General features: G+C 39.9%; 3 protein-coding genes, 1 long non-coding RNA gene, 1 other non-coding gene and 1 pseudogene across 10 annotated transcripts; 4 read left to right on the top strand and 2 right to left on the bottom strand.

The window, feature by feature from the left end:
- Positions 1-27,052: 27,052 nt before the first annotated feature.
- On the bottom strand, positions 27,053-36,744 carry LOC133788353 (uncharacterized). Its single transcript, XR_009873192.1, has 3 exons — positions 35,631-36,744; positions 28,224-28,280; positions 27,053-28,127 (listed from the first exon to the last, which is right to left on the bottom strand). It is a non-coding gene; the product is annotated as an uncharacterized LOC133788353 (long non-coding RNA).
- Positions 36,745-36,883: 139 nt separating this feature from the next.
- On the top strand, positions 36,884-38,115 carry LOC133789748 (C2 and GRAM domain-containing protein At1g03370-like). The gene is made up of 2 exons (XM_062227506.1): positions 36,884-37,150; positions 37,306-38,115. The coding sequence occupies exons 1-2, from the start codon at positions 36,890-36,892 to the stop codon at positions 37,495-37,497; spliced, it is 453 nt and encodes a 150-aa protein (XP_062083490.1). The 5' UTR covers positions 36,884-36,889; the 3' UTR covers positions 37,498-38,115.
- A 2,778-nt stretch (positions 38,116-40,893) lies between these two features.
- LOC133792909 (small nucleolar RNA Z266) lies at positions 40,894-40,998 on the top strand. Its single transcript, XR_009874377.1, has one exon. It is a non-coding gene; the product is annotated as a small nucleolar RNA Z266 (small nucleolar RNA).
- A 1,114-nt stretch (positions 40,999-42,112) lies between these two features.
- LOC133792910 (small nucleolar RNA Z266) lies at positions 42,113-42,209 on the top strand (annotated as a pseudogene).
- Positions 42,210-45,429: 3,220 nt separating this feature from the next.
- LOC133791889 (uncharacterized) lies at positions 45,430-47,132 on the top strand. The gene is made up of 5 exons (XM_062229797.1): positions 45,430-45,537; positions 45,986-46,063; positions 46,143-46,231; positions 46,341-46,498; positions 47,043-47,132. Coding segments are annotated over exons 1-5 (435 nt in total). The 3' UTR covers positions 47,045-47,132.
- A 6,531-nt stretch (positions 47,133-53,663) lies between these two features.
- Positions 53,664-56,219, bottom strand: LOC133788351 (small acidic protein 1). 6 transcript variants are annotated; one of them, XM_062225814.1, is made up of 5 exons: positions 55,980-56,219; positions 55,669-55,728; positions 55,158-55,256; positions 54,417-54,592; positions 53,664-54,188 (listed from the first exon to the last, which is right to left on the bottom strand). In XM_062225814.1, the coding sequence occupies exon 5, from the start codon at positions 54,114-54,116 to the stop codon at positions 53,931-53,933; it is 186 nt and encodes a 61-aa protein (XP_062081798.1). In that variant the 5' UTR covers positions 54,117-54,188; positions 54,417-54,592; positions 55,158-55,256; positions 55,669-55,728; positions 55,980-56,219; the 3' UTR covers positions 53,664-53,930. The 6 variants fall into 6 exon arrangements, with proteins under 6 accessions (XP_062081798.1, XP_062081795.1, XP_062081796.1 ...); XM_062225811.1 differs by lacking the exon at positions 55,669-55,728; XM_062225812.1 differs by lacking the exon at positions 55,669-55,728 and having other exon boundaries at positions 54,417-54,544.
- Positions 56,220-72,089: the final 15,870 nt, after the last annotated feature.

Raw genomic sequence — 72,089 nt, 5'->3', positions numbered from 1 at the left:
TTATTAAAATAAAAAAACCCGATAGGTTAGTCTTGTGCCCAGACGATAGGGACCACTTCTATATTTGGACTTGGGTAGATGACCAAGTTCATAGGTTTGATAGTTGGCTCGGGAAGTATGACACCATGTATAGCCTGAACGAGGTGTGGGATGGGATAGCCGTCCAATATGGGACAAATGACTATAGGGACCTTTCGAGGTTGACGTCCACCTATAGGGAAGGCACTCCCCCCGCCTCTTCTGAAGATGGGGGAATTTCGTGGTCCCCGAGCTCTAGTTCGGGGGAGAGTTCCAGTTAGGTCTTTCTTTACTTGGTTTTTTCTTTTTTCCAAGTTTATTAGCATTATGTCTAACTTCGATTGGAACTGTGAAGGTGCCATGGATCCCGACCTTGACGATGTGCTTTTTAGTGATGAGGGAGCTGGAGCTCAAAAAAGTAAGCGCCTGAGAGCCTCGCGGAGGTCCGACCGACCATCCAAGGTCCCCAGATGCTCCGAGAAGACCCCAACGGCTTAGGCTACTGCGAGCACAACCGAGGAGCCGATCATCCAGGTTGATGCATCTGGTTCAACCGCGCCCATCTTGCTTCCTCCAACCGATACTCAAATAACAGTCGGCCGGCCTCCGAAGAAGCCTTCCATCTCCAAGGTCCTACTGCCGACGGCCCGACCTCATGTTGAGGAGTTCATGCTTAACGGTGCTGCTGGGACCCAAGGGGCTGTACTTAGCTCGGACGTCCTCTCTCAAGTGGGTCAGAGTTTTTCAGGCTTCGGCGATGACCATTAGGACCTTGTGCACAAGGCCTCAGACTGTAATACTCTTTATGATAAGAGTATTGAACTTACTGTCGCGGTAACCTTCTCAACTCTCCTTTAATTTTTTGTGTCTCAGCTCGTGATCTAATTCATTCTTTGTATTGCAGGCCCTTGTCGTTTCAGCACAGCTTAATTATAAGCTGACCAACGAGGTGCACACGAGTATGTCTCTGGCCCAAGAGTCGAGGGATCTCCAGCTTAAGATGGCTGATGAACTCAAGGACTCGAAGACCGAACTCGAGAATGTGAAGACCCGTCTCGCGGAGCTGGAGAAGACGAAAGTTGAGCTTGAACAGGCGAAGACTCGTCTTACTGAGCTGGAGAAGGCTAATGCTAAGCTCGAGGAGGAGAAAGCTGCTACTTTCAACATCATGGAAAGCGAGAAGGCTCGCCTCCTGGACGAGTTCAAAGAGCAGAAGGAGAAGGCGGTCGACTAGGCCACGTAAAAAATTTGGGTTGACAATGCCGACCTCGATATCCAGCTTCCTGGGTCCTCTCGAGGCCAAGTATGTAGAGCGGTGGAATGCCCATCTTGAGGCAAGTGAAGCTGCTCGAGAGGCTGCTCAGAAGGATAGTCATGCTATTCGTCCTGGGGGGTCTAGTGCCGTTGACGCTGGAAAAGCCAAGGGAACTGCTCCTTCCTAATCCTCACCTCGGACCTGCGTCCCTTTATTCTTTGTAACTATTTTAATTTATGCCCGTAGGGCTAATACAATTTTTTTTTATATTAACTTATATATGCTTTACATTTCCTGGCTCAAAATATTTTGCATATTTTATATTAATGAATTGTTTATGTTTATTTCTTCATACAAACATAGTTTGGATTTAGGCTCGAAACTCGATGCATTCAGGCATTGTTTGTTCGAATTATCCACTTCCGATCTCGTTATTCATCAAGGTCGGATATTACTTTAACCATGAACCCGAAAATACTTATATGGTATGTAATGTGAATGGTTTAGTTATATCTTTTTGCTTAGTTACTTTTCCTCGTCCTCGGTTTTTTCCCCGAGGTTATGAGTTCGAAACTATTTTTCTTTAAGATATTCCAGCCTCGATCTCGACTTATCTCGAAGTAGGTTTAAGTTCCAACTTATCGTCGATTAGTTCTAGCTGGTTTGTTCCAAACCTGTTAAGTTAGTACATTTGGTTAAATCCAAACGTTATTATCTTTTGATAATTTGGTTGTCCAAACTACCTAAGCTCGCGTATCTGGTTACATCCAAATACTTTTATGTTTTTGATAATTCAGTTATGTCCAAACTATCTAAGCTCGCATATCTGGTTACATCCAAATACTTTTATGCTTTTGATAATTCGGTTATGTCCAAACTATCTAAGCTCGCGTATCTGGTTATATCCAAACACTTGGTTATGTATTTCGATAATTCGGTTATGTCCAAACTATCTAAGCTCGTGTATCTGGTTACATCCAAATACTTTTATGCTTTTGATAATTCGGTTATGTCCAAACTATCTAAGCTCGCGTATCTGGTTATATCCAAACACTTGGTTATGTATTTCGATAATTCGGTTATGTCCAAACTATCTAAGCTCGCTTATCTGGTTACATCCAAACACTTTTATGCTTTTGATAATTCGGTTATGTCCAAACTATCTAATCTCGCGTATCTAGTTACATCCAAATACTTTTATGCTTTTGATAATTCGATTATGTCCAAACTATCTAAGCTCGTGTATCTGGTTATATCCAAACACTTGGTTATGTATTTCATGCATGTTATTTTATTTTTTAAGCTAATGGTATATATACCCATGATGCCCCCTTAATATCCTATGAGTGTGACCATAGGTTATTAAATTAAGAGAGATTGCAAAAATAAAAAGAGATAACATATTGAACGAAATAGATCTTTATTTGATGAAATTCAAAAGCAGACAAATTAATACAGATAGAAAATCATGGTTACAGGCAACACTTTTCCTATACTATTGGTAGTAAGGTCTTAGGTGTTCGCCATTTCATGCTCGCGGTACCAGGCTCCCATCCAATCTTGCTAGCTTGTAAACACCGGGCGGGATGACTGACTCTATCTGGTATGGTCCTTCCCAATTCGGCCCGAGCACACCAGCTCCCGGATCTCGTGATGCCACAAAAACGCATCTCAATACCAGATCTCTCATTCCAAACTTTCGATCTCGAACCCTCTTGTTGAAATACCTGGTAGCTCGTTGCTGGTAGGCAGCGTTTCTTAGTTGAGCCTTTTCTCTCTTTTCTTCAATCAAGTCTAAGGTTTCCTCGAGCTGAGTGCGGTTTGAATTTTGGTCGTAAATCTGAGTTCGGATTGTTGGGATTTCGACCTCAATAGGTAGCATTGCCTCGCAACCGTATGTTAGAGAGAACGGGGTATGCCCCGTTGATGTTCGAGCAGTGGTTCTATATCCCCACAGGACTTGGGGCAATTCTTCGGGCCATCGTCCCTTCGCCTCCTCCAACTTTTTCTTTAGAGAACTCTTGAGAGTTTTGTTCACAACCTCGACCTGGCCATTTTCCTGAGGATGAGCTACTGATGAGAAAATCTTTATTATGCCGTTCTTTTCACAAAAGTTGGTGAACAAGTCGCAATCAAACTGGGTTCCGTTGTCGGATACAATCTTCCTCGGCACCCCATATCGGCATATGATGTTTTTTACTACGAAATCAAGGATCTTTTTTGAAGTTATTGTTGCCTATGGTTCAGCCTCCGTCCACTTCGTGAAGTAATCCACGGCAACTACAGCATATTTTACTCTGCCCTTGCCAGTTGGGAGAGAGCCTATGAGGTCGATTTCCCATACCGCGAATGGCCGTGGGGAAGTCAACATGGTCAGCTCGGATGGTGGGACTCGGGGAATCGTGGCGAATCTCTGGCATTTGTCGCATTTCTTCACGTACTCGAAGGAATCCGTTTTAATGGTAGGCCAGAAATATCCTTGGCGTATGATCTTCTTGGATAGGCTATGCCCCCCGGTGTGATCTCCGCAGAACCCTTCATGAATTTCTTCAATGATCTTCTTAGCTTCGGGTGGAGTTACGCACCGAAGTATTGGCATGGAATATCCCCTTCTGTATAGCTTTCCGTCCAAAATGGTGTAACAAGGAAGTTGATACATTAACTTTCGAGCCTGGTTCCTATCTTTTGGGAGGACTTCGTTCTTGAGATATTCAACTATTGGGGTCATCCAGGTAGGCTCTGTTTCAATCATACACACATCTTCCTCCTCTGGCTCGTTAATGCTAGGTGCCGATAGGTGTTCTATTGGCACCACGTTTAGTTCTTCATTTTCGGCGGAGGTGGTGAGCCGAGCTAAGGCATCTGCATTTGAGTTCCGCTCTCGGGGAACCTATTCGATTGTATAAAATTCGAAACACTCCAATGCAGATTTAGCCTTCTCTAAATAAGCTGCCATTCTCATGCCACGAGCCTGGTAATCTCCTAAGATTTGGTTAACCACGAGCTGGGAGTCGCTGTGGCAATGTATTGCTTTAGCTTTGAGCTCCTTGGCTATACGAAGCCCTGCCAGTACAGCCTCGTATTCGGCTTCATTATTCAACGCCTTGAAGTTGAATCTTAAGGCATAATGAAATTTGCTTCCTGCGGGGGTAATCAAAATGATTCCTGCCCCCGATCCATTTTCATTGGATGAGCCATCGACATATAGTTTCCACAGCTCGTGGGCCGGAGTTATGACTTCGTCGTTGGTCATGTTAGTACATTTTACTATAAAGTCCGCTACGCCTGCGCCCTAATGGTCGTCCTCAGGTGGTAGGTGATCTCGAACTGTCCGAGCTCAACTGCCCATTTAAGAAGTCGACTTGAAGCTTCTGGTTTAGACAAGACTTGCCTAAGTGGTTGATCAGTCAACACATGGATGGGATGCGCTTGGAAGTAGGGGCAGAGTTTACGAGACGAATGAATTAGACTAAGCGCCAGCTTCTCCATTAGGGGGTATCTTGACTCTGCCCCCAGTAATCTTTTACTGATGTAATAAACAGGCCTTTGTACCTTTTCTTCTTCTCGAATGAGTACTGCGCTTATTGCATGTTCGGTGGTGGAAAGGTATAGGTACAGTATTTCTCCCGTTTCAGGTTTTGATAAGATAGGGAGTTCGGCGAGGTGCTTTTTAAGTTCCTGGAATGCCAGCTCGCACTCCTCTGTCCATTCAAATTTCTTTCCTCCCCTTAAAAGGTTGAAAAATGGGAGACAACGGTCCATAGATTTCGAAATAAACGTACTTAGGGCCGCCATCCTACCGGTCAAACTTTGGACATCCTTATGTCTTCGAGGTGAGGATATGTCAATCAGGGCCTTGATCTTGTTGGGGTTGGCTTCTATTCCACGAGCGTTCATGATAAAGCCCAAGAATTTTCCTGACGATAACCCGAAAGTGCACTTCTGAGGATTCAGTTTCATGTTATACTTTCGGAGCACGCCAAAGCACTCTTCGAGGTCATCAACATGATTATTGTTAAGTTGAGACTTGACAAGCATGTCGTCAACATAAACCTCCATGTTGTTGCCTATATGTTCTAAAAACATCATGTTCACGAGCCGCTGGTATGTGGCCCCAGCATTTTTGAGCCCGAATGGCATGACATTGTAACAGTATAGCCCCTTATCTGTTATGAAGCTCGTATGTTCTTGATCGGGGGCATGCATGGGAATCTGGTTATATCCAGAATAGGCATCCATGAAGGACATCAGGCCATGCCCCGCCGTGGCATTCACAAGCTGGTCAATCCTTGGTAACAGAAAACAGTCTTTCGGGCAAGCTTTGTTGAGGTCTGAATAGTCAATACAGGTCTGCCACGTCCCGTTGGGTTTTGGGACCAACACCGAATTGGTTACCCAGTCAGGGTAAAAGGCATCCCTAATGAATCAGTTTTCCTTTAACTTGTCAACCTCCTCCTTTAGTGCCTTCTTTCTGTCCTCGTCCAACTGTCTTCGCTTTTGTTGCTTCGGAGGGAAGCTTTTGTCTATATTCAGTGCGTGGCTTGCTATATTCGGACTTATTCCCACCAAGTCCGAGTGTGACCACGCGAAGACATCCTGGTTCTTCTTCAAAAAGAAAATTAGTTGCTATTTTGTCTCATCTTGGAGGTGTTTTCCAACCTTCACCTTTTTCGAGGGATCGGTTTCCTCGAGCTGAATTTCTTCGAGCTCTTCTAAGGGTTCGAGTTCAGCTTTCTCCTCAACCCTTGGATCGATCTCTTCGTCAATTTCTAAGATTGTCCCGTCTTTATTTTGAACAATGACGAGTGTTTGTGCGCTCGTCTGTTTATTTCCTCTCAAGGAAATACTGTAGCATTCCCTCCCTGCTAATTGATCTCCCTTTAATGTTCCGACGCCACTAGGGGTCGAGAACTTAAGGGCCAGATGCCTCACCGATGAGACTGCCCCCAACCCAACCAGGGCGGGTCTCCCGAGCAGCACATTGTAGGCTGAAGGTAGATCTACTACCACGAACTCCATTATCTTGGTTGCCGAGACTGGGTAGTCTCCCAAGGTTACGGGGAGCTCGATGGATCCCATGCAGGCGGTTCCTTCTCCTAAAAATCCATATAAAGTAGTTGCACATGCTTTTAGGTCACGAAGGGAGAGTCCCATCTTCTCGAGGGTTGCCTTATAGAGAATGTTGACTGAGCTCCCATTGTCTACGAGAACTCTGTGGACCCTTTTATTGGCCAGCTGGAGAGTGATGACCAGCGGATCATGGTGAGGAAACTGGACATGGGAGGCGTCTTCCTCAGTGAAGGTTATTGGTTGGGATTCAATCCTTTGGCTTTTTGGAGCCCTAGGTTTGGGTTCATAGGGAGACCCGTCCCCAGTCTTCAGCTCGTTAACGTATCTCTTTTGGGCATTCCTGCCCATTCCCGTGGGATGAGGCCCTCCCGAGATGGTTATTACATCCTCTCCATTTATCGGCGGGGGCCTATCTTCTTCCCGAGCTCGAGAATTATTGTTTTGTACGGGTGGAGGCGCGGGTACTTTCTGGCTCGCGGCCGCCCGACTAGTACTCTGGTTCTTGGCATATTGTCTGAAGTAACCTCTCGATATCAATCCTTCGATCTCGTCTTTCAGTTGTCGACATTCATCGGTTGTATGCCTGGTGTCTCTGTAAAATCGGCAATACTTGCTGGAGTCCCTCTTGGACTTTTGATTTCTCATCGGGTCCAGACGCCTAAAGGGGACCTGGTTTTCATTGGCCAGGTATATGTTCTCCCGAGACTCGTTGAGCTCGGTGTACACTCTGTACAGGGAGAAATATCTCTCCCCTTTCTTTTTCTTTCCTCCCTCGGCCTCGGGGTTACTCCCTTCGTTCTTTTTCCTCTTGGAGGGGTTTTCCGCAACAGGTTTTGCAGCTGCTGGGTCCACCGAGGTTGAGGCAGAGTTGACGTTTATCGTTGTAGTTTCGGGCTGGGAAGTCACATTAAGTGTCGACCTCGCTTCCTCTACATTGACAAACCTCTGCGCTCGTTTGTTAAACTCAGTTATGGACCTCACCGGTTTTCTTTGCATATCATCCCAGAGGGCACTCCCTGGCATTACTCTGGCTTGGACAGCCATTAGGTGTCCACTGTCATCTACGTTCCGAGCTCAGGCGACTTCCATATTAAACCTTGTTAGGTAACTTTTTAACGTTTCGCCCGGTTGTTGCCGAACGTTAGTTAGGGTTGATGCCTCTGGTCTAACCCCCATCATGGCTCTGAACTGCTTCTTAAATTCTTTAGACAGCTGCTCCCAAGAAGTTATTGAGTGTCTCTTATATTTTTCGAACCAGCTTTTGGCTGGTCCTGTCAATGATGCTGGAAACAACATGCATCTGAGCTCATAACCCACGTTACTGGCTCTCATTATGGTGTTGAATGTACTCAAATGACTGTATGGGTCGGTCTTTCCTTCAAACGTTGAGACGTGGGGGATCCGAAACCCTTGGGGAAATAGAGTGTTGGAAATATGGGGAGCAAACGGCTCGAGCTCCTCGTCAGAGTCTTCATATCGATCGTGCTCTTGCTCTTTTTTCAAAAGCCTAAAGGCCTTTTCAAGCTGATCAATTCTTTCTTGGACTGGGTCCGCAAGAGGTACTGTCTGGAATCGGTTGTCATCGATCACAATTCCAGGCTCGCGCCTCCGTAAGGGATCTCTACGCCTATTCAAGTGATCCCTCAGGTCCGGATTTATCGAGTCAACATTACCCCGACTCTGATTCAGGTGTTCTCGTAGGTCGGGGAGATTTCTGCGACTTCCAGTATTCTTACGACCTCGGTCATGCTTGCTGACCGACCTGGTTTCTCCGAAGTCGTCACTGGTAAAACTCGTCGCATAGTTATTTTGAGATGGATTTCTTCCATGCCGCCTCATCTCCGCCGTGCGAGACCGAGATGTTTGGCTTCTTTCTGATGGGGCGCCTCTCCACTCCTGGAAAGCTTCCCCGTTTCCTTGTCTCTCTCCCGCACGCCTCTCGCCCTGATCTCGAACTGGTTGAGCATTCCTGCGAGGGGGTGAAGGATATCTTATAGGTGATGGAGGGAACCGTATGGGTGACGGTGGTTGCCATCCATTTCGCGGCCTAGACGGTCTGGAGTTTGCCCGAGATGGGTTGGTTTTATTTGGTGCGCTCCCAGGGATTTGAGTCCGAGCCTCTGCAAGGGCTCGGTTGTTCTCAGTTCCCGCAGGTACTTCCACAGGTGGATTCACCGGGGCCCTAGCCCGAGTACTTCTCTGGGGCCTAGGGGGAGCGGATGTCTCTGCTGGTGCCGAATGTTGAGCCGGCCTTCTTATGGCAGCATCTTTCCGTGGGCGCCCCGGGGTCTACGGGGAGGAACGTGAACGTCCCTTGGAGGGGGGACTTGGCTTTCATGCGGAGGCGGGGGCTGAGCCACCTGCACCTCTGCGGCTATCCTTGCCAACTCCTCATTCCGTTTGTTGGCCTCTGCCAACTGCTGTTTCAGTTGCCGATTCTCAAGTTCCACAATGGGAACATACCACTCAGGATTGTAATACATATCCTCATCCCTTGGTGGAGCAGGTGGTCCCCGAGAATCGGAAGATCCACTTCTTTCTTCGACATCTGGGTTTTCCATTGGTTGTTTCCCAGGACGTCTTGGGTAATTCTCTTCAGGAGCGTTCTGATTATTAGTGGCCATAACTTACTCAGGGACTGAATGCTTAAGGCTCTCAATGAAAGCACCAAACTGTTGACGCTGTTTTTCGTCAACAGTGAAAGAAGAGCACGTAAACAATAATCAGTAATGGCCAATAAAAATATGATAACACAAACACAGTTTTTTACGTGGTTCAGCAGTTAAATCTGCCTAGTCCACGAGTCTTTGTTATTAAACTCAAGATGATCTCTGAAAATTCTTCAAGGATGAATTCTTCAGAGTTTTCTCTCAAGATCACAAAAATTCGATCCTTTACAATGGTGCATGACCTCTCTATTTATAGAGAAGATTTCATAATACTATCCCACATATTTCGGGTAGTTACTCTATATTATCAAATTAAATGGCATTAGATGCCTGCAATCCGATGTAACAGGAAACATCCCCTGAAGACCAAGGGGCATATAACTGATCAAATAATATCCCTTGATTGTAGGGGATTTACAGTAATAAATGTAGACCGCGTCTTGTTATTGGTGATTTACTAGGATATTCAAAGTTATTATCCTATACCACCAAGACCCTATTCTCCCAGGTTTCCTATTGACTTTTGAGCTATAACATCTCCCGAGGCCACATGACTTCGAGCTCGTACGCGTGTCAGGCTCGGAGCCCCTGATCCGTGGTCATCCCAGAGAACAGATGCACCTCGGGGCCTACCTTTCGAGCTCGTGAGGATTTCGAGGCTACCATCTTCGAAGTCGTCTCTGCTTTGTAGGCTCGATGTTTAGATTTCGAACATATTCCAGACTTTACGAGTTCATTCATTATGAATCCAGCTTTTGAGGTCACAATTCTCATGGATCGAAATCTGGGTATAACAATATATATTAAAATAATTTTATTTGAAAACGACACATGGGTTGAATAATAAGAAAGCATTTATGGTCACTTTAAAACAATAGTTCTTTGATAGCATCTCAAACAACCGGTCCAGTTTATTCATTGATATTGAACTATGACAATCACATCACTTTGTTTCTTAATCAACAAGAGATATTCATAATCACAAATACCAATAACCAGACTGACATGGTAGACAAGTCTAGTAGTGTGGTAATGAATTATGTTTAGCATGTGATCAATAAAATAACATAATCTCCTTATTAGTTCTCAATTTCCCTGATGTTGTGATGCTTAATAAATAAGCTAGCTGTTTACCAAGATTTTCAGAAACTATATTAATGAAAAATAAGTGAGATTAATGATATGGAATTTAGAAGGTAAAAACAGGATTTTTACGTGGTTGGGGCGTTAATGAGCCTTAGTCCACGAGTCAGTTGTATTAGATCTTGGAAAGTCTCTTACAATGGAGTTTTTCTATATGTTTTGATAGAGTTACTGTATATAAGTCGAAGGGAGATCCCTTCTCTAGTGCTCTATCACATGTATTTATAGGCTCACAGGAGCACTGGGCTTGGGTCGGGCATGACCTGGGCCCATCAAGGATATGGGTACCCTTGGCTTCTCTGGTGGAAGCCCAATACAAAGGATAAAAAAACAAAAGACTAAGAATTATCAAGGCCCAATGGGGCAGCCCAAGAACTATATTTCGCCCGACAAAATGGGGATTTTGGTCTGGGCATTCTAAGTTACGAGGCAGATTCAGGGGACAAAGTCAGTCAGTGCACTGGCAGCGCAGGTCTGAACCAGCAGCGTGCAATCCCGAGGTGGCCTTTTCCGCAGGTGAAAAGTGGGGACAACCCCCATGCTTCGTGGGGTGACTTCAGGGTCACGAATGCTTTTTCTTGCCAACCGGGAGGACTTGACCCAGGTTTGTTTACCTCTTTCCCTCTTCATTTACCGAAGGCCCGGATCGGTTACCAGGATCCGGAACCGATTTGCGTACACCTCGACTGTAACCCCCAACTGGCTATACGTCTCCCGGACTATCGTCCTGGATCATCCATCCTGGACACTGTCCGGGTCTGGACCCACACTTGGGTCGTCGTTCCCGGTCATTCCCCTGCTAAGTGGGCCTGGGCCGGGCCCAAATCCAATTGCCCAGAGTGCGGGCCTGGACCACCGTCCCGGGCCCAAGGCAGGAAATGGGGATAACATTTACCCCCCAACCCTTCGCCTGGGTTTGCGAGGTGGAGGCTTGCCTTGCTCCCGGATACTCACGGTTGCCTTCCTAGTTCCTGCTTGGAATCGTGGGTTTGTGGCAAAGGGCAACGACGCTGGGCGCACACGAGGCCCGGACCATTTACCAATGTCCGGGTCCGTTTACTGATGTCCCGCTCTGTGGTGAGGGGTACACGTGTCACCAAGCGACTGCTGCAACGATGGCACTTGGCCTCGAAAGGTCACCTAACCATCTCAAGGGTCGCTAGGCCTAGGCTAGTGCGTCAGCACGGATTCCGAAGCATCCCATCCGCACGGGGGTCCTTCATTAATGCTTCTGCCCTGAGGTGGACCGTAGGATGGGGCGACCTTTGAAATTCGCCTCTCCTGGGACATTGGATTGAAAAGGTGAGGTCCAGCTCTCGAGTGCTCATTAATGCCCCTGCACGATTTTGGACCGTCTGATGGGGGAATTTCTATCCGCTGGCTCAAAGACCAGGATTTGGGTCTCTATAAATACTCCTCGGACATTCATTTGAAACTTTTACACTCTCTAGCCATTTCAAGAACTGAGGAGCTGTTTATGTCCGATATAGCCGACAACATCTTTCACCGCCTACTCACCCTGCGCCGTCGCCTGTTTCCAACAGTCCCAATTTCTGCACCTCCGCCTGAGCGCACGTCCTGGGCCTGCCCTATCGACGAGTTGCTGGACCGCCTTCACCAGTTCAAGAACAAGGTTCTGCCGTCCTTACCGTCAGACAACCACCATCTTTCATGGCCAACTACTCACAGTAAGTCTTCCTGTCCTTCCTGGTAAATACATGAACGTAGGCTATCTTTTTGTTCATAAGCTTAGGCTGCTATAACTTGCTTATGCTTAGGAGTAGTGCTAGGAAGGCCGCTTGGTCTGGGTTGCTCCGGGTCTAGATGCTTCCTGGGCAGATGGTGGAGCCTATTTAGTAGCCCATTCTTCATTCCCAATCTGGGTCTCATGGTTCTCTGGTGAACTCGGACCTAATCCGGAGGAGACTCCAAGTAGTCCGTAGGAGGGCCCCCGTACCTTAACTGACTTTCTTGGGTTTTGGTATTGACTGCTTGGTTTCTTTTCTTTGTTCCCAGATCATCAGCCATGACAATGGGCGTCACCCTTCATTCAGAGGAGGAAGTCAACAGGGCCCCCGTCGCCCTCTCCGGGTCCCGGACCCCCAAAGGTAACAGATGGGAGATGGACACGGTGCCAAATTTCTTTCGGAACTACCGGATGATGTACGTCCTGGAGAAGCGCCTGGGCATAGAGTCCACTCCCGGACTCTTCCACAACCACTTGGCCAGGATAGAGGAACGGGCGCATACTTCCGTAGAAGGGTTGGGGGCCTGGAGCGCTGGCTACATCAGTGCGGGAACCACACTCCTACTCCACAACTACTTTGTGCGGTTCCTGACATAAGTGGGAATCGCACCCTTCCAGCTCCTGCCTCAAGCCTATCAACTGCTTGGGGGATAGCGTGTCTTCTGCGCCGCGAAGGAGATCGGGGAGCTGACCCCTGCGGAAATCTTGTATTTCTAAAAGATGGAACCGCAGGTCAATGCCAAGGACAAGACCTTGGACGGCTTCTGCAGGATGAAGCCGCGAGGTAGCTACCCCGCTCCCACAAGCTCCTGGAAGCATCCCCCAGACGTTCATCATTACTGGTTCATGACGTCCGGGTTCCTCGTGGAGAAGAACCCCACGCTGCTGCTGGACTTCCAACGAGTGGGTAAGTGCTTCCCCGACCCTTAGCTAGCCGATTTCTCTTCTCCTCTTTTTTTTTCTTTTTTCTTTTTCTCATCGTGTTACTTCGGGTGTCAGGACCTTTCGCTCAAACTCCTCTCACCCAGTTTATCCTGTAACGGACGAGGTTTTACTCTGAGCTGAGTGCGGAAGACCTGGACGTAGGGGGCTACGTCAACACGGACAACCTCCGACTGGTCGGGATGCTCGCAGCCCACCAGACTATTGTCATCCCGAACCTTCGGGGAATCCAGTGCGAGAAGATTGCTGCCATCAGGGAGCAGCTGGCCATTGAGCATATCGCGGAGGTGGAGACTGCGGCGCGAGCGGACGCGGCCAAGTGGAAGAGGGACTTGGCCCAGACGGAGGCAACCGCTTCAGAGGAGCTGGAAGCCCTCTTCGAGGAGGCCCTGCCGAACACGGGTACCCCCGGGGCTAGCGTATCAGAGCGAGGTAACTCACCTTTGCTCTTAACTTATGCTCCCCAAGTTGGGGACTTAGCTAGGGATAAGCTAGCACTTCGAGGCCCCGCGTTCGGGGCTGACGGGGAGATGAGACCTTCGTCTCCTGTCCCTGTAGGCTCAGAAGTTCTCATGTTCTCGTCCGGGTTCCTTCAGTATGAGAATTTCTTGAACCTGAACAACATGGGGGACCAAGTCTATTCTTTTGCGTTAGATGAGTTGAGTCACGCCCGGGGCTTAGATTAGGATTCGTCCCGGGTCACTCTTAATTTTAATTTTGATTTTCCTGTTTAATTGTATTAACTCTTTTTTATTTGCGTTTATTGCAGGAGACTCCGACATGTCTACCCCCGTGGACGAAATGAGGCAACTCCTCGAGGCTCGAGCTGCGAGGGCGACCAAGGTCGCAGCCAAGAAGGCTTCCAAGAAGACTCCAGAGGCGCCGGGTCCGAACCCATCCCTCAACAAGGAGACGCCCGAGGCGGAAACTCGACCCGATGAGGGTGCACTTGTCGCGGTCCCTGTCATGGTCGTGGACCCAGCTACCGTCCCTGGCCTTGCCCAACCTCCAGTGATCGATCTGAAGCCGGAACCCGCGGTAAGCCGGAGTTCCGAGAAGAGGGCCCTGGATCAGGGCGCTGCGAAGGCTGATACCGGAAAGAAATGGCCTCGGACAAGGCGGGCTGGTTTGGCCAGTGAGTCGCACGGGGAAAGCCGCCTCGCTGCGAAGGAGATTCCTACCTTACCGACCCTCCCCATACACCCAGCACTACCTGAGGAGGGGGAAGCCGTCGTGCGGGACAAGCAGTCCCGGCTAATTTCTCGGACCTAGGAGAGTGGTCGGGACTGGAGAGACGAGACGTACAAGGCCCTGACGATTCGTCGTCAGGTTGAGTTCGCTGAGCGCCCAGCAGCTTTTAGCATCCCCCAGCCGATCGTGGATCGGCCAGCTGCTGAGACGGGCTTTCGCCCTATGCTGGGGCAGGACACGGCCTCATTCGCGGCGGACCTACTGGACCAGGTGGGGAACACCATGTCTAACCTCCTGCTCAAGCAATATGCCACCATCGCTAACCCGGACATGTTATTCATCTCCCAGGCTCTTCGCCATCAGGCCACCGCAGTAAGTTTACTTTGTCTGTTTCTTCCTTCTTTTTATTTGTTTATAAGGATTCCTCTTAACTTTGCTTTGTTCCAGGATACTTTGCTGTCCCATCAGAATGTCGACCTGGTGGCCGAGGCGGCCATGAAGATGGAGACGCTCCAGCTGGAGCTGGAGGCGGCCGTGAACCAGAGGGAGGCCGCCAAGGAGACCCTGGCCAGGGAGACGGCCCAGGCTCGGGAGACTTTGAGCAAAGCGGTTGCTCAGGCAGACGCGGACCGCACAGAGTTCAACCGAGTCAAGGCCAGGCTTGAAGAGGCCTTGTCCCGGAAAGAAGCCGAGGCCAACGAGAGGGCAGCCCTTCTGAAGGCGGCTAAGTCTCAGTCTGTCTGGGATGAGGAGAAGATCCAGAACTTGGAGACCCGGGTCCGCGAGCTTGACAGCTCTCTTCGTGAGGAGATGACAGTGCATGAGGAAACCCGCTGCGGAAAGGAGCAGGTGGATGACTTACTGCACGTCACTTTTGAGGAGGCCATCTACATGGCTTGGCATAAGGACAAGAGCATGAACCTCCTGATCTTTCCCGACCCGGAATCGAAGAGGGCTGAATTAGAGGCCAAGGAGAAGGAAGATGCGGAGCTTCTGGAGGATGAAGCCTAGGCTCGGATCTTGGCCTTGCCTCTTTTTTCTTCTTTTTTATAATTTTGTAACTTTTTCGGACACGTACGCGTCCAAGACAATTTGTATTGCTTTTTCCGGTTTATCTTATTTTTGTTATTCCTTAAATAGAAATTTCCTTTTATCACCGTGCCTGACCGATTCTGAGGGTTTGGTCCCGGTTCCAACGGCTTGGACTAGACCCACTGACTTAACTTTGAAAACCTGATGGCCTGGGCCAATGAGGTTCAAATAGTTTACTGTGAAAACTAGTTCCCTCACTCTACCAGTCGCGGGTCACGGCTTTGCCCTGGGGCATACCGGATGCTCTTCTCTCCCGGACATTGTTCGTCCGGGGTGGGACCAGCCTTAAGCTTGGTCCTCTTTCAATTTATACCCCCGGAATCGTTCGTCCGGGGTGGGACCAGCCTTAGGCTTGGTCCTCTTTCAATTTATACCCCCGGACATCGTTCGTCCGGGGTGGGACCAGCCTGAGGCTTGGTCCTCTTTTAATTTATACCCCCGGACATCAATCGTCCGGGGTGGGACCAACCTAAGGCTTGGTCCTCTTTTAATTTATACCCCCGGACATCGTTCATCCGGGGTGGGACCAGCCTGAGGCTTGGTCCTCTTTTAGTTTATACCCACGGACATCATTCGTCCAGGGTGGGACAAGCCTGAGGCTTGGTCCTATTTTAATTTATACCCCCAGACATCGTTCGTCCGGGGTGGGACCAGCCTAAGACTTGGTCCTCTTTTAATTTATACCAACGGACATCGTTCATCCGGGGTGGGACCAGCCTGAGGCTTGGTCCTCTTTTAATTTATACCCCCGGACATCGTTCATCCGGGGTGGGACCAGCCTGAGGCTTGGTCCTCTTTTAATTTATACCCCCGGACATCGTTCGTCCGGGGTGGGACCAACCTGAGGCTTGGTCCTCTTTTAATTTATACCCCCAGACATCGTTCGTCTGGGGTGGGACCAGCCTGAGGCTTGGTCCTCTTTTAATTTATACCTCCGGACATCGTTCATCCGGGGTGGGACCAGCCTGAGGCTTGGTACCACGAGGTTTGTATCACCCAGACACTGTCGGTCCGGGGCGGGACTAGCCTGAGGCTTGCGCCCCGCCTGGTATTTGCCCATACCCGGGATACCCCCCACAAGTGAGCGAAGACTGGTCTGGGGTCACTTGAGTAAGATTTTCATTGATTGATAATGTTTCTTAATGGCATTTTGCACACGCCATTTTTATTATTCAAGGGATCGCCTTGAGGCGTACATTATTTACAACGAAAATACAAAATTGGAACACGTTCTTTGACTACTGATAGTATTTACGGAGATGCTCCACGTTCCAGGCTCTTGGGACTTCCGAGCCATCGAGCCGTTTTAAGCGGTACGTCCCGGGGCACACTTCATGTTGGATCTCGTACGGCCCTTCCCTATTCGGGCCCAGAACCCCTACTCCCGGATCTTGAGTAGCAGGGAAGACTCTTTGCAAGACTAAGTCGACGGTTCCGAACCTTCGGCTTTTTACTTTTGAGTTTAAATGTCGTGCGATCTTGCCTTGGTAGATCTTCAGTTGTACTTGGGAGACCTCCCAGATCTCCTTGATGAGATCTAGTGATTCCTGGAGTAAGGCGTGGTTCTAGGGGGGATCATACGTGTCTCTTCGGTAAGACGGGATGGTCGTTTCGATGGGGATGACGGCTTCACATCCATAGACCATGGAGTAAGGAGTGTGCCCGGTGGATGTCCTCTCAGTGGTCCGGTAAGCCCACAACACGCGGGGCAACTCTTCGGGCCATTTTCTCTTGCAGGCCTGGAGTTTTTTCTTTAGCATCCCTTTCAAGATTTTTTTGAAGGCTTCCGCTTGCCCGTTTGCTTGGGGCCTGGTGACCGCGGAGAAGCTTTTGACGATGCCATGTCTTTCACAAAAATCTGTGAAGTGGATGCTGTCAAACTGCTTCCCGTTATCAGATAAAATTTTGTGGGGGAGGCCGTACCGACACACTATATTGTTGATGACGAAATCCAGGGCCTTCTTCGAAGTGATCGTGTTCATGGGCTCCGCCTCAACCCACTTGGTATAGTAGTCCACGGACACGATGGCGTATTTCACTCCTCCTTTCCCGGTCGGGAGCGATCCTACCAGATCGATCCCCCACACCGCGAAAGGCCAGGGGCTAGTCATCAAGGTTATCTCTGTCAGCGGGGCCTGCAAGACCTTCGAGTTTCTTTGGCACTGTTCGCACTTGCGGATGTAATCGATACAATCTTTCTTTATGGTCGGCCAGAAGTATCCTTGGCGCAGAATCTTTTTGGACAGACTGGGCCCGGCTGTATGATCTCCGCAAAAGCCTTCGTACACTTCATGCATGATGGCGCTTAGTTCTGTCCCAGACACACACCTCAGGTAAGGCATGGACAACCCCCGGCGATATATTTTTCCATCCATCATGACATATCGGTGGACCTGGTACTGAAGCTTCTTGGCCGCAGCCCTGTCTGCTGGCATCTCCCCAGTTGTCAGATAGTGTATAAGAGGTCCCATCCAAGACGTGGAGTGTTCGATGGTGTTGACCGCGAGGGCTCGGATGCTTGGGATGGGGAGATGGTTGCGGGGACTAGCCCGGCCAGCTTTGCTAGTGTGTCCGCGAACACATTTTGCTCTCTTGGGATCTGGCGGATGGAGTGCTTTTTGAACGCCTGCAACATCTCTCTAATCTGAGTCACATAGGCCTCCATTCTCTCTCCTTTGGTTTGATACTCCCTCGAGACTTACCTGACAACTAGCTGGGAATCGCTGTAGATCTCCAGGTTCGTGGCCCCTACTTCCCGGGCCAGGCGCAGCCCGGCCAGCACGGCTTCGTGCTCAGCTTCGTTCTTCGATGCCTTGAACTGGAAACGTAGGGCATTTTGCAGTTGGTGTCCCTGGGGTGATACCAAGATGATCTCGGCCCCAATCCCATTCTCATTCAAGGCCCCATCCACGAACACCTTCCGCACGGGCGCCGCGGGGGCCACGGGATCGCCTTCCTAGGATATCCCGGAACACTCCACGATGAATTCGGCTAGGGCTTGCCCCTTGATGGATACCCTAGGAATGTAGGCTATATCGAACTGACTTAGTTCCATGGCCCACTTTAGGAGTCTTCCTGATGACTCGGGCTTCTGTAACACTTGCCGCAGGGGGTGGTTGGTCAGGACTTTTATGGAGTGGGCCTGGAAGTAAGGCCGGAGTTTTCGGGACGCCATTAGCAGGTAAAAAGTCAGCTTTTCGATTAGTGGATATTGAGACTCAGTGCCCAACAATCGTTTACTCACATAGTACACCAAGAGCTAGGTCCTTTCCTCCTCCCATATCAATGCGGCGCTGATTGCGTGTTCGGTCACTACCAGATAGAGGTACATAGGCTCCCCGTCCACCGGCTTTACCAGGATCGCTGCTTGGGCCAGGTGCTCTTTCAGTTTTCGAAAAGCTTCTTCGCATTCGACTGACCATTCAAACCGTTGGCTTCCTCGAAGGACGTTGAAGAACGGGATGCACTTATCCGTGGCCTTGGAGACAAAACGGCTTAAGGCGGCTATCCGCCCGGTCAGACTTTGCACGTCCTTATGCTTCCGGGGAGAAGGCATATCAATCAGTGCCTTGATCTTGTCTAGATTGGCTTCTATTCCCCGGAAGCTCACTATGAAGCCCAGGAACTTCCCGGAAGCCACGCCTAAAGTACATTTCTTGGGATTCAGCTTCATCTCGTACTTCCGAATGACTGCGAAAGCTTCGGCCGGGTCGTCCGAATGCTTCCCGGATGTCTTGGACTTGACCAGCATATCGTCGATATAGACTTCCATGTTTCGCCCCAGCTGGGCCCGGAACATTCGATTGACAAGCCTTTGATAGGTTGCCCCAGCGTTTTTCAGTCCGAAGGGCATGACGACGTAGCAGTAGATTCCCTTGTTGGTTTGGAAACTGGTGTGCTCCTGGTTTGCCACATGCATGGAGATCTGATTGTAGCCAGAGTAAGTGTCCATGAAGCTGAAGATCTCGTAACCGGATGTCGCATCCACCATTTGGTCGATCCGGGGAAGTGGGAAACAATCCTTCGGACAAGCCTTGTTGAGATCCATGAAATCGATGCACGTTCTCCACGCCCTATTCGGTTTGGGCACCAGAACGGGGTTGGCTAGCCACACGGGGTATACAGCCTCACGTATGAAGTTGATTGAAGACAGCTTCCCTACTTCCAGCTTAAGGGCCTCGGCCCTCTCCATTCCCAAGGGCCTCCGTTTTTGGCAGACCGGGGTCGCATTCGGGTCGATACTCAATGCGTGGCAAATGATGTTGCGGTCGATCCCCGTCATATCCAAGTGAGACCAAGCCAGAATATCCTGGTTCTCCTTAACTTGGGTGATTATGGCGGCCCGGACCTCTGCTGGCAGATTTTTCCCGACCCGGATGACCCTGGCCGGATCGGTGTCGCTAATGCACATCTCCTCAATCTCGTCCATGGGCTCTAGGATGCGGTCGTCCCCTATCGTCGATTCTAGATCATCTTCTTCCTGGATCACTCTCTCAGTAGGTGGGGGAAGAATCAGGTCGACGATGTCCTCAAAGGGCTCGTCCCAGACCATGTATATTGGTCGGGCAGACACGTGATAGCACTTTCGGGCGCTCTTCTGATCTCCCCGGACAGTCCACACCCCTCTGTTGTCCTAAGGGAACTTCATGCATAGATGACGAATGGAGGTGATAGCCCCGAACTCGACTAATGCGGGCTGACCGAAAATGACATTGTAAGCAGTGGGGCAATCCACCACTACTAAGGTGCAGAACTTGAACGAGTGCTGCAACTCACTCCCCAATGTTATGGGCAACTGGATCTTCCCCATGGGTAGTAACGCGTCTCCGTTGAAGTCGTAGATCTGGGTTGGGCACGATGCCAGATCCGATTCAGTCAAGCCAATCGCGGTGAAGGCGGGCTTGAACAAGATGTTGATAGAGCTCCCGTCATCTACCAGCACGCGGGACACCAACTTGTTGGTGATCTGCGCATCTATGACCAGCGGGTCATGGTGCGGGAAATGGGCGTTCCGAGCGTCGTCCTCCATGAAGGTGATAGGGAGGTTCATCAACTTCGAGCGCTGAGTCGGGGCTTGGACCAGGGTGCACACCTCCTGATCGTGGTCCAGCTCGCTTAGGTAGCGCTTTTGATCATTCCTGGACGACCCTCCCAGGTGAGGTCCGCCCGAGATGGTGGCCACATGTCCGTCCATGCGAGGGGGTGCCATCCCGGATGGATAAGGCATTCCAGGGATGGGTGCTTGCGCGACGGGGGCCCCCTGAGGGGTTTGCACCGTCAAACCCTGCGTATATCCTCCCTGAGGCGGATATGCCCTGGGCGCACCCTGACCCGCGGGTTGCCCGGGACTTGTTGACAGGCCCGGGACTCCCATGGGCATCCTGACCCATTGGTGGAGATGCCCTAGCTTGATGAGATTCTTGATCTCGTCCTTGAGCTGTCGGCATTATTCGGTAGTGTGGCCCACATCCTTATGGTAGGCGCGCCGTTTGTTGGTATCCCTCGGATTTCTCCACCCTTTGAACATCAGGCTAGGCTTCCGATAGTGAACCGCCCTCTCTGTGGCCAGGAAGATGTTATCCCTGGTGTCCACTAGATTGGTGTATTCTGAATATTGGGGCTCGTAGCCCCTTTTTCCTTTCTTGGCCGGCTCAGGCCGATTTTGGCCTTTGCCAGATCTCTTCCCCCGGGAGGGGTTTACGCTTGCCTTCGTTACTCCCGCTTGCGACTGCTGGGCCTCAACGGGGGCAACGCCGTGGCCCGCTGGCGCGGCTCCACATCCGGAAAAGTGGGCGAACTGGACCGGGGCATACCCTGAAGAGGCAGGGTCGTACACCGTAGGGGTGTAGGTAACTCTAGGCGTAATGGTCGATCCCGGGGCGACCGGGGGCATGACGTAGGATTGCGCCGGGAACTGCACCCCGTACCCCGGGAACGCCTGGGCACCGGGCTGTGGAGCCGGAGGCCATCCGAAAGCCTGGATATGAGCCTCTTCCCAGTTGATAAATCCTTGGGGCCTCCTGATGAATTCTTCCAAGGTAGCCACCTTGCTACGATGCATGTCATCCCAGAGAGGTGACCCGGCCCGGATTCCGAACTGCAAAGCCACCAGGCGCTGTCCGTCGTCCACCTTAGTCTTGGAGGCTTCTTCATTGAAATACTGGATGTAGGCCCTCAGTGTCTCCGCGGGGAGCTGTTTGATGTTGGCGAGGGAGCTGATTTGCATATCCATCCTCATGGAAGCCATGAACTGCTTGCGAAACGCCGACTGCAGCCATGACCAGGATTGGATGGATCCCGGCTTAAGTCTCTTGCACCACTCCTCGGCGGGACCACCTAGAGTGATCGAAAAATAGAGGCATTTTCCTTCATCACTGACGTGGGCCACGGTCATAAGCTGGTTGTACCGGGAAAAATGATCCCTGGGATCGATGTTTCCGGTATAGGCAGTGAGGCTCAGCATCTTGAACCCCATGGGGAGCACAGCGTCCAGGATGTGCCTTGCGCAGGGCTCTTTGTCCTCTTCGTCGGAGTCGGTATCTGCTCCTTCCTGCTTGTGGACCAAATGGTCCGTGACCTTTTTCAAAGCGGCCAGCTGCTCCATGAGTTGCCTGGTCGTGCCATCCTACAGAGGATTCTTTCGTTCCTTCTATCGTTGATGTTGTTCCTAAGGTCGCCACCTCCAGGGAGGATCTTTTCCTTACAGGCCCGCTCTTTCCGAGCGTTCAGTCCGTCGCGTAGGTCTATCCGGGACGTGTCGTCCCCTGAACTAAGGGCATGGCGCTCTTCGGTATGTGGGTGCTCCCAGAGATTTTATTTTACTGAGGCACTGGGGTGCATAGACCTTTCCCTTCCATCTTGCCCTAGGGCGTGCTGGGGCCGCACATCCCGTGGCTGCGTCCCATGCGGATCGGTTGAGTGGCCTTTTCTTGGGATGGGGCGCACCTTCTCTTTCCTAGGGAGCGACCAGGAACGGGTCCCGGCTTTCGTGACGGGGGTGTCTTTCTTTTGGGTCTTTCCCCCAGCCTTCTTTTTCCCCCGGTCCGAGTTTCCTGGGACTGGCTCAAGAAATTGTTCCGGGGGAGGGGTCGGCCTCACGTCTTCGAGGACTCCGGCTCTGGCTTGCGGAGCGGGCTGTTGCTCTCCCGGAAGAGGGCCAGCTGGGAGACTTGTCGCCGGACCCTGCGCGGCTATGAATGCCTACAGGGCCTGGAGGGATTCGTGCATCCACCAATGCTCCTCTGCCTGCTCAGCAATCCTGGCCTCCTGGTCCAGGACTTGCTGCCTGAGCCTAGTCACCTCTAGGTCCTGCTGGTTGGGATTTCCTCCTGGGATCTTGGGATCCGCAGCTTCGTCGTAGTATTCCTCCTCGTTCTCTTCCTCTTCATAATATTCCTCCTCGTTCTCCTCTTTGTACTCTGTCCCACCCTCATAGTCTTGTGACTCATCAAGGTGAGATGTTTGAGGAGGAGCGCTCTCAAGCGGATTCTGAGGAAGAGGCTGGGAAGGCAACGGCTCTCCATTGCCCTGCTCTGGGTTAGTAGGGTCAAAAGTGGTGTGTCTTGTATTCACCATTGTAGTAGAGGTTTGACGTTAGCGCTAGCTTTCTTCAGCTCTCAATGAAAGCACCAAAATGTTTACCGAGATTTTCGGAAACTATATTAATGAAAAATAAGCGAGATTAATGATATGGAATTTAGAAGGTAAAAACATGATTTTTACATGGTTGGGGCGTTAATGAGCCTTAGTCCACGAGTCAGTTGTATTAGAGCTTGGAAAGTCTCTTACAATGGAGTTTTTCTCTATGTTTTGACAGAGTAACTGTATATAAGTTGAAGGGAGATCCCTTCTCCAGTGCTCTATCACCTGTATTTATAGGCTCACAGGAACACTGGGCTTGGGCCGAGCATGACCCGGGCCCATCAAGGATATTGGTACCCTTGGCTTCTCTGGCGAAAGCCCAATACAAAGGATAAAAATACAAAAGACTAAGAATTATCAAGGCCCAATGGGGCAGCCCAAGAACTATATTTCGTTCGACAAAATGGGGCTTTTGGTCTGGGTATTCCGAGTTACGAGGAAGATTCAGGGGACAAAGCCAGTCAGTGCACTGGCAGCGCAGGTCTGAACCAGCGGCGTGCAATCCCGAGGTGGCCTTTTCCGCAGGTGAAAAGTGGGGCGGCTTCAGGGTCACAAATGCTTTTTCTTGCCAAGGATTTGACCCGGGTTCGTTTACCTCTGTCCCTCTTCGTTTACCGCAGGTCCGGATCGATTACCAGGATCCAAGACCGATTTGCATACACCTCGACTGTAACCCCCAACTGGTTATACGTCTCCCGGACTATCGTCCTAGATCATCCATCCTGGACACTGTCCGGGTCTGGACCCACACTTGGGCCGTCGTTCCCGGTCATTCCCCAGCTAAGTGGGCCTGGACCGGGCCCAAATCCAATTGCCCAGAGTGTGGGCCTGGACCACCATCCCGGGCCCAAGGCAGGAAATGGGGATAACACTATCGAAATTAATCATTACCATTGCTTAATAAATAAGACAGTGTAATATCATTAAATATGCTTAAAAATTAAGCCAATATGATATCATTGTCATTAAGCTAATAAACTCAAAAGACAATAATCACAACAATATATGAACCACATGATTTCAATTCAATCATTCTTGAGAATATAACAAAACATACTTGAAAACATAAATATTCAATAACAAAATATTGAAACACAAAATGTAGTTCATAACTTCAATTAGAAAATTACAAATAATCATGATTTCTAACAAACAAAAGAAATAGAGAAGAAAACTCTCACTAATCCAAAAGATCAAAAGATTCTAAAATGACTATATCAACAATATTTATTAAACAATAACACACTTAATCAAAATGTCTTGCAATTTTCTAATAACAATGTCTCATTTCTTGTCTAAGTCTCTAACAAGACAAGTTTGGTCTCATTTAGTAATGCTTGCAATCAAAATGGCATCCACATAAAGAACAAGAAAGATATAACGACTCACACTAATCTCCAAAAAATCTCACAACTCTATTATACATAAAAAAAAAAAAACCATTGAAATGATGTTCATTTAAGACCCTAAATTGACCTTTTCTATTTTCGAAACAAATTCTCTTTTCAACTTTCCTTAAAAACCTCAGTCTGAGTCATGTAGACTTACTTACTCAATTTTCGTATGAGCAAAAGTTCACTAGATGAATGTCTCCTAAGACAGGTAATTCAATGACATGATAACATCATCTCTTGAAAAAGACAAATGAACAAAAGTTCATTAGATGACTCCCCCTTTTCAAGAGATTGGTTAGAAACTCCTTCAATGAAATCAACTAAAAGATGATGCAATATAGGCTTTCTACTAGTCCATAACGCAAAAATAAGAGTGTAAGATATAGATTTACTAGATAGTCAAAATAAGATATATCTAAATCTTTAAAAAAAAATCTCGTAATATGTTAATAATCAAAATAAATTGTCCTCCATAACACTATATCAACAAAAAAAGGTAGCTAGAACAACAAAAAATAGTTTAATTGAAGAAAATAAAGTCACAACATTTAAGTAGAAAGTACACCATGAATTGGAGGGTAGCGAAGAGAGTGGGTGTGTACAAAATAAGGAGAAAATACTCAAATAATTTTCTATGATTTAAAGTTTTCAAAAAATATGACAAAAATATTTATTGTTATTTAATAATTGCAGAAATCATATTAATTCAAAAATAATTGTTTGCTGACATCAAAAAATTAATTAAAAATCAGAGAAAAATCAAAAAAAATAAAATTCTAATGAATTTAGAAAAAATAAATCATCGAAAAATATTGGCCGGAAGTACCGCACTGCACTTACCCCACTCTCCACTGTTGAGAGTGGGCTTCGCCCAGGAATGTCTTCATCCACCTCCAGCTGGTGCTGCAATCGAGTACCCAACCCAGAATCAGGGGTGATATTGGCCAAAAAATGTATTTTGTACACGTTTTAAAGAGGGGTTTGTCTAGAACTAGAGCACCCATGGCCAAAAATTATAAAAAAAAAAAAATTGTCCCAATTTCGTCATTAAATTGAAGAAGTAAGGCGAATTAAAATCATACAAAAGGTGTATATCCATAGAGAATAAGGAAGAATCATTCAATTTATAACATAAACCTTGAAAATTAAAGATGTTAAATCGATTTCATAATCTTTATCATGAGAAACCCTAGAACTTTAAACACAAAATTCTCTTATATTAGCCAACGAAAATAAGCATAAAATATTTGAATAGAAAGCTTATAAGGAATAAAATCCCTAAAATTTCATGATCAACAAATAAAAATTTTAACATAAAATAATGAAATCAATTTCGAATCTCTAATAAATAATATAATTAAACACTAATAATAGGTCCTAAATTATATACAATTGACAATCTCATACTACATTTTATAAATTCATATGACATCACAATAATATATTGCATATAAATTTAAAACACTATGAGTAATCGAATAATTGAATAATATAGAAGAAATATCTGATTGTTCCATAGCAATAACTGAGATTTGGTAGTGCAATACTAACCAACTAAGTCTTCCTCCCGAGATCTCTAAATCAGAAGCAGATCAATAGATCAACCAAAAGCATACAATTATGATGAGACAAAATGTATTTATAGATTTAGGGAGGGGACTTAGCTACATAACTCTAGTTTGACTAGGTCTTCTCATCAAATGCTTCAGTCAATTAGAAAGCTCACACTTCTGCTTCCACTAGACTCCACACAGATGTTAAGCCCATTAACTATAGATCACTAATTATATGGGATAATACAGCAAATAACTATCCGAAAACTCGCCATATATCAACAAAACAATTAAAATGTTAATGTAAGCCCAAAATAAAAGTCTTACAAGTATTAGATGTTGAGTGGTTGCACGGTCACTACAGCAAATCTCTATTTCCATAACACATGAATATAAGCTTTTTCAAAAAGTATTATAATAAATAAGATTAAAAAGAGGTAAAATTAGATTATACACGCGGGACAAAAAAAATTAAGCGCCAAGTGAAAAAATGTGTTAACTTTTTGCCCAAATCCAATTTTTCTTTCTCTCACCTCATTCCTTTCTCTCCGCCCAAATCACTTTGACAAGGGCTCCATCGCACAACTCCACCTCCATCTCCATCACAACCTTTGTTTCTTCTCTCCCCTAATTTGAAAAATTGACCTTCCCTATCATCGGCAAATGGTGCAAATAACAGGGGCTCGTGGGTCTTGTGAAAACGACAGGCTCAAGGTCGTCACTACAAGAAAATGGGGTCTTTACCTACCAATTGTAAGTGTAGGTAAAACTAGCCTAATGGTGGGTAATGTGGTTTACCTACCAATATTGAATTGGTAGAGATTGGTAGGTAAAGGTTAGTGGGGAAAGAGTCTTTACCTACACTTATTAATACTGGTAGGTAAAAGAATCAGTGGACCCCACTAAGTTATAAATCAATTGATGAGTCAGCAGATGACTTGTTTGATGATGTGGCATCCTACGTGTCTGCTGACATGGTTTCCATAGTTTTATGTGTCTGATGACGTGGCATCCTACGTGTCTGGTGACATGGTTTCCATAGTTTTATGTGTCTGATGACGTGGCATTCTACGTGGCATACATCAATACCGCCACTTGGCATCTTGTGGTTGCTCCACGTGTCAAATAATAATTTGTCCACGTGTCGTTTGGTAATTAGTACATATGTCATCATTTGATACAGTCCACGTGTCATCATTTTATTAGTCCATGTGGCATCATTTTATTGGTCTACGTGGCACAATATTATTGGACCACGTGGGGTCATTTTATTAGCCCACATAGCATGATTTTATTGGTCTGTTACACTATGTATATCAATAATAATAAAATGTTTAATGCTAAAATTCTTTATCATGTTCAATACTAAAATAAGTCATAAAGTTATCCTTTTAAGGTTACCCCTACCAAAAAAAAAAAACTTCATAAAGTTCATTCCTTAGTACATTAATGTAAATAAACTAAAAATCATCTTGTGACTCCCGAATTAAAAAAGATGGCGACTCTCTTAAATTTGCATCTGAAGCTTGGTATGTTGAAGGTGGTGGTGGAGGCGATGCCATCAAATTGTTATGACGAAGTATATCCACAACCACACTAAGTTGTTCGTTAGTAGCATTAAGGCGGGAAGTTGTATCATTAAGTCGTTCAACTAACTCTTCATAAGTTGGTTGATTACCCACAATATTTTCACGATGTGAAGTAGAAGTTGTGACACTAGGAGACCGCCCCCACCCTCGCAAGTATACCAAATCACGTCCAAGTACACACTCCATACAAAATCATCCAAACAAATATAAAGAATAAAATCAAATAAAAAAATGCAAAAATAAAAAGACAAATTATATATAACCAAAAATTACCTCAAAAGAATTCAGATTACAAACAAATGATAAACTATTAAGTAGAGTATCATAAAAATATACATCAATCTCACCCTTTCAAAAATCTCAAAGCAAACCAAGAATTCAATCATGCTCATATTTACACATTCAAAATCAAGCAAAACTAAAATAAAATCATATCTGAAACTTATACAAAAAAATTTAGAAAACATAACTTGCAAACAAATATAAAGAATCAAATCAAATAAAAAAATGCAAAAATAAAAAGACAAATCATATATAACCAAAAATTACCTCAAAATAATTTCTACGAGACATTTCAACAAGCAGCTTATAAGCAATTTACCAAAATCTTTCTAGAAAAAGATCACTGTCGAGCTTGGCTAACCAACTCAAAAACCCCAAAACCCTTACAACCCATAAAGCATAAAAATGTAATTCTAGCTAAAATGAAATTCAAAAACATTGAGAGAAAAGAAAAAGGAATAAACCAAACCTTAATCAAGATTGTGTCACCAAGGAAGAGCTGGAGTCGTTTTTCTTTCTTTTCTTTTTTTGCGTTCCCTTACTGTCCAAAAGGAAAAACTCATAAATATGGAGAACTAAGGAATTTACAGAGATAAGTTATATATGGAGTAATTAATCCCTCTACTTAGTAACTTACAGATCAAAAGAGTGAGTCACATGAGAGAAGAAGACAAAGCCGATTTGGTTCTGAGAACTGGAAAGGCGTAGAAGACGATTTGATTTCAAAATGAACAAAACAAAAAAAGTTAAGAATGAAAAAACAGAAATCAAAAGAGAAATCAGAAGAAAATTTACTTATTATGAACGAAACTAGAATATGTATTTACTTACAAATTTAGAAAAAGAGATATTGTGTGTCCCACATACATAATTAGAGGAATCGATAGAGAAATAAACAGCTACCGCAAATGTTTATGCAAAATTATTGATTTATTTTCGTGGACAAGGAAGATTACATATCTACTTATGCACTCAGTATGTCCTCATTGACAGAAAAAAAAAAAAAAAAAAAAAAAAAAAAAACTAAAGCCGGCAGATAGCTTGAGAAATTAAGCATGAAAAAACCATAAATAAATAAATTTTACAAACCAAATCACATTAACATGTTAATTAAAGCCTAAAGTCAAATAATGATATTATTTTTGGCCTTATCTTTTGCTTTCAATATATTTTATATATACATACACAAGCACACACGCTTGCCTAATTTATAACCAATAATACTAATATTCAAATGTTGAAAATGACAAAAAAACGTTCTCATTTTGCATATGTTTCAAACTAATTTCTATCTAATATCTAACAGAAAAGGCAACGGCAATACAAGTTTTCTTGTCAGCCCAAGACCTTTTTTAATTTTTTATTGTAATGTGTCAACCAAAAAATAATTTATCATATGTTTTTTCTGAAACTTTTCTCCCCTTCCCAAATAGAATTCATCACTTATGTATCCAAAATAACTAGAAACTTCATACAGACCTCTCACTTTTTCTCTTATTTTCCATTCTTAGCAGAAATAATTTCAACTTAAAATACAATACTAAGAATTGGAACAAATTCATCTTAATAGTTATTTTTTATTGAGAGTTGAAAGTCTGCCTGGAAAATCTATTGAAACTCCACTAGTTATATATATATATATATAACAGTATAATTATGTTTGCACCATAGACAAACACAAGCAATACAATGAAACTTCAGATAGATAGACAAAGACATAAGATCGATTTGGCTACTTCAAACACCTAAACTACAACATCATCAGGCCTCTTAATAACTCAAAATTCTCATTATCCCAACCACTCATTTATGTCAGCAGGCCTAAATTTAGGCATCATCAGGCCTAAATTTTTTCATTTTTTGAATTATTAATAATTCCATTATCCCAACCACTCAACATATAAATAAGTACTGACATCTTTCTTTTCACCACTACCGCTTATCAACAAGGACAGTCACACCACATTCAATATAGTGATTCTTTTCTTCAAAGTTTGAAAGGATTAGAGCTCTTTATCTTCTTTTACTCAAGTGGTCAAGTGGGTCACTCTATTTCAAGCAAGTGATATCTTGTACTAGAAACCATGAATATATGTTTGTAATAGTTATGTAAGTATTTTTTAATAATTAAAAAATAAATCATAATTGGAATCCTTCAGCTTCTTAGAGATTTCATAACAAAATCCCCCATTTATAGATTTCAAGACACATAATATCTAAGTATATGTATATAGTTGGAGGGTTACCTCAAGTTTTCAGGTTCATGATTTACTCCCACAAGATTTGAGAATCGAGATTTCGATTCATACTTAGAGAGCTACTAAGCAATTTAGCTAGCTCGCATAATATTCCAAATTTGGAATTCAAGTTTTTCTTTTTTTTTTTTACTGAAAATGGTAGGGTGCAACTTATGGAAAAGAATAATGTACACACCATTGTGTATGCCTATATATGAATTCTAGCAGAGAAACCAATCTCAAACAGTCTTAGGCAACAAACATATCCAAGATGACGATTTTGAGAATGTGGCCATGGGAGCTGTTCATGGAGAACACAAATGGTTCTCCGTCCAGGGGGAATCAAGGGAATTCAAATACATCTTCGAGTTCTAATCATGTGCAGGATTTTGGAAAGGTTGAGGAGGCGAGCTGTAATGCCCCAAATTTCCTAATAAGGTTTAGGACCTTGATTAGGAGGCCGGGAGGGCCATAATTGATTTATTATGGTATTTAATGATTGTATGCATGTTTATGTGAATTATATTATTATATGATGGTGAATGCATGCATATGGGCTCATATTTTAATTGCAAGGGCATTTTGGTAATTTGGCCGTTGGGGGCGTGATTGTGTAATTTCATGCATATGGGTGAATTATAATTTTACCACATCATATGTGGATTGGTTCGAGCCATTCGGCGTGAGACGATCATGGGAATGTAAGTGTTCGGTCTAGTCATAACGGGTTTAAGTTCGGGGCTCGGGGTGAGTCTCGGAGTCACTTTGATGATTAGAACATTACCGGGAATTAAAGGGTAATGGGATATTATTTATTGGCATTTGAGAATATTGAGAATAGCGGGAATGGAGAGCGTTAATTATAATTAACGGTATAGGTTGGAAATGACGATTTTACCCTTGGGAGTGTTTAGAAGCTTTTATTTGACCTAGGGGCAAAATAGTCTTTTCACCCCGAAGATATATATCGGCCTTTGGGGTTTAGAAGGCTGTGGAATTGTTAGAAAATAGAGCAACATCAACCTCCTCTCTCTCCTCACCCGTACACCATTTCCCTTCTTTCTCCTTTTGGAATTTTGAGAGCCAACTTGAGGTAACAAGCTAGGAAATCAAGGTTTGGGCTTGGGGACTTGTTTCAGCTATTGAAGGGGATTTAAAACCAAGCTTGAGATAAGGAAACTCAGCCATGAAAGTCTGATTATACTCTGTTTTCTTTTAAGTTTCAGCTTGTAATTTCTTGGTGGTTAGTTGGAATTAATGGAAGTTTGGTTGGTGTCTTACTTGGGTTTTGATGAGGGTGAGTTGTGGATAATGTTTAGTGGTTAAATTGGGTGTTAGGTTGAGCTTTGGGACTGGTTTGAAGGTTTGGTTTCGAGGGAAACGCAGGGGAAGAAAATCTGACTGTTGCTGGTTTGTGTAATGTGCTGCGGCTTGGCTATGGCGTGCCGCGGCCTGAGTGTGCTTCTGGGCAAGTTTTTGCCTCTGTCTGAGGGTGAGCCGCGGCATGGCTATGGTGAGCCATGGCCCATCAGGGCAGATTTGGCCAGAAATAGGTTTTTGACTTGGGGATGCTAGCTTAAGGCCTCGGGGTCGGTCCTACTACTCGGTTAAGTGTGGATTGATGTCCCGGAGGCTAGATATTGGTTTGGAAACCTTTGCTTTCATTTTCATTGATGGTATCCTATATTTTTGGTTATGACTAGGTGACCGTTAAAGGACCAAAGGAATGATCGTTCTCAAAGGTCGTTTCTTTTGTTAATTCTTGCTCGAACCCAAGGTAAGAAAATTGCACCCCATATGTGACATGCATGGCTATGAATGATGCATGTTGAATGTTTAAATGTAAACATTGATAGCATAATGAATGCTTGGAAATCTTGCCCATTTGCATATGGTTATTATTGAGGCATGATGGATGACTAAGTGTGATGCATGTGATGCACGAGAAACATGTGATTAGGGCATGCCATGAACGATGAATATGAGATTGGTCAGAGCTTGAGTCTCTGTGTTTGTGCATGACCATAATTATGCTAGCAACTGTTTAGTAAGCATGCTGAATGCCCTATTCTTGGATAATTGGCATATGATACACATTGATAGCATTGCTTACCTGTGCATGGAACTGACTAACTAGTCAGATTTGGCAAAGGTGTTAGTATCAACTGTGAAGCTGTGACTCACTAGTCAAGTTCGGCAGTGGTACTGGGCACTGGTCACATTGTGCTGACTCACTAGTCAGAACGGCCTTAGCGTGTGTCACGCAAGCCATCAAAGATTAGATCTAATCGGCTTTCTGCATTGAATGACTCAAAGAGCATTAATGCCAGACCGACCTCAAGGGTCGATGAACATTATAAGCGCTTGAAGGTTTAGAGGCTTACCCAACAGCCACCCTTCCATTTGAATTAGTGACTTTCTTGTCAGTCACTCAGTATGGTTTACCATAACCTATTGAAGGCTTGAGGCTTACCCAACAGCCACCCTTCCACTTGAATTAGTGACTCGCTTGTCGGTCACTCAGCATGGTTTATCGGAACCTCAAGTGTTGCGACACTCATCTGATTAGGATTGACTTGATAGTCCTCCAATCAGAAGGCCAGGATTTCTTATCCTGGATACCCCAGCATTTGTTGGAATCCATTTGCATGCTGAATTGAGCTATGATTGCTAGGCATGCCAGATATGATTTGATATCATGATATGACTGTTATGAGCATATGAGTTTTCTTGCTGGGCTTCGGCTCACGGGTGCTTTGTGGTGCAGGTAAAGGAAAAAGGAAGCTGGACCATCCTTGAGTTGGAGAGCTTAGGTGATGACGTGTACATATGCAGCTGCTCGACCAATACTTGGGCGAGGTTTGAAAGTGGAACTAGGGCTGAACCCTGTTTTGCCGCTTAGAACGGCCTGTTGTAAACACTTTCTTGTAATAGACTCTAAAATTATATTTTTGGGATCCCAATGTATACAGTAAAAGTTCTAGTGAAACGTTATATCTTAACCAAAGTTTTTAACCCCTAAATCGCTAATCATACTTAGTTACACGTTTATGGCCAAACGACTCGATTAGCGAGTTTAGCACTGTTTGCATTGTGCACTGTAGCGGTCCCTGGAGTTGGGGCGTTACACGGGCGGGCCAAATCACGTTGCCAAGATCCCAATAAAAAAACATGTGAAACTATTGGGGTTTAGGATAATCCTAGGCAAAGCCTTAGTAAAACTGAGGAAATTTATGAGTTTAGTGTTTGGTGTGGTGTCGACGAAGTTTTGCTAATGCTGAAGAGGTGTGTGCTCTAGGGAACTCTGAAGGGCTTAGTTTACTCTAGAAAATGGGGATTGGTTTTGGTGGTAAATTCATCTAAAAGGTCTTACATCCTTCCAAAAGGTCCAGCAATCTTCCAAAGCAGATATGTTTTGGAGAGTTCTTACAGAGGATGCACAGATGAAGGGAGGGTGGGACTTGCCTTGGCAAAACTGACTCGTAGAAATTTTCTTTTCTGATATTTTCAAATATAGGATAATCTATCAAAATTGAACAAAATACAAAATTTATGCCTACCCTTAAACTTTTGCGTAGTTATTTTCAACTTTATTTAGTAATTATACGCTTCTAGTCTAATAGTTTGGTTACAATATTTCAGTTTGATCAGTAATCCTTTCACCTACGGAAAAGAAAAGAAATGTGCCTTTTATATTTTTTCTACTAACAAATTAGTGAGATGAGAATATTTGATATCATCCCAAAGAAAAGATCTATGCTTGCCTTGAAGGCAAGCTTATCTTGTGTGTTACTACACTTGATATTTGATTTAGAGAAAAAGAACATGATCTTGAAAAGAGAACAAAACAAATATTAGCATTTATATATTTATACACACACCCTAACATATTTCCCTTTTCAGCATGAATCTCTCCCAACTCATGAGAAAGAAAAGAAAGATGATTATATCTTAAGAATAGAATAATTTGAAATCATTCCAATCTTTACACCAAAAAGAAGAGAAAAAAAGGTAAAAAATCATTTCAATTTGACCCTTTTGGAATTGTGAAAAGAGACTTGGATTTTAATATTAGAAAAATCTTAGACAAGAATATTTTGAAGAAAATCTTTATATGTATATTAAAATGCATAAAAAAAGGTGGAAAGACAATTTTTTAAATTATACTCTCAAGGTAAATGCAAATTTGACACTAGATTGAGATTGTGATGAATATTTAAAATTAATCTCATTTGTGTGTGATTACTGATACGACAGAGTTTCAATTCTAGATCATACTCGATCCCATGTATATTTTAATCATTCTTTTTATAAAATTAAAAAACATTGTCGTAACAGCAAGATATCTAAAATTAAAAATAAAGAACCAAAGTGGTAAAATGTAAACATTCAAGAGGTGTAGATGTATTGCAATATATGGGTTGGAAAAATGTAAAAATCACAAGAACCCAACTGAAAATGACTATTAATTTTACAAGAAAGTGTGGGGGGGGGGGGGTTTTGGAAGGATCTCATCATTAGATCAATCCTAATATTATCAAATTAGTAAACACAGAACAATACACAAAACTTTCATTGCCAACTTTATTGACTGTTGATGATCATGAATTTCATGATAAGAAGCTGAGAATATTAAAACCAGAATGCTTATTCTTTGAGGAAAATTACTCGAGTTCAAAGGGCTACTAATGAAAGACTGAATAGAGAGCCTACGATTTTAAACATAAAAAGTTTCTATTGACAGCAAGTGTTCTTGTCAACCAGATTTATCGTGTACTTTCCAAATCAAAGTTCGAAATAATCTAATCATGCACAAAATAGAAATCCTGAAGCTCTTTCTCTATGCTTATTACATAGAAGAATTTTAACATATTTGTGAGAAAACTAGGAGGGAGCAAATAATGAAAAAAAATTGACAGCACAAGATTCAACACTACTTAAAACCAAACTAAATAGTATGATTTGTCATTAGATTTAATGAAAAATGCATTAGAGGTCTTTGGTTATGCTCAAACTTTTTTTATGGTTAGAAAAACCAGGTCCTATTTTTTTTACTAGGGAAGCTTTACATTTTCTTTATTTTTTTTAAAGTTTCAACTCAAAAGTCATTATTCTGATAATGGTACTCCTCCTGCTTAAGTCCCTACAATCCTTGAGAAGCAGAGAACTCTAGCACGCTCTTAAGCAATTCTCATTGTATCATTCTGAAAAATTAACCAGGGACTAAAATATATACATACATATTTCCCATAATATATCATCACCAATAAAATAACAACTATCCCATCTGTAGAGTCTGAAAATGATTCCTTCTTCCCATATTTTCTCAGCTACCAAGCATGTCAACAAGTTGTTCTCTATCAAGAACAACACAAAATCCCCCATTTATAGATTTCAAGACACACATAATATCTAAGTATATGTATATAGCTGGAGGGTTACCTCAAGTTTTCAGGTTCATGATTTACTCCCATAAGATTTGAGAATCGAGATTTCAATTCATACTTAGAGAGCTACTAAGAAATTTAGCTAGCTCCCATAATATTCCAGATTTGGAATTCAAGTTTTTCTTCTTTTTTTTTACCGAAAATGGCAAGGTGCAACTTATGGAAAAGAATAATGTACACACCATTGTGTATGCCTATATATGATTATAGGCATATAGAAAGAAAGAGTGAACACAAAAATTCAATTTTTATGATCCAAATATATACATACAGGCCTACAAACATTAACATTTCCAATTACACCTTATCAAATACAGAATTATACCCAATAGAGAAAAACAGTCTATCGAATGAACTGACCTCACTACGAATCTGATACTTCCCGACCCATGATTTCTTCTCTGTCGATGAATCAATCGAGCATTTCCTTCTCTTGCAGAACCAAACAATCGTTCTCCTTCCCGAACCAGTCATAGCGGTGTTTCGCAACATAATCATACACGGAATCTCTGATCGGAGTCGGAACAACCCCAAAAACGCTCAAAGCAGAGTACGGGAATGGCAAGTAGGAGGCCACTCTGAGCGCAGCCGCGGAGCCTTGGTGGAACACACCAGGACCCTCGACGAAGAGAAATCGATGAAGAACATTGTCTCGATCAAGACCGGAGAGGCGCAAATAAGGCTCGGCGGTCTCGGATTGAAGGCAGCAGAACTTGATTTTCCTGTACTTGTCTTCAGAAAATTGCATAAAATTGTTTATGGTTTGTGCATGGGTTTCATAATAATGGTTGATTGTAGATCCTGATTTTGTGGCTGATTGTGTATGGGTCTATCGATTTTGTGGTTGATTGGTGTACTGAAATGGGTTTGAGTTTTGAACTGGGTTGTGTTCCACCGGTTTTCTAATAGGGACAGACTAAAGGGTTTTTTTTTTTTGTGAAAGAGTTAAATGAGAAAAAATATATTATAATGATTTTGTTTTTATAGAATTAATTTAATTTTAATTTTTGTTTGTGTAATATTTGTTTTTAAGATGTGTACCATTTGTTAAAAATAATATAAATTGTTAAAAATAAGTAAGATGACATGTAGGATATTTTTAACACATCATCACACAACTCAGCATCATTTTTAATAAAAAGTTAAAATGATAAGAGGGAAACATAGGCGCCAAATGAAAAAAAAATTTCCCTCCAATATATGTGTAGGGTAACACTCTTTACTTACCCATATTATTAGTAAATAATCATCCTTCCAAAATGTTATAATATTGGCAATATTTACCTACCAATAAATCTTAGGAATAAATATTGGTTGGTAAAAGTTTCCTTTACCTACCAATATATATTAGTAGGTAAAATATTGGTAGGTAAAGATCAGATTTCTTGTAGTGCGTGGGTGGCTCGGTCTCACGGAGGGGGTGGGTGGCTCGGTCTTGCAGAGAGGTCGTAGGTGGCTCGGTCTTGCAGAGGGGTCCGAGCCCCCTCTTCTTTCTTCTTGAAATTTTGGTAAAATATGAATCTCTCTAATTAAATTATTTATTTATTATATCTTCTTGAGGTGCAATTCTTCTCCTACACATACATTTTTTGTGTTGGTTGATTCAGACTAGCTTCTATATGAAGCTGTTTGAGGGTGGTGAGTTGGACCGTAAAGTTATGGAGAAAGTTGGTTGTCAAAATTATTCCCACACCCCATGGGAATCAGAGAAAGGTGATGTCTATGAAAGGCAAACTTATTACAAATTTGACAAGCGTATTTCCCGTTACAGAGGAGAGACAAGAAGTACTCAGCAAAGAAGCCCCCTTTCTGATAGAAATGGATGGATTATTGAAGAGGTCATGACTCTCCATGGAGTTCCTCTTGGTGACTATTTCAATGTATGAACACCGTAACATTTTCTTCTCAATTCTTGTTTAAATTTCCCGTTTCACAACTCTCTTTTCTTTTTTGTCAGTTGGCTATGATCTAGATAACTCTTGTACTCAATGTGAAATCTTTTGGAATGCTGATTAGTGATATTTTATTTTCACAGCTTCACATAAGATACCAAGTAGAGGATTTGCCTTCAAAATCAAAGCAATGTCAGCTAAAAGTATATTTTGGAATTGCCTGGCTCAAAAGCACTAGGAATCAAAAAAAGATTACAAAGAATATCATTCAGAATCTGAATGATCGATTGAAAGTGATTGTTAGTGAAGTTGAGAAGGAGTTTGCAATGAAATAGTCAATGGAAGTGGTTCAAATAGGATCATTAACTTACTTGGTATCCAGCTGACTCGGGTTTGAATGTCCTGTAATTGAGCATCGGGATTCATCCAAGTATGCCCTAATAGCCTTGCATACAGAAGCAGTGTGGCAACATTATTTTTTGGACAACCACTACTCCTTCAACACAGGTAGGTAGTCAAAAGTTGATAACGTACTGAAGAGAATTTTGAAACCAGCTGCTCTTAGTTTCTTGTCAAAATCAAAATCCAAAGGAAGAACTCAATGGAATCATAAAGGGTGCTGATTTTTCGATGACATGAACTCATTGGATGTTGTTATTCACAGTATGTGTTAGATATAACATGTGACTTGATTTTAAGACTGCACTAATTCAAGGTCATGGGGGATGGATGGCTTTGCTAATTTCTGTGATCACCAGACACAAGGCAGTCTGTAGATAGTGTATCATTACCCCATTGTGAGAAATTTCTCTCCTGTTGCTTGCAAATTCATGAAACACACATATTCAGGTGTAATATCCCTTCTAAGCACCAATGAAACACAACAATAGGCAGTAGTGCTTTCTGATGAGTACTAGGCATGCAGATGTGGCTTTGGATTAATTAAAAGATCTCTAGTGGCAAGATGGTAAAATTTTTATGAATATATATATATAAATATACTCAACTTTTTTATGCTTGCTTTTATTTAATATCTAAAACTTATAAACTCATATAAATTAGAGTGACAGAGAGATAGGGAGAAAGAAAAAGAGAGAAATCAGTATTCTTTCTTCTGTTGTTTTATTTTAGAGAGCTTGTTTTGGTTAATTTTACAATTAAATCTCAATATCTTTATTTTTTTATATATTAGCTTTATTTGATAAGGATATATATGTATGTTTTAATCAACTGAAAAGGGATATTCATTTTCTTATTATTTTTTGTTTCATAGTTGGATGAATGATTGAGATATAGTTACTTCATTTGCTTCAAGAATCAGAAACTTATATGTATGGTATTTACAACACTGAATCTTTTTTTGTTTGTCCCTCTAAAAATCATAAGATTTGTGCATTGATATGAGATAAAATGCTACAAAGATTAATAAATAATTAATGTTTTCTAATTTACAAATTTTCACAAATATATTTCTAATAATGAGCATTTTATTTTCATATGTGATTTACTTTAAAGGTGGAAAAAAAAAACGTTTGTATTTTTTTCATGGTTCTGTTTTATATTTGTTTTATTCTTTTGAGTGTTATATAATGCATAGTAGTCTTTTGATGTAACACAAAAGTTTAAGATATATATGATTTATATTTATTATGAGGATTCAACTTCTTATTTCTCCATTTGATTGCTCTAATCTTTTTCTTTTTATCTGCTATAATTGATGTTATAAAGAATATAAAGTTGGGTTTGATGGTTAATTATGTACAAGGATGCTTATGCTCAAACCATCTTGAATTCTTGAATGATCAATCACTTGCTATGGTGTGATGTTGCAGAATACTTAGCTTTCATAATGGATAGAGCAAAAAATGTCATTGACTATGGCGATGCTGTAATAAAATCACATAAAGAAATCAAAGAAGTTGGTTAAAAGTAAGGCCAGGTAATGATTATTAAAGAAAATACTTTGCGTTTTATTTTTAATCCACTCAAATAAATCAATATAGAAGCAAGGGACAAGATTATATTGAGCATTATAATTCTTTTCTTTTTCCACATGTATGTTAGGTCTTTCTCTTGTGAGAGGTGGTCTTTCATTGTTTTGTTTTTTTTATTGTAAGTGGATAAAACTTCTGTGTGTTTAGTTTTTCAAAAAATGATTGTTTAAACATACTATTATTTTTTATGCAATCTAGATGTTTGAAAGAATGTCTAAATAATAAAATACTCAATGGATTTGTGTTATTTATTATATAAATGATAGGTTATTTAATATTTCTAATATGTATATACTTTGTCATATATATATATTCTATGCATATATGTTTTCTATGATCTAATTTTTGTTTTTTACCTTGTTTTCCATCTTGTGTTTGGGTTAAGCCCATTCAAACATATTCAGAAATTTTAAATAAAAGAAATCAATCCTATGAGAAAGTACAATAGTTATTGTTGGATGTGTTAAAATGGTCATATGGTATTAAATTCTCTACTTAATTGAGGGGTTGTTTGATGCTCTGCTATTTGGCTATTGTAATTATAAGGGATGGGTTTTAGACAGGTCTATTCATTGGAGTATGCTAAGGTATTTTTGTAGAATATTTATATAATTGTTATTATTTAATAGATGTCTCTACTAAATTACAGAGGTGCACGATTAAGAAAAGTGAGTGGAGAAGCTGAAGTTGAAAAGTGAGTGGAGAGGGAAAAAAGTGTCACCAAGCAAGAGAAGAAAGAAAGTAATAAAGTAAAGGGAGAGAACGATTGACTAGAAATGTATCAAAATCAAAGCCAAGGTAATGTATCAAACTCTTGATTTATTTTTAATAGCTTTGAGGATTACATATGGACTTGAGTACTTCAATTTATGGTTTGAAACTTGAAGTGGAGGAGTACTTCTTGAAGTATTCGACTATGCAAGGTAAAGATCATGTTCTTGTTGATTAAGTTGTGTTGGTTTCAAGTTTGCTTCTAAACAAGAGATTTGGTGATACGTTTGGAGATGTGTTATTAAATATTAGACTGGAAAGAAAAGTCAACAAGAACAAGTATTGTTAAAAAATTGAAAGAAAAAAAAAAGATGTTGCTTAAATACCAACATGTTCTTGAGATAATGATATAATAGCTTGAAACATTTATGGAGTAGATGGTTATTAAGTCATTTTTTAATGCCTTTGGATTTTTTTTAATTGTTTTTAGTAATATCCCAATTAAAAAAATACCTTTATGCATAAATCATGATTCCTATCTTTGAGTTGTTATGAATATACTATGTTAAAAATTATTGAAGACTAATCAAAAGATTGTATCAAGTTTTTTGGTCATTGAAAGTAGCTATATATATATATATATTTACTGCAAGTCGGGTTTTAATTGTTTTTGCTTCAACCACTAATGATGTATGTACTTAGCATTCTTAGTATTTTTTAATATTGTGTGAAGAGTTCTTCTCCTTAGTATTTTGTGATTGTGTATTACTGTTGATTGTGTCATAATATATATATGTGTGTGGTTTATGCTTTCTTGGTTGCTAATAATCAAATGATTATTTTTTGTATGTGACAGTAATACACTAGCTTATTTTCTAGTGTGTCCTTTCTAAGTTTTGGCTAATGGGATTTTAGGCCTTTATAGTTGCTCTGGTGGAATGCCTTTTATTTTGAAATGCTACATTTTCCTACCTATATTTTAGATTTTTTTCAAGTGATTTATTAATTTCGATTTGCTGTGTTTGGAATTGGCAAGAATGATGATTCAATTAGATGTGTGAAAAGGAGAACAAAAGCTCATTTCATGAACTCAAAACATTTGAGGCATTTGAATTGTCTGACTTGTTTACCGCAACACCTATATTAAGTTTCTGGTCTTAGTTGGTCACAAACACTTCCCTGGCATAGCATGTATGTGTTTGTTTGTTTCTTTTTTTTTTTTTTTTGAATTCTTTCCATTTTATTTATGTTACTTCTGGAGATATCCCTTTTTACTCTGGTCCAATAGCTTTTTTGCTATTATATATATGTTTACCGAGTTTCTCGGAAACGAATACAAACAAAATAATAAAAAGATAAGAACTGTAGAAGTGCGGAAATATAAATAAACAAACAGGTTTTTTACGTGGTTCAGGCGTTAACAAGCCCTAGTCCACGAGTCGATGTTATTATACTTGTAGTGGATTACAGTGAAATGGCTGGTGTATAAGACCCTCACAAACTCACAATGTTTCTCTCGGGTTCTCTTGAAGAAGATGAAGCTAGAGAGATTTCAGCAGAGTTCTTGCTATGTAATCTTTTTTTTTGGCCCTCCCTCTATCGCAAAATGAAAGGGTCTTTATAGCTAGGGTTTTGGATTAGGGTTTCACTCTGCCCCCCTGAGCCTTAATTACACCAGCCATAAATAGGGGATACAATTACCGTAGTCGCCTGGCTACCAGGCTCTATGTGGGTATATTTACATGAAAGTATGGGGAATGCACAAAGGCAGCTGTCTTTTCCAGGCTGTCAGCGAAACAGTAGGCGAAGTGGTACTTTTAGGCGTGCTGGGATGTGTGCGGCCTCGACCTGTCAGGCGGGATCCTGTGTCAGGTGGAGATCATTCCAACTATGCCTCCTCCATGACTTGGCCGCTTGGTCTTCTTTCGTGCGAGGCACGGGACTGTATCCGCGAAGGTAGCCTGAAGAGTTTCTCTTGGAAGAACCTTCCCCGAAGGATATCCCTTCGGGAGTCCGGGAGAATTGACGAGCCTCCGTGACCTTCGGTTGCTTGAAAGAGTAAGCTTGACACTAAACGGGAGAGGCGAAGCCTTTCTGTCCATCCGCGAGCTCTGGTCGCCTTTCGTGAAAGACTTTGATAATTCTGCTTCCCCGAGGCTATCCATCTAAACGCTATCCGGAAATCTGGATAACAATATATATTTTGGAATGGTTTGTTTGTATTGGTTTTGGTAATTTTGTAATGGATTGGGCAAGAATGACGAATAAATTAGATGCGTGAAATGAGAACTCTTTATTGAACTCAACTTTGAGGCATTTGAATTGTCTGACACATGCCTGTCACAACCATCCTCACCATATAAATGTCTATATATTAGAGCTATAGGGAGTATCTCAAGCATCTTTAGCATAATCTTGAGATCAAGTTGTTATATCAACTTGGATAGAAATGGTCTTACTCTTAATTACTATTAAGCCAAAATATTGAAGAAAAAAATGTAACAAATTTTATTGACTTAATGGATAATTTGTTTATACTTCTAGTTTTATTATTTCATTTTGAAAACTCTAGCTAGCAATTTAGTCTACCAATTTATTTATCCTTAATGGAGTACTGATTTTTTTAATGTATCAGTCATTTTTCTCTTTAAAAGTTGTGTACCACATTGTGTCATTTTTTATAATGATATAGATTAATAGTTCATATGATCTTGACTAATTATCTTATCTTACAACATTATTATTGCAGGGGTTGACAAAGATTCCAGGTTTACGTTTAGGTAAAGCCAAGATCAGCTTATTTAAAGATGTTAGCGGTATCATAAAGCCTGGAAGGTAAGCTATATATCATCAGCTAGCCTTGACTGTTTTGACCTGGGATCAGATATAAACACTGGTAAAAAATGGATCACAAGTAGGTTTATATGAATAGCCACCATCATGCCATCCAGTTCTGCTGTCAGAACATAGGACAGTTACAAAGCTTTTTCCCATCCTTCTCTCTCTTTCTGTTTCTGTGTGTGTGTCTTACTCTCATCCTCAAATATCTGCAACTAGTGGCGTTGTCATCAATTCCATCGTTTTGGAAGAGGAAAACTAGAGTTGTTATCTTAAAAACAAATGTCATCTGAACACAGCAAGACAATACAGAAAATTGATATGGTTTAATTTTAAAAACAACAATTATGACAAAAATGAGTCTCCCAAATGGTTTTTGTTGTTCCTCTATGCCAGTACAATATATTACATATTTATGACAAGTACATTTATGTATAATGGCAGGTGAGGGATGAAATCGAACATCTTTTGGGTGACAATGAAGATATGGCACATTTGTACTTGACAAGGAAGTGGATCCAGAATCAACAATCTGAAGCTTTGTTGGGAGGTTCTGGTTCAAATAGCATCAACACCATTGCTACTCATCTTCCTCGGATTAGTTCTAGGAGAAGTGGGAGTTTGGTGAGCAACCACTTGGATGATAATGATGTTGAAGATCTGGAGATGTTTCTTGAGGCATATTTTATGCAGCTGGATGGAACATGAAACAAGATATTGTCTGTGAGTGCTATTTCTGATCCTAGCAATTTAAACATGATATTTTTACCAAGTTTTATTTAAAGTACATGGAAGTGTAACAATAAGTTTCATGTAAGCTGTAATTCTGCAAGCATTTAGCATTTTGTGCTTTATTTTACATGAAATTTTGATTGTTTGTCTACTTCTGGGATGACATGACTATGAGAATTTTAAATATGTGGGAAGTACAAGTTGGAGCTAACTAAACCCTTAGGTGAATCAACAAATTCGAGGTTTTGATTCTCATTTTAGTTGTTCTGTAACTTTTTTCTGAACTCAAGGGGTTGTCAAATTTAAATTTATATTTGTTTCTTCTCTTTTGGACTAAGTGGAGGATTTACATTCACCATATAAGTCTCTGCCCCCATGGTTTTAAAGAAAGCCAGCAATTTCAAATGGCATGTTGTCAAGTTCTGTTAACAATTTTGTAGAAATCTGCTGTATGGATGATAACTGAGTTTTGATTCTCATTTTAGCTGCTTGGCTCGTAAGTTAACTTTGTTACCATCTCTTATTATGTTTATATAATCTGTAAAATTCATCAATACCCACTTCAATTCATAAATCTCTCTAGCAGAAAGTATTTGTATACCATTGCATATTTCTCTAGGGCTGGATGGAAGATAAGATATTAGACTTAAATGTGCTTCGGATCCGTGTTTTAAGAAAACCTTCACAAAGCAAGTGATTTTTTTGTATTGGACCCTTTCTTCATTTGACTGGTGTTGCTATTTCTTTGTCCTGTTTTGATTTCTGATGCACTTGTCACCTATTCGATATCACCACACTTGCACAGAAGAATTGGACTCCACTCGTGGGATCCACCTATTTCTGGAGGAAGTGATATTGAAATGAAGAAAGGTGATTGGAATTGTCCAAAGTGAGTTTCCTTTTTTAATTGTCCTTCTAATCTAAGGGGAATAAAAAGCCTGATATTAATCATAAAAAAGTATGCAAGGAAAAGTACATTTGGCTGTTACTGAATAAGTTTTGCTTTTCATTTTTCAATTGCTTCATTCCTATAAACCACTATAAATTCTATTTGCAAAAGGGCAAGTTTCAAGAGAGAGCTTGATATTAATCTTTGAAATTGTGAAAGAAAGTACACTTGGAGATGAGAAGTTCAAGTTAGATTTCTTTCCCCTAATTAGATTTTTATTTGAAAAACTACACCGTTTTTCATATAATGGTCAGTTTATTTAGTTCCAATATCTGAACAGCAATCTGTTAAACTGCATTTCTTATTGAAAATTTCTTTTTTTTTTTGAAGGACTATGTTGCCACTTGATGGTGTCGTGCTCCAGAACTCTGTGGGTCAATTTTTCTCAAAAGTAAGCTGGGATTGATCTTTGTGATTTTATTTTCAATTTCTATTGATTGGCTGATGACATATGCATAAAGTATTGCATTTTTTTGTTGATTTTCTGATGATCTTTCGAAGTTCTTCTTTCATGTTGTTTCTTCAATTTCTTCTATTACTGATTCCACAGTATACTCCAATACTTTTTTTTTCAAGCATTGTTCCCTTGTAATATATGTATATATGAGTTGGCATGTTGTATTGGCTTCTTCTACTGTATATACTACTGGTATGTGGCCATCATTATTTTGTCTATAAGCTTGAATCACCAAAATACATGTTTCTCTCAGCACCATTGATCTATTGCTCTTCATTTTATTTATATGACAAATTGACAATGGCTCAGTCTACCTATATGTACTCTCATACTTATTTCTGGTAAAAGAATAGTTGCGGACATTGTTTTTTATTGGCAATCAACAAGTAGCAATGCTTTTAAGCATTTTCCAATATCTTTGAGGGGATTAGGCAATGTTAATTTTATGTTACCTTCTTACTCTATATCATATCAAGTGTATGGTTGCTTAGTACTTTTTTCTAATACTAAGAGTCTAAGACCTCTACTTTTTGTCTTCAGTACACTCTTGCAATACATATTTGGAGCATAGGATGTATTTGCTGAAATGCTTACTGGAAAACCACTGTTTCGTTGGGGAAATGTGATACACCAATTGGATCTCATGACTGATTTGCTTGGCACACCACCCTCCCCAGTCGAATCTACTGGAAGGGTTCGTTTTTATTCTTTCTATCCATGCTAGTCACTCATCCGTAGCAAAGATAATCAAGATTCATGAGATAAAATATTTAAGTAGCTTTTCCCTGAATTCTCTTGCTGTAAACACTATATTCATCATGCTTAAATACTTGATTTTTAGCTTTTGTGTTTCATTTTATGGCTTGTTTCTTAAATTTAATATTCTCAAATTTTGTGCTTGAGTTGGGCTAGTGGCCCAAGATAATTTGGGCCAAGTGTCCACCATAAATTTGGACCAACAATTAGTTTTAGTTTTAGTTTTCAATACAATTTTATTTTCTTTCATAATATTGTATCAGAGAATTAAACTATTCTAGCTTCATTTATCTCCTATACTTTAAAAAGACAAGGTTCAAACTTGTATCTTAGTTTAATATTAGTTTCAAGTCCGTGATCTTTTTTCAATTTGTTTGCTTCCTTAGGGTTTTGTTGCTGGTTATCGAAGTGTATTGAGAACTTTTATTTCTGCATTTATTGCATCTTATGAGATCAATATTCAGGTAATTAGATTAAGTATCTTGAATGACCTCAAGTTTTTTTTTATTTATATTAATATTTTCTGTTTTGTCTATGTTGCAGCTGGAAGACAGTACCCTTAATTTGATATTGGATATTCTTTGCAAAGTTTATCGGGGAGAAGTTTGGCTGCATAATGATTGTCTTTCAGGGTCATTTATTGATTATTTTGTTGGTTTTTCATCGGTGGTTCTATTAAAGTTGACATTTTTCTTTTCCTTTGTAGTTTTTTTATTGGATTTATTGATTTAAATTTTTCAGGAATCACTTTGCAGTCAGTTTTGGGACAAAGAAAGTTTTGTTGATGGTCCTATTCGGTGTCTTCTTTGTAGTCTTGAAGGTGAATTTCCCTTCAGGACTGTGGAACTTATTCGCCTCTTATCATCCCTATCTGAAGGAACTTGGCCAGCAGAATGTGTGTAAGTTTCTTTATTTCTTTGCATTGGGTTGAGGATTCTACAGTAATTTCTGTACGTTTGTAAACACTACACTGTACTATATCAGCGTAATTGACTGCGAATATATATCACTGTTTTGTAATTACTTGTTAGTGCCCAAATAACTTAAGGTCTAGAGTTTAGTGCCTGTTTGAGCTCCATGTTCTATTACACCTCTCCTTTAAATGAGATATGAGATTCGATGGATCTACCCTAGAAATAACAGTATCATTCTAAATGCTTTTGTAACTAAAATCTCCCAAACTTTTAACATGTTGTCTCAGTAATTAAGCACCTGAACCAGAGATGTCTTTAGGGTGAAATTGAGGCCCCTTTAACCTGAAAATGTTAATGTTTGTTTATTGTAATATGTATTTATTCATTGTGTGATAGCAGTATTTTGAATTTTGAAGTATGTTCACCTGGTATTGCTTGCTTAGGTCTTATATTGTATACAGTTTTATTATTTGATTCATATTATTTAATTTTTTTAAGCATATATCTTACCTTTTATCTACTATTGCAGGAGAAAAATGTCTCTTTCTCCATCAATTGGAGGAGAAAAGTATACTTAATTTTGAAGGCTTTGTGTTGGGCAGCTGTAGAATATTTTGTGCTGAAAGTAGTAATTTTTCAATATGTTGAATACTACTTGAATACTTAAATAACATTTTGTTGTTGATGACAGTGTTGAATGTTTTTACTTTTTGTTATTTGAAAATCAAGTTCATTTGATAATGCTAGTATATATTAGAAAGCTAATTTTAATTATATAAAAAAAATTAAAATATAATAAAATAAATTAGTGTTATATAAATGAATATATAATGAGAATTTAAACTTATCTAAATATTAAAATGATACGAAAATTGTGTTATAATATCTATTACAATAACACTTTTTATGTAAAGAATTTTGTTATGCAAACTTCATTATAAAACACAAATAATGTGTTATACTAAAGTGTAGTATAACACAAATTTTTAAGTATTGAAATGTGTTATATAATCGACTATAAATAATATAATTAAGCACTTATCTATTTATTAAAATAACACAGAAAGTGTGTTATCGTTGACATTATAATAATACATCTGTATAACAATGATAAAGTGTTATGTAAAGTACCCTGACCTACGATAACATAGTCGGTCTTAACACATCAAAAAGTGTTATGGTATGTTTTGATAACACATTTTTAGTGTTATTAAAAGCATTTTTTCTTGTAGTGGGTCATGCCTAGACTAGAACGTCCCCCGTTGATGATAGTCTTTGATGCCATGTGATAACTAAGCAAACGTGTTTGATATACAGAAGTCAACTTTTGTTATCTTGTTATAAACTCTTGTACATGTTTGATCTATGTAATATTAGTATACATTGGTCCACACAACATAAAAAAGCACACAAAGTGAACTCAAAATGGAATAGTATATTGTTGCATGTTAAAGAGCTCAATTATGAAAAATTATAATATAACCACTTATTAGTCCTAAGTAGTAGATTGAAGTTTGAACCATGCCACTATGATATGGATGTATTATTTTCTCCATGTTTACGTTATGTTTCCAAGGTTCGTATATATCCATAACACATTTTTTGGGGTTGATGTCTAGTTGATTATGTGGTATTAGGGTACTTTTAGTGTATTTGGGGTATAATTTTTCTTGTGTATGTTTTAAGTTGCTTTCTAGTTGATTTATAATGAATTGAGTATATTATTTATGAGTAATGATAGATGCACTCTTAATTTGCATACTCAAATTATACACCATGATGTGTAATTAATCTCAATCATACTTAAATATTATGTGGACCTCACTTAAAAAATATATATGGTTGAGATTACTTACACATCATAGTATATAATTAAAGTGTGCCAATTGGAAGTGCATTAATCATTACTCGTTACTTATTATTTATATATGTTGGGCATATTTTTAGTTTATTGTAAGTATAGCTTGGGTATATATATATATATATATATTAAAAAAATTGTGTTAATTTTTTTCAAGTTGAATTTCAGTTATTTTCTAGTTTATTTTGGGTATAAGTTTAGTTGTTTTGAGGTATTTTTTTAGTTTATTTTTTGTACTTTTAAGTTGCAATTTTAATTATTTCGATGTTGTTGTTTTGTTATTTTTTTTAGTTTACTTTGAGTTTATGTTTAGTTTTTATTAGTTATATTTTGAGTTGATGTCTTGTTGATTTCTAATTGAGTATATATCTTTTTGTTTATTTTGAGTAGATGTTGGTTGATGTTTAGTTGATTTCTAATTGAGTCTATTTTGATTTATTTTTGGCATATGTTAGGTATATACTTAGTTTATTTTTTGTATATATCTCTTCTATATAATAAGTGTGTAGATAACGGAAATTCTTGATTTTAACGGCTTTTTTTTTAATGTTAACTTTAACAGAATATTCTTATATTTAACAAAATATTTTTATATGTAATAGTAGTTTGTAAACACTTAAACTTAAATAAAATAAATAATTAAAAAAATTAAAATAAAATATTTTTGAGATATAATACCATGATAATTATTTAAAAATAATAAATAATTAAGCAAAATAAAATAGGATATTTTTCAGTATTTTACAATGATAATTATTTTTAAATAATAAATAATTAAATAAATTAAAATATGATATTTTAAAGATATTTTACAATGATAATTATTTAAAAATAATAAAATCATAGTTTTATACTTAAATAAAATTTAACTAAACTTAAACTCACTTATTAGAATAATATCATATTAAACATATAATATAATCTACTGTGAATTAGCAACGAATTGCTTTTAAAAAAAAACTAGCAAGAAACTTAAATCTAAAATCCACGTATAATATTTAATATTACATTAAACATATAATATATAATCTCTTGTTGTCACTCTCAAATTCAAAAACTAGAACAAACATTAACTTAAACAAAAATAAATAAATTAATTAATTAAAATAGGATATTTATTTCAAAATTTATATGACATTAATATAAATATAATAAAAATAATTAATAAATTTTATAAATAAAACTAAGCAAACATGCATATTGCACATTACTTGTATCTAGTATTATATATTTAAAAAATTATCTTTGTGTTTTTATAATTTTTTCCAAGTTGATTTTCATTTTATTTTGGCTATAAGTTTAGTTATTTTGGAGTATATTTTAGTTTATTTTTGACACATATTAAAGTGTAGTGGTAATTTTTTTTAGGTTGTTGTTTTGCTATTTTTTAGTATATTTTGGGTTAATAGAGTGAGTTGATGTCTAATTAATTTTTAGCTGTTTTTTTTATATTGTATTAGTGTTAATGTCTAGTTGAATTTTAGTAGTTTTTCAGTTGTTTTTATAACACCATATTTTTGTAATTAAGAAATTTTGAAATGTTTAATAAAATAAAAAAAAACAATGTACTTATGAAAAAACCTCTTTAATTTTTGTATTATATTTTTATATATATAATTTAGATTTGTAAATTTTAAAATATATTGGAAAAATGATATAATATATATAATGTAACAAGAGATTTTATGTACATAGTCATACAATAATCTCTCATATTATTCATAGAAGATTTATAAAAAAAAGTATCAGGTTTAAAATTCCATACGATTTTATTGTTCGATCATCATATTGGATGTGTTTGGTAAAATTTTTATTTTTGAATATTTTAAACATAAAAATAGAAATATTATTTTTGTTTTTGTTTATTTATTTTTAAAATATAAAAATATGTTTGATAATTATTTTTGTTTTTTGTTTTTAAAAACAAAAAAAATAAAAAATGTGTGATAATTTTTATTTTTATTTTTTGTTTAACAATACAAAATGAAGTGTTGATTTGAAGAAGAAAATAAAAATAAAAAGTCAAAAAATTCTATTTTCAAAATTTAATAACTTTTAATTAAATTTTTTTAAAATAATAAATAAAAATAGAATTACCAAATACTATTTTATGTTTAATTATCAAAATTTTAATTAATTAAATAAAAAAAAACTATTTTTTTAAATGCTACATAACAGCACCATTATATTTAGAATTTTTATAATAAACCCTGTGAAGTGCAAGTCTATTTACAAAAGAGAATGAGCTTCTTGGCATTAAAGTAGTTTAGTGGGAACTGGAAAGCACGTCATCTGTTCATGGCTTTTGTCCTTTTCTTACTTCAGCCCCAACGAGGGCGTGTGACTAGGGCTGGCAATTTTCGATACGACACGATGGCACGACTCAAAAACGACACGAAATAAATGAGTTTGGGTGACACATATAATTTTCGTGTCATAATCGTGTCGACACGTTTAGCACGTTTATTAAACGTGTCATTTTCGGGTCAACCTGCTTAACCCGAAAATGACACATTTAAGACACGTTTAAGATTATATAAACATTTTAATTTAATTTATATTATGTTAATCGTGTCAATTTCGTGTCGTGTCATTACACGTTTATTTGTGTATTAATCGTGTCAGTTTTAGATTTGTGTCAAATGACAAATTTATTAAACGTGTTATCGTGTCGACACGTGTGACCCGCTAAGATAATCGTGTCGTGTACGGGTTTGGATTTCTGACACGAATAATAATCGTGTCGTGTACGGGTTTACTCTAATCGTGTCGTGTCATACTCGTGTCGACACGATTATGACACGATAACACGAATTGCCACCCCTACGTGTGACGTGGTGGACTGGTGTTGAAATTATCTTTGTGATTTCAGGGGTTTTGCCTACAATACAAGACTATGAATGAAGGACAACAGCACACCAAAGGATAAACGGAAGCCTTCTGACTCCTGAGGTTGGTTGCCGAATACTTTACAGCCCAGATGTACCAATTTCGTTTCTCATTATCTAGCAAAGAATGCTTTGTTGCACAATGCTAGTGCTTTTAGAAATTGGGACCTTCCCCTATCTGCTTGCCAAGCTCTTGATTCAAGTGTTTCATTAATATCATTTTAGTATGAGATCCTTGCCACTTTAGTCTCATTTTGAAAGTTTTTAGTAAATAGTCTCTTTACTTAATGAAGATGATTGAAGAGACAATTTGCTCATTTAAATAAAACATTAATAAAAAGAAAGAAGAAGAAAATAAATAAATAAATCCCTAATTTAATCTTTTTCTTCTCTACCCACCCACTTACCTCTCTTACCTCACATTTCATCTAATCACATTGTTGATGAGTACGACTATCATGCACTTATTAATAGCTCTCAAATCTTGTTTTGATATATTTTTTTTTAGATTTTAGTTAAATTTGATGTTTTTCTTTAAGTGCGCAAGAATTAGTTCAATTTATGATTTTTAAGTCATTTTGGACGTTGAAGATAGATATGGTGGGTGACACTACGTTATGAGTCATTCATCATAAGGTAATGATCATCAGAAGACAATGAAGACCAAGAGGTGCAACATGTAGCATTTCACTTGCTACTGGGTGACATGTCACCTTTCCTTAAAATCACAATAAACAGCATCACGTGACAATTCACTTGTTAATTTTTCGAGATATTTCGTTTTTAATGTGTTTTAAAATGACTTTTAGAGGTTAAGACAAGCGTAAAAGACTTATAAAAAGAAGAGAAATACATTTTTGACTAGGGAGAAATACAATGGTGAGGAACTAGAGAGGAAATTGAAAGGGTTTCTAATCATTCTTTGCATTCTTTTTTATTTATTTTATTTTTCAAGTTTTTTACAATACTTTGAGAATGTAAGCCATATTATAAGTGATTAGTTTTCTTATTTGTTAAGGTTTATATGGATCTCTTTTTCTGATTTTATTTCTATGAATTGATGTTTTACTTTGCTTTAATGCTGCAATATTATAATTCGTGTATTGTTATGCTATATATGATCATAATTAGGCCAAATTTGGATTGTAAAATTAGTACTTGGGGAGTATTGGAATAATTAGAAAGCGAGTAGAATAATTTAAGATAGATATCGAGAGATAAACATTATGAGTTGAAATCAAGAGGTAGAATTGAAGAATTGTTTTAGAGGACATACTAATCAAGAATTGTTTGTGTATCATAACATTGATTTTAATTGACTCAAGGATATGTCGTTAATTAGCTTTTATTTCATGGAGTAATTAGCAGTCTTCTAGAAATATACAGAATATTATACACTACTCTCTACCTTCTCTTAATATTCTATCTATACATAGTTTAAACAAAGTTTGTTGAAAAAGAAATCATTCATAAGAATTACAAACTATGTTGTATGTAACAATAACTCCTCCAATACTAACTATACTCAAGTTTTGTTTAACTTTTTTTTTGTTTATTTATTTTGGATCTTCATTTGTACTATGAAGCTTTTATTAAAGAGAATAACTATAGAGGTTTATATATTTTTAGTCAACGTGTTTTGTCTCATTACCTGATTAAACCTTGTATTTTGACAAATTATTTTTTAAACCCTACGATTTGTAAAATGATTAAAATAGAACCTAAACTCGATTTTGATCAAAAGTCCTAAACTAAAATCACAAAAAATTCACCAAACTAACAATTCATAACAAAAATAAAATTATTCTACCTAACAACAGTATTATTATATTCAGTTTTTTCTTTATCAAAATTAAGTTTAGGGTCTATCTCAACAATTTTACAAAATACAGAGTCCAAAAGAAAATTTGCCAAAACATAAGATCCAAATAGATAATGAAACAAAACACAACATCCAAAAAGACATAAACCCTAACCAAAATAAAGAAAACCAATCACTAGTTTATTCAAATGCGCCCTATGATAAACAAACGTTCAAAATATTAACCCTTCAGGATATCGTTCCTCAAAGTGATGAGATGAGATGATGAGCCCAACCCATACATATCAACCACACTAGTTCCAGCACCATAATTATCAAATCAACCATGAAAGTGACCACAATAAGCAATTACTTGTATTTATTTTTGTCATTATACACAAAGAAAAGAAGCTAACAGAGAAACTAGCACTTAACAGAAACCCATAGACCTCACAATCCAAGAAATAGTAACAGAGAAATTACCATCTAATGAAATGAATCAAGTATTATTCTCTATCCACAAACCAAATGAATCTAACAAAACCATAACATTTTACCACTCCAAAATCAGAGTAAATCAAATGAACCACTAAGAACCAATTAGAAAAAGAAAGCCATGAATTGAGTTGAACAAAATAGTGCAATCGAAATCAAAGTATAGACAATGAGCATAACCGAATTAAAGAAGATAGACATTCAAAGCAAACTGATCATATGTTCTCCTTTACCAAACAAAAATAAGAAAAACCATTTTGATCGTAATGGTTTTTGAGTCCATCCAATCCACATGACAAACCCTACAAACTAAAACAGATAACAAATGGTGGGTAGGTGGGTGGGTAGTGATTGATGAACATGTTGCTCGACTCAATTGATATCGGAATCATCGAAGTCATCCTCAAAGGAGTTGAAGAAGTCGGCATCAGTGAGCTTGTTGTCAGCAATGACGCTCTCACCTAGGATTTCAAGTGGGTCAACGTCGTCCACATCCATCGCCATTGTCGAACCTTGATCTTCCATGTCCCCAAAGAAATCCATTGTAGTTGCCCTCATAATCTCTCTCACTCTCGGAGTTGCAGAAGAACCCTAATAGAATCAGTGTTCTTGGTCCCTAACTCTCTGGACCTGGTATATCAAATAATTAAACGGTGCAATATAATCTTAAGGGAGAGAAGCAAAACAACATCAAACCCATTCGTTACAGTCTGTTGTAGCTTTTCTATATACACTATATATAAGAACTGAATCCTTAACTAAAATCTCCAAAACAAGCATTAGAATTTCCACCAAAATAAATATGAACTTACTAATGTAGAACTAACCAATGTTTAAAAAGGCAGTTTTGAGGCGCACCTCAGTTTGAGGCGGAAAAAACTAACCAAGGCGTGCGCCTTGCTTAGCAGAGGTGAGGCGCTGAGTTGGGGCGGCTGAGGCGGAAATTGAGAGAGACGTACGCTGTTGGGGTGTATTTTCGTAATGGGCTTTTTTATGCCCAAAAAGGCCCAAAATCAAATTAAAACACAACTGTTCTAAATAGGCCAAAAAAAGCTGATCAAAGTTTGTTCATTAATATAGGAGAATCTAGGATTCTAGTTCTAGAAACAAAAGTTAACCTTATTTTATGGTATGTTTGAGTTTTATGATACATTTTATGTATGTTTGAGTTTTATGACATTTCTTATTCTATGTTTGAGTGTTACAAGACACATCCATCTTACTTTATATCTTCAGGTGTTCTAAAAATATTTTTTTAATTAAATATTTGAAGCTTAGGCCTCAATGCGTCTTGAGGCGTACGCCTTGCCTCACAAAAACAAAACGCCTTTGAGGCGTAAAAGCGGTATTTTAAACATTGACTTAAGAATCTCAAAACAATGACAATCCATTAAACTAAATCAAAATTAATACAAAGAAAGACCGAAGTTATTTTACCAAAATGAAAAACAATAGTTCAGATTCAAAAAAACTAAAAAAAAATGTCTCAGGTTCAAGCAAACTAAAAACATGTCTCAGGTTCAGCTAAATATATGCTTTAGATTCAATCAATAAAAACATGCCTCAGACAGATCATCACAAAATGAAATCCCATTATACCTCAATACAGTCGATGCAATCCCAATGTCAAACCCAAACAACGGCAATCAACACAAAACCGCTGCAATGCAAAATAAATGTCACACCAGCCACTGCAGTCTGCACACAAGAAGTAACGAAGAGAGGATCCTCAACAGTGATTGAGGCAACAATGTAGACAATTGTGAGAAATAAGGGGAATGGGTTCTTGCGATGAGGTGGCAACGTGTTCAGGTGAGGAGAAGAGAGGCAGCTGCTGCTACCTAAGGTTCGGTTGGTTGGAAGAGAAGTCTAATATAATATTATAATCTATCTGAGATATTAAATTCAGCTCAACTTTACAAAACTAAAACACAAGAATGTGTTGCTAAAACCCTCTCACGTACTACCAAAAAGGATTTGCCTTGTATAACAGCAGCTCCAAACTAAATACTAAATAGCTATAGTTAACATTAGCAGGAAAAAATAAAAAGAAGCAGAAAATAACCAACTTCTTATGAGGACTACAGAAAAAGTAACAAGATTTACTAACAGGTAAACAGCATAACCCATGAAGGCGCCCAAAGCGTCCAAATTAGGATCCATCAAGCAACTGGGAAAATTTAAAAATCAATCTTGGTACAAATCTTATAATCACTTCAATTTTTCTACATTTTTTCTCAGCAAAAAAGCTAACATTTAAATCCAAGTTAGCGTCTAACAAGCAAAAGGCAAATTTAAAAATCAAACTGGTGCAACACCCAAATTCTAAAAGTTATTAATTCAAACAAAATCACAAAACTAAATCAATCAACCAACTATTATAAATTAATAAAACCAAAAACTACAATGCAAAATTTATACCAAGTGTCTCCTACTGAGATGAAGCGTCTGGGCTGATTCAGAGGAGGAGAGTGTGAGATTAATGGTGGCGTCGGCGAGGAATTGTGATCGTGGGGTCCCTAGGGTGCTTCGAAGGTCTGGAGAGTGACGGTGAGCGACGGGGGTGACGTATGGGAGGTGTGTCAGAGTGGTTATGCTTCTCGTACGAGATAAAGGGATTAGGAATTAGGGTTTTGAGTTTTCAGGATGTGTTTTTGAGATAAATGACCATCGAGAGTTTTTAATTTGTTTTAATGTTTTATTTTTTAATTTTAATTTTTACAGAGCTACATTTTTATTCTCAAAATTACATTTTTTTTCCTTCATTAATATGTCATCTCATCATAATTCTTTTTTTTTTATTATTAGGATTTTTTTTCCCAAATTATTACTCATCCAAATCATGCCCTTTAGATTTTTCAACGGGTTAAAAATATGGAACTTTCATTCAATTTCAATAACGGAATTCAATTTCAATAACGGAATAGTGATATGGCAGTTTGGGCGTCGATGTGGTATTGCCACATCAATACCTTATTTATAATTTAAAGAATAAATAGGATTTTTGCCCTCGAATTATTACCATTACCAAATCGTACTCTTGAATTTTCAAAATTTTAAATTAAACAATATTTTGAATATTAAAAAAAGAAAAAAACCATTAAACTAAAAATCAATTGAAATTAAAAAAAAAAATTGATGGTGACAAAAAATTGGCTTAGGTGTTGGGCATGCGTCTAAGTGAGCTTGAAGTTGGCTGGGTAGCGACATCATTGACAGGCTGGGCTCATGTAAGTTCCTCAGCGACATTCAGCTTTGGTGTTGCTTATGTTTTCCTTCTACATCTCTTCATTTCCCTATACATCTCATATCTCTTCTCTCTCTCATTTGTGGAGTGTCATGGGGGATACGAATGGTGCACAAATGTGATAAAAATAATAGAAAATCTGGATTTTTCGTTAAGTTATTAAAATCGTATTAAAATGTGTATGAATTTGAGATATTGAAATTTTAATTTGTATATGTTGTGATAATTTTTTTATTTTTTTTAGTTTTTGTTGTGATAAATTGACAAGTATTGTTAAGATTGTTTGGTTAGTGCAAAAGTGAGAAAGTAAGAAAAAATGAAAGAAATTTTTTATATAATTTGTTTTTTTATCCATTTGATTTTTTAATTTTGTATGATTTAATTTAATTTAAATGGAATTTAATATTTTTATCTTTTCTTTTTAATATTAAAAATATTGTATAAATTTTAAAATTTTGAATTCGATGGGCAGGATTTGGCAGTGATAATAGTTCGGGGGCTAAAATCATATTTATTCTTTAAATTATACATGCGGTAATATTGCATCAGCAAGCAAAAAGTTACATCAGCATGTGATAACTCTACAAAATAGAGTTATTTTACCACTTTTTATGTGCTAATTGTTGCTTAATTATTGAGTTTTTAATTGATTTATTAAGTTTTTAAGTAATTTTGAATTTATTAGTCTTATTTTGATTTTATATAATTTTGTGTGTTTTTATAGTTATTTTATTGTAAAATGTTGTAGTTAATTATTTGAATTATTGTTGTTTAATTTGAGGTAAAAAATGTTGTATTATTGAACTTAAATGTTTAATAGAAATTAAGTTTTAATTAATATTTTCATGGAATTTATGAGGTATATTTGATTATTGAAAATATTTAGTTTTAATTTAATTTATATTTGTTTTATAGGGAATTTGTTGTACTTTATTTGCTCTTGAAAAGCAAGAAAAATGAGAGAAAAGTGGTATTTTTGGGAGAAAATATAGGAAAGTTGGCATTTTTGAAAACTTTCAGCCACAAGGCCCATCACGTGAAGCCCAAGCTTCAAGCCCCCTTGCTCCTAGCTCACGTTCAGCTGCCTCTTGATTACTTGAAGCTCCAGCAAAGTCAACCGAAGTCACCAAGACCAACATCCAGCCTCCAACAGCCTTCATGCATAAACCAGCTATCCTCCAGCCACGCTTGGTGCTTCACCAAGCTGCCCCCCACGCCTGGCTTCTTCAGCCAACTTTTGGCCTGTACACAACTAGCAGCCCACTCAACCTTTATTTTGCCTTGAGCCCTTAAATTACATATATGTACTCTTGTCTCATTTGTCTCAAAAATACCACATTTTTACCCCACTTTCTACACATTTTACCCCAAAAATATCATAATTACACCATATAATTTACCCATATTTTCTATATTATTATTAATTTAATTAATTTAAATTGATTATTTTAATTTACTCATTTTGGCTATAAATAGGGAGTTTTGAAGACCATTTAGGGTGTCCATTTTTAGAGGGAAGGTTACTATACCATAATTTCTACACATTCAGAACCTCTCAATTCTCTTCATCTTCTTCTTCTTTTTATTTTTTTCTATGTATTTTTAAGAGGAAAAATTTGGGGGTTCATCCTCCAAATTTTCCTATTTATGTTTGTAATTTTTATTTTGTATTTGCTATTTTAGTTATGTGTTTCTAATCTTTTTAAGATTATTAAAGTGATGATGAAACAATTTGTAACTAGATAGTATTTATTTTGTATGTTGATTTCCCATTTTGTGCAACAAAGTTTATGGAAATTTCTTCTTCAAATATCTTATTTCATCTTAAATATCATGTATTTTGGATTGTTAGCACATATTTAAACTTTGTTCTTCATTAGTGCAAATACATAATATTCTTTGTGTAAGATGTGTCATTAAATTATACACATCCATGCTTAGAACAAAAATATTATGTTTTGCCTTATAAATAATGTTCATTGATTTATTTGTTATTTCATTAGATTGATTTACACTAAATGCTTTGAAATTATAATTTTGAAAAGTGAAGAAAAATCTTATTTTTTTAGAAGTAATTTGTGCTTAAAATTATAAATCTATTTAGAAAATGATAGTTTGATTTATTTTAACTATCACTAAAACTTGGGAATCAATGTACTTATAAATATTATTAAACTTATATTTTGTGGATTCTAATCCTTAATAATCTTATTTTACCATCTTGTTTATAATTATTAATTTATGTTTATATATTGTCTTTAATTTCTTTATTATTATATTTTATTTTATTTTTATTGTTACAAATTCTCATCAATCTTTGGAACTAGGTTAGAATTTATTAATTTTGGTTTAAAATAGTTTTCTTTTCGATTTTAGACAACTCATTTGGGTTCGATCTCGTGCTTACACGAACACTGTATGCCATATACGATTCGTGCGCTTGCGAGTTATAAATATTTAAAACATACCCGTTTTGGGTTCATCAGCATGTCGTTAGCCACGTTGGACAAAATTTGAGGAAAGTCCCACTTTACAATACTATGAATAGTTCGGGGGAATTTTTAATGACTTGACAAAATCAGTGGGCACGATAATGTATAGATCATAGTTCGAGGGCAAAAATCCTAAATAACCTTTTTTTTCAATCTTATGCTTTTGTAAAGAAAAATGTTCGTGTGCCAAAAAGTTGATGTTTGACCTAAAAAAATAATAAGGAATATTTGCAGCAAAAATAATCAATGCTTACAGAATAAAAAGTTAAAAAAAAAAGTTTATTTAATGAAAAAAATATTTTTGATTGAAAATAGTTAAAAGAAAAACCAATAACTAAAACATTATTAAAAGAGAACCAGATTTATTAAAAATGTTAATATATAAAAAAAATATTTATTTACTATTTTTATTAAATAAAACTATTATTTAATTTTAGAATTAATTTAGACTATTTTTTTTTTATATTTTATATAATTTTAATTATTTTTTACAACTTTAAATACATATGTATTATTTTAAAAAAAAAAAATTATTTGGGTAGTAAATATGGAACGTTTTAGCAACTTTAGGTATTTTTGCCGCTAAAATATAAGTTTGGGTATTTAAGTACTACATTTGATCAACTTTTGATACTTTTTCCGTAAAAAAAATAGATATTTAAGTGTTATAATCTGTAAATATTAGGTCTTTATGCCGTAAATATCCAAAATAATAATAATAATAATAATAATAATAATAATGATTTAATCAACTATCAATATCACATTAAATTTTATCAACTAAAAAACGTAAGGGAAATATCACATATTATGCATTCTAATATACGATAATTTTTAAATGTGCCAACATAATTAACTATCTCAAAACTATGTCATTTTGTAAATTTTGGACATAATTGCACATGTCATTAACAATCCATCTCTCTCTCTAAAACTATCTCTCAAACATTCTCTCAACCCTTCTCTCATTCTCTACCATGACGGCACCACCACCACAACCTTCCCACGGCGGCAAAACACCACCTCTCCACGTTGTCGCCGTCATTACCACTGTCCTCTCCATTGGCACCGCCACCTTCCATCAACATTGACGCACCCTATCGAATATCTCTCTTCAATTTTTTTTTATGTTTAAATTATTCAAAATGCAATCATCGAAATTGTATATTCTACATACAAATTTTAAGATTTTACATAATTTATTCTTGTAGATCTCGAAAAAAATTACCAAAATAAAAAAAAAAACTGAAACAGACATTTGAGTGAAAAGATATGAGCCTCCAAAGTTTTCGTCAAATTTCAATACAAAACATCGAAATTGCATCGATAATGCATCAAAAAGCATCGTTTTGGCCAAAAATCAAGTTTTCATGATTGCATCGCAAAAGCATCGAAACATCATCAATTTTGTATCAAAAGCATCGTTTTGACCAAAAATAAAATTTTCATGATTGCATCGAAACAACATCGATTTTGCATCGAAAAAGCATCGTTTTGGCCAAAACAATCAAGTTTTCATGATTCTATCGCAAGAGCATCGAAACAACATTGATTTTACATCGAAAAAGCATCATTTTTGTACTAGAAAAATAATGAGAACGATGCTTTTTCGATGCAATCATGAAAACTTGATTTTTTTTTTTGCCAAAATGATGTTTTTTCGATGCGAAATCAATGTTGTTTCGATGCTCTTATGATGCAATCATGAAAACTTTATTTATTTTTTTATCAAAACGATGCTTTTTCGATACAAATTTGATGTCGTTGTGATGCTTTTTCACTGTTTTTGCGATGCAATCATGAAAACTTGATTTTTGGCCAAAACGATGCAATTTCGATGCTCTGCGCTGAAATTTGACGAAAACTTTAGAGGTTCATATATTTTCACTCAAATATCTGTTTCAGTTGATTTTTTTTAAAATTTTGTATTTTTTCAAGATCTACAAGATTAGAACATGTAAAATTTTAAATTTGTATGTAGAATATACAATTTTGATGATTGTATTTTGAATCATTAAAACATAAAAAAAAATGAAAAGAGATATTCTATGGGGTGCTTCAATGGTGATGGGAGGTGGCGGCGCCAATGGAGAGGACGGTGATAATGACGGCGACAACGTAAGGAGGTGGTGCTTTGTTGCCGTGGGGAGGTTGTGGTGGTGGTGGTGTCGTCATGGTAGAGAATGAGAGAAGGGTTGAGAGAATGTTTGAGATATAGTTTTAGAGAGAGAGATGGGTTGTTAAGGATAGGGGCAATTGTATCCAACATTTGCAAAATGACATAGTTTTGGGATAGTTAATTATGTTGGCATGTTTAAAAATTATGGTATATTTCTAGCATAATATGTTATATTTCCCAAACGTGATTACATATAATGAATTTAAATGCTACAAATACAAGTATATAATGATTTTGATTACAAATGTCTTTCTTTTATAGAGAAATTATAGTAAATGATCTAAAACATTAACATCAAGAAGTTGAATGTCCTTATTTTAAAAATTGTAGAGAAATGATATTTTACATTGTTAATTACTTAAATTGTTCTTGTTATGTAAGCCTCTCATTTGCATCTCAATAAAGTGATATCCATAACAAATGACCTCATTTTTTTAGGATGATAATTAATAAATGTCTCTTATTTTTAAGTTAGAAAAAAAAATTCAAATTTTTATTTTATTATATTTTTGTTTTTCAAATTTACTCTTTTCTATCATTTTTTTATTTAGAAGCATATGACTTTAATATCGTGGTATATGCATATTAGTTTTGTTTCAATTAGTTCTTATTTTAAAGTTATATTGATTATTTTCATTTTTTATGGGTTGTTGGTACATTATTTTCTAACTAGTGTATATGTTTTTTGTGATATGGTATGTCATTTTTTATGATATTTAATTTCTATCTTGTTATACTTAATGGTAGTATATAATTTTATATCATGGTATATACATTTTAATGATAGTATATAATTTTGTTAGCATAATATATTCATTTTTTTAGTAATAATTTTGTAACTCTTGTTGGTATATTATTGTTTAACTCGGTATATGTATTTTGTGGTATAATATATTATATAATATTGTTAGCATGGTGTTGACGAGTGATTTGGTCAACGACACTAAGTTAATTAAATGATACGAAATGAAAACTGAACTTTAGAAATATAAACGATACAATATTTTTATAGTGGTTCGACCCTAGAATGGTAATAACATTTGTCCACTTGAGTAGTTTTATTTATGGAGAAATCCCAAACCCTCGATCAGATGAAGGGAAATTTGGGCATTTATGTATAGTGTAGGTTCATATATCTAAAAAAATATCATCATTTACCAACATTCCAAAATAATGCTACTATTTGATTGGTTTCCAAAAATACATTTTTCATTTTTTTAGCCTCCATCTCTCTTCTCTCTCTCTCTCTCTCTCAGGTCACCATTTTATTCTTTGCAGAGTCATGACAGCCACCACAAAACCATCATCACCGCCAAATTTCTTTGAAAAAACATCTCCAACTTTGGCATCCTCCTCCCTTTTTTTCTTCTCTCTTTCTTCTTCTCTCTTAAAGTATCCATGGAGACTAAAATAAAATGTCTCATGATATTTTGTTGATGATATAAAACTTAAACCCACTAAAAGCTTAATTAAGACACTAATTTATGCATTTCAAATAGATCTGTGCATGATTTTTTTTATTTTTTATGCAATTTTTTCACAATTTTTTAGATCTGAAACATAAAAATTTGTTGAAAACTTGATATACCTCGATACACCTCGATGTGCCTCAATGCTCAACTCGGTGGGCCCTTAAAATTGATGATTTTCATGAGAAAAACCATTTGCCTCGACACACATCGATGCCACCTTAACATGCCTCGACACACCTTGATACAACTCGATGCAATTCATAGAAAGTGCGTAACTTTTCACTCAGGTGTCAATTTGAGGTGATTGTTTTTTTAATTTTGGTATTTTTTTTTGTGATCTACACGTCTGATATGTGTACACACATATTTGGGAAGTTTAAATATTGAAAACATACCCAACTTTGAAAATATATGGGTATTGTTTTGAACTTTGGGGTGTTTTCATGCTTTCATCCTCCCAAATGTGTGTGTACACATCTTAGATGTGTAGATCTAAAAAAATACCCAAATTAAAAAAAAATCACCTAAAATGGGCACCTGAGTGAAAAGTTATGCACTTTATATGAATTGCATCGAGTTGCATCGAGGAGTGTCGAGGCATGTCGAGGTGGCATCGAGGTGTGGTGAGGCAGATCTTTTTTTTTTTCATGAAAATCATGATTTTTATGATACACCTCGACACAACTCATCGTGCCTCGATGCCCAGCTCGATGGGCCTTTAACAATCATGATTTTCATGAAGAAAAAAAAACCATCTGCCTCGATGCCACCTCGACATGTCTCGACACACCTCGATGCAACTTAATGCAATTCATAAAAAGTGCATAACTTTTTACTTGGGTATCCATTTTAGGTGATTTGTTTTTGAATTTGGGGGTTTTTTTTTTTTGAGATCTACACATCTATGATGTGTACACACACATTTGGGAAGTTGAATGCATGAAAACACCCCAAAGTTCAAAACAATACCCCTATATTTTCAAAGTTGGATATGTTTTCAAGCTTTAAACTTCTCAAACGTGTGTGTACACATCTCAGACGTGTAGCTCACAAAAAAAATACCCAAATTAAAAATGTTTACCGAGTTTTTTGGAAACGAATACAAGCAAAATAATAAAAAGATAAGAACTGTAGAAGTGCGGAAATATAAATAAACAAACAGGTTTTTTACGTGGTTCGGGCGTTAACGAGCCCTAGTCCACGAGTCGATGTTATTATACTTGTAGTGGATTACAGTGAAATGGCTGGTGTATAAGACCCTCACAAACTCACACTGTTTCTCTCGGGTTCTCTTGAAGAAGATGAAGCTAGAGAGATTTCAGCAGAGTTCTTGCTATGTAATCTTTTTTGGCCGTCCTGTCTATCGTAAAATGAAGGGATCTTTATAGCTAGGGTATTGGATTAGGGTTTCACTCTGCCCCCCTGAACTTTAATTACACCATCCATAAATAGGGGATACAATTACCGTAGTCACCTGGCTACCAGGCTCTAGGTGGGTATATTTACATGAAAGTATGGGGAATGCACAAAGGCAGCTGTCTTTTCCAGGCTGTCAGCGGAATAGTAGGCGAAGTGGTACTTTTAGGCGTGCTGGGATGTGTGCGGCCTCGACCTGTCAGGCGTGTCAGGCGGGATCCTGTGTCAGGTGGAGATCATTCCAACTATGCCTCCTCCATGACTCGGCCGCTTGGTCTTCTTTCGTGCGAGGCACGGGACTGTATCCGCGAAGGTAGCCTGAAGAGCTTCTCCTGGGAAAACCTTCCCCGAAGGATATCCCTTCGGGAGTCAGGGAGAATTGACGAGCCTCCGTGAGTAGGCTTGACACTAAACGGGAGAGGCGAAGCCTTTCTGTCCATCCGCGAGCTCTGGTCACCTTTCGTGAAAGACTTTGATAATTCTGCTTCCCCGAGGCTATCCATCTAAACGCTATCCGGAAATCTGGATAACATTTACCCCCCAAGGTCACGGAGCTTTGAGAGGTCCGGGAGCTTGTACAGCCCTTCGGGTATTCTGGTTTCTAGATTAGGCGAGGGGTCACCTCCTGTGTTCCTGGAAGGGTTCCTTTTTCCCACCTGAGTGTTAGTATGAAAAAGAAAGGAAATTTCTTCTATTTGAACTCAAGTACTCAAGTGTGGCAAAGGGCCACGCGTCATGCCGGGTATGGCTCTGTGACTAAGACGTGTGCGTGAGGCGACTGGCTGAGTATGCGTGCGTCAGGCATCTGAGTAGTGATTTGACGGTATTTAATGGTACACCGGGCCCGAGACGGTATGATGATGGGAAATAAATACTTTATTCCCATCCGAGGAGTCATAAATAGGACCGGCGCTTCATCTCCAGCCGTCGGATCTGATGCATGCGGTATGGGAAGATCAGGACCGTCCATTTGTAGAATTCGAAAGGACTTCGTTCCTGCTATAAAAACGAGGGAACGGACCTTTCTTCCTCTTTACGCTCTCAAATTCTCAAGCTTTCAGATTTTCAGATTCTCAAATCTTCGAACTCTCAAGCTGTCAAGCTTCCTTTCCTGCGAATTCGCCATTTCTTTTGGTAAGGAATCCTGAAACTTTTCTTTCAACTTGACCGTAGGTTTGTTCGCCGAAGCTCTAAGTCTGAATCGTTGCCTTGTCTTGGCAGCATTTACTTCACGTGATCGTGCGGTGCAGTGATCCGGTTACTCCTTCAATCTTCAACTACCCGAACACCAGTAAGTATTTCTACTTTGCTCTTTCCTTCCAATCCTTAGATTGTTGGTAGTTGTTAGGGTTGAGTTTTCTGCCGGTGTCGTCTATATGCATGCGTGAATAGGGCTTTGATAGGCATGTGACTGATGTGAGTCAATAAGTAATCTCTTTGCATGCTTTGACGATTTGCGTTTGGAAAGTCGTTCCTCGTCTTGCTTGTGCTGTTCTGGTTTGCTGTTTTAGGGCATAAGCGTGAGCGCCTTTAGGGTGTCTTTCTCTGGAAAAACACTTCTCTTGGCGGGCTTAGGCTCAGAGTTTGAGTTTGGTTCCTTGCTGTCCTTCGGGTGGCATGGTGCCAACCCCTCGGCAAGCTCGGTGGGAGCCTCTCCAAGCAGTTTTCGGGGAGGGTCTCCCCGACGCCTTTGATACCGTTAGGGTATGACAAGGGTGCTGACTGCTTAGAGTGTTTTCTTCTTTGTTTCTTTTGTTCAGTGACGAACACCTCAAAGGAACAAATCATCGTTGCGGTAGAGGCTGAATCTGCCCAGGAGCAAGGTTCCCCTGTCGCTGGCGCAAAGGGGAAAGGAAAAACTAAAATGGTCGCGGCTAGCCCACCGACTATCAACAGTTCAATCTAGGAGATGGACCAGAAGCCGAACCTGTTCAGGAACTACGACATGCTGGAGCTGTACTCCTCAGAGGCAGGCCTGAAGAACATCCCAGGCCTGATGTGGCACTGTCTGTCGGTGCTGGGTGAGTCTGCTAGTCAGAGTCACGAGGGCTTTGGTGCCTGGAGCTGGGCACACATAGTGTGTGGGGCGCACTTGCCCCTAAGAAGTTATTTTGCCAATTTCTGTGTGAAGGCGGGGATTGCCCCCTTCCAGTTGATTCCCCCCAGCTACAAGCTCCTAGCGGGGTGGTACATCTTTTGCAAGTCCCGGGACCTGGAGGCCCCTACCCCGGAGGAGGTGCTATACTTCTATGGGCTGAAGTCTCAACCCATGAGAGGTCATCCAGACAAGGTGGGGTTTTACAGGCTGGAGAGGTACCCGGACGTGATGTGTCCCACCTGTCATACTGCGAGGGTTCCAGATCTCCGGGAGTACTGGTTCCTGACGACCGGCTTCCCATTGAAGAGGGTGCCAGCCCTATCTTTGGACTTCAAAGTCCCTGGTAAGTGCTCCTTCCTCTCCTTTTTAACTTTGTTTCTTTACGTTTGGTTTGCCTTTCGGGAGGATCTCTAATGCTCGTATTTGGATTTTGCAGAAGTCGTCCCGCGGACACCTCGCTGTGCGGAGATGATAAGGAGGTCAAAATTCTACGAGGGGCTCTCGGAGGAAGAGCTGAAGGTGGAAGGACTTGTGACCACCGAATCTTTGAGGGAGTATGGGCTACTCGCCTCTTTCCAAACTATTGAGCCAGTGAGTGGCAGGGGGCAAAGTCAGGTGTCAGCTGACATCCGGGAGCAGATTGCCCTGGAGCTGTCCAAGGTGATCTGCCAAGCGACCCGGGACGAGAATAATTTATCTCCTAGTTGGGCGGAGAGGTTCCCCGACCCCCAGCCGGAGGAAGAAGAGATCGAGGCTCGCCACGCCGCAGCTTACCCCAATGAAGGGACTCCGGGAGCTGGCACCTCCGGGAGAGGTAAGACTAGTTTTCGATTGATCCACACCCCCAGCCTGTCTGAGGTTTCCCGGACTTCTCAGGCGGGGTTCGATCCCTGCTTCCTTAGGCTAGATTCACATAGGATACCCTTTGACAGATATTGCGATAGGGTAGATGAGCTCCTCGGGTGTTTGAGTGACGATAGTTTGCCAGAAGGTGTCACCATGGTTGACCCTTCTTCCCTCAGCATGTTATTCCCGGACTTCGAGGAGCACGGGAGCTTCCTGGAGCAGGAAGCGATGTTTTGTTTTGCTCGGGGAAGGCCATCCACGTTTCTCGTGCATGGTCGTCCCTTTCAAACTTTTCTCTTGCTTGTTTCTTGTTCCCCGCTGGGGGACTTGTTTGCGCTTTTATGTTGTTGCATGTTTTGTTTTATGCTTATCTTTCTTCACATCGCTTGCCGGTTGGTTAACTTTGCTTCGTGCATTGCTTGCAGAACATCCCGAAGCAAAGATGTTGGGGAGAGTTACCTTACTCATCAAGAAAGCCGCCACCAGCCAAGACCCGTCCAAGGGGAAAGGACGAAAAGCCAGAGCTGGTAGGGGAGGTAAAGCTGCCACATCCAAGAAGACAGGTGGTGAGGCGCAAGTGTCTCCGACGGTGGAGAGGTCTCCTGCCAATGGGCCTTCCGAGACCATGGCGGCTTCGAGTAGTAGCAGTGACGGGGAATGGCTTGTGTTCCCCGCGAAGACGACCGGGACGAGCAAGCGCCCCGGAGGAGAGGCTGAGGGCGACAAGAAGAAACGCCTCAGACATTCTTCTCCCGGAGGTGATGGAGACCTCCAGGCTGCGCGCAGTCCTCGCCAGACTACTGTCACCCAGCAGCAACCACAACAACAACAACAACAGCAACAGCCAAGACAACCACCACCGTCACAGCAGCAGCAAAAACAACAGCAAAATCAGCAGCAACAACAAAGGCAATTACTTCCGCCACCGCTGCAGCAAAAGCAACAGCAACAACAAAGGCAATCACCTCCGCCACCGCAGCAGCAAAAACAACAGCAACACCAGCAGCAACAACAAACCGGGGCGGTAGTGTCTTCCCTACCGTCCCTAATACCCCTTTTACCTCCTCCTTCAGTCCAAAGGGAGTCCACCCTTCCGGGGTCTCCTTCTTCTCCTTCTCTTCCACTTTCTCAACAAACAAGCCTTCCTCAGCCTGGCCTGAAGTTCCAATTCCCTCAGAAACCAACCCGTTTCTCCGCTGCCCTCCTGGAGGGTGTAAGACGGGCTGATAACTTTTTGAAGAGGCGGTTGGAGGCCGAGAAGGCTGTTACTCAGGGAAGGGCAGACAACCTGTCTGCCGTGAAGAGAGCTGAGCTGGCGGAAGGGGTGAGATCCTTTCACCCGGCGGGAGCAATTCTGGATGGCCCAGCCTTGGAGAAGAGGCTGGTGCCTAGACTCGGGCGTGCTTTGGCACCGTTTGGGGCGGAGATGATGGAAGACATGGCCTTGAGCTTGTGCGAGCTCAATTATGAGAAATGGGCCATCAGTAGCAGTAAGGACCCGCTGTTGCTGACACATGCCGTAAAGCAGCAACTTATTGGGGTGAGCTATCAGTTACTGTGTTCTGGGTCATTGGTCTTAGTACATTTGGTTCTGCTTAACTTATTCTGCTGTTTTTCCTTGCAGGCCTCTCTTATCGCGGAACGCTCGTTCCGGGAGGTGGGTGCAGTTCTGGTTCAGCTGGAGGAGAGCCAGGCGAGTCGCCAGGCCTTGGAGGCAGAGAAGCAGAAACTGACCCAACAGGTCGAGGGCATGAAGGGGGAGGCTATGGAGAAGATTAGCCAGGCCCGACGCACGGCCGAGGAAGAGGCGGATAAGAAATATCTTGCCAAATATCGAGAGTATCGGGCCAGCGCGGAGAATGAGTTCAAGCAGCGGTCGGATGACTTGAAGGCCCAGAACTCCAAGCTCCAGGAAGAGCTATCCCAGGCCAGGGGGGAGAAAGACACCCTGGATGCCCGCTTACAATCGAAAAACGATCTCCTCCTTAAGCAGAACGAGGAATACGCCATTCTTCAGAATAAGCTGCACGAGGAGGAGCGAGATCACAAGAGGAGCAAGGATCTCGCGTCTATGCTGGAGTTGGGGCTTGCTGAGAAGGATAAACAGATTGGAGCCTTGCAATTTACTGTCAGGGGGCATTTGACCGAGAGGCAATCCTTGCTGGATCAAAATAGGGTGCAGCGCAAGGAGATTGATTCCCTTAAGGGAGAGCGGGATGCATCCAAGACCGAGCTGGAAAAACTGAGGGCTCAATTGGCTGTCGCGGAGGCAAAGCTGGCGACCTCTGAGGCGGAGCGCTTGAAGGAGAAGGAAGATGCCGAGGTGGTGCTGAATAGAACGATTAATCTATCCCACGTGGTCCTCATGCACCAACTTTGGAAAATAAACCCGGAGGTAGTAGGCTACCTGGGAGAGGACGCCGTCGCAATGAGGGAAAAGATACAGGCGTGGGATCAAAGCCTAGAGGTGTACGTCCAGACTTATAACATCGACGAGCCTGCTGGAGTCCCTGAGGCAGAAGATCCCGAAGAGGCGGGGACCTCTGAACTTGCCATTGATGACGCTCCATCTTCCAATGAACTGACTCCGCCAGCCCCAGTTGAGACCGCTGTCTCCGAGCCCCCGGTCGTGGATGCCGCTGCCACCCCCAGTGCTTGAAGGGGTCTTATCTTTTGTAAAAAATATTCTTTACTGATTATTATTTTTCATTTGTATTTTTCTTTGGGGCGAAGCTCCCTGTACTCTTTTCTCATTGCAGACATATTTGCCATAATTATAGCATTTTTCTTTCCTTTTCTGCCGAGTTCTTTGTTTAACTTTGCGTTTAGGGTAGGCTTTTATACGGTAGAAACTGTTGTAGGGGCGCATGAGGTTTTGGTTCCAACGGCCAGAACCTATGCAGTTCCAATTTGAAGCTCCAACGGCTAATGTCTTTTCCCACGTAGTTTCTAGGTTACGAAGGTTTCTTGGTTCCAACGGCCAAACTCCTTTCACCGTATTTCAGCTTTCCTACGGCAAATAGCCAATCCCGGGACTTGTAGTTATACTGTTCGCTGGGATTTCTAAGGTGAGCCGTTCCATGGTGCCGGAACGGGAGTTCTTTTGGTGAGCGTCGTTAGACTTAGGGTTAGATCTTTGCGAAGCAAAACTAACTGTCGTTGCGAACCTCATGGTGGCTGACTTCAGGGACCTGGCATGGAGCCCTGCGAGGCAAGGCTCGTTGCGGTCGGGGAAATTGCCACGCCCACCATGTGCGATCCCGGAGCAGGGGCTTTGCGAAGCAAGGCCTGCTGTAAGTGGGGGATCGATCATATCTGCTCCTGGAGCTGAAGCTTGCAGTGGTCGAGGAGCTCACCATGTATTATTTTGTGAGATCCGGAGCTGAAGCCTGCGAAGCAAAGCTTACAACGGTCGCGGATCTTGCCATCTTTCGCCTTGCGGGACCTGGAGCTGGAGCTTGCGAAGCAAAGCTTATAGCGGTCGCGGAGTATTCTGCGAAGGACTTGTCAGGGAGTTGGGGGTGTTTCGGCGTAGCTCTCTGAATGTGCCTAACCCCCAGTCCTGTTCATCGCTGGGCTACACAGGAGATAATTTTCATGATGCATAATGGCAGACATTTGCATGGCAATTTTCACATAACCACATAAGGCACATATGACACGTAATGCATTTATGTTCATGGCAACAAATCAACTTAAGCTTAACAATTTAAAATTTTCAAACACAATGCTAACACATAAGTGGTGCTCTCTGTATGTTTTGTTCAAGGGGCGTATGGCTATGCCTTAGCCATGTATACCCCCCCAAGTGAGCGTGGGGTCCGGACGTCTCCGGACCGCGTGGTCACTTGTTAAAACGCAGATTGGAACAAAGGGATAAAAAATGCAGTAAAAGCGGAGTGAATTTCTCCGTGTTTTATTAAATTAGCCTGTTAGGCATTCGTTTTACAGCTGGGAGGATTATTTTGGCTACATCTACCAAGGACTTCCGACTAGATAGTCCGGGGCCTACTGATAGTAACGGCGGAGGTGCTCCGCGTTCCAGGCGCGAGGGACTTTAGATCCGTCGAGTCTCTTTAAATGATACGTCCCATGGCCCACTTTTTCTTGGACTTCATAGGGGCCTTCCCAGTTGGGTTCGAGGACTCCCACTCCCGGATCCTGCGTAGCAGGAAATACTCTCCGCAGGACAAGGTCCCCAACTTCGAATGTACGGCTCTTGACTCTTGTGTTGAAGTGTCGGGCTATCTTGCCTTGGTACATTTTTAGTTGGACCTGCGACTGCTCCCGGATCTCTTCGATCATGTCCAGGGACTCCTGGAGAAGGGCGTGGTTCTGGGTAGGGTCGTAGGTGTCCTGCCTGTGAGAGGGGATCATAGTTTCTACTGGGATGACGGCTTTGCAACCGAAGGTCATGGAATAAGGTGTGTGCCCCGTCGAAGTTCTCTCTGTTGTGCGATAGGCCCAAAGTACTCGCGGAAGCTCTTCCGGCCAGTGAGCCTTGCATGCTTGGAGTTTTTTCTTCAACGTGGTCTTTAAGATTTTGTTCACTGCTTCCACTTGCCCATTGGCTTGATGTCTGGCGACTGCGGAAAAGCTTTTGATGATTCCATGCGAAGCACAGAAGTCCGTGAAATGCTGACTGTCAAATTGCTTTCCGTTGTCGGACACAATTTTTCGCGGAAGCCCGAAACGACACACTATATTCTTGATGACAAAGTCCAGTGCTTTCTTAGAGGTGACCGTGTTCATAGGTTCAGCTTCAACCCATTTGGTGAAGT

The sequence above is a fragment of the Humulus lupulus genome, chromosome 7 (assembly GCF_963169125.1).
Source record: "Humulus lupulus chromosome 7, drHumLupu1.1, whole genome shotgun sequence".
NCBI lineage: Eukaryota > Viridiplantae > Streptophyta > Magnoliopsida > Rosales > Cannabaceae > Humulus > Humulus lupulus.
Note: the sequence above shows the minus strand (reverse complement) of the source record. Positions and strands in the feature narration are given on the sequence as shown.

What these genes read in the sequence shown, in the direction of transcription:
- LOC133789748 (XM_062227506.1), top strand. Translation starts at nt 36,890, where the DNA reads ATGAAGCTGTTTGAGGGTGGTGAGTTGGACCGTAAAGTTATGGAGAAA. An exon ending in CTCTTGGTGACTATTTCAAT is followed by an intron (nt 37,151 to 37,305) that starts GTATGAACACCG and finishes TTATTTTCACAG; the next exon opens with CTTCACATAAGATACCAAGT.
- LOC133791889 (XM_062229797.1), top strand. Translation starts at nt 45,430, where the DNA reads ATGCTTACTGGAAAACCACTGTTTCGTTGGGGAAATGTGATACACCAA. An exon ending in CAGTCGAATCTACTGGAAGG is followed by an intron (nt 45,538 to 45,985) that starts GTTCGTTTTTAT and finishes TTGCTTCCTTAG; the next exon opens with GGTTTTGTTGCTGGTTATCG. An exon ending in CATAATGATTGTCTTTCAGG is followed by an intron (nt 46,232 to 46,340) that starts GTCATTTATTGA and finishes TAAATTTTTCAG; the next exon opens with GAATCACTTTGCAGTCAGTT.
- LOC133788351 (XM_062225814.1), bottom strand. Translation starts at nt 54,116, where the DNA reads ATGAGGGCAACTACAATGGATTTCTTTGGGGACATGGAAGATCAAGGT.